Source organism: Alligator mississippiensis, chromosome 9 (genome assembly GCF_030867095.1).
Source record: "Alligator mississippiensis isolate rAllMis1 chromosome 9, rAllMis1, whole genome shotgun sequence".
NCBI lineage: Eukaryota > Metazoa > Chordata > Crocodylia > Alligatoridae > Alligator > Alligator mississippiensis.
The window spans coordinates 62,368,383-62,440,471 of NC_081832.1; the positions used below are offsets into that span (position 1 = coordinate 62,368,383).

Here is a 72,089-nt window from a genome sequence, read left to right on the forward strand (position 1 = left end):
GTCCAATGCTTTCTTAGAAGTGTTAGATGCAGTTATCTAGCTGGAAAATATGAAAAGGGGAAGTTCTATTCAGGAGTGATTTCAGGGATCATCTGCACCTCACATTTTGTGCTGGTTTCCAGGACAGATATATGCATAGAGAAATGGTGGAATCTCCTTTCTTCCTTTTCAGCTCTCCTCCTTGCGGTGCAGGATGCCTAAGCAGAGCAGCTGTGTTGCAGGTTCTTTACCTTTCTGTGCCAGCAAAATGAGGCAAGTATGGAGATGGAAGCCTTTGAGAGTAAGGATGGTTCTGGGTCATCTATCTGGACTGGAGATCACTTTTCAGTTCTTGTATGATAGTAGGCAAGCATGTAGGAGATGTCTTTGGACCCTGACTCTTCCAAAGTCTGTGTCCTGCCTCTAAAATGGGGATAACATGTCTCACTCCCATTTTGTTCCATGTATTCATTTAGTCTAGAAGTATTTCAGCCTGTTTCATACTGCATGTCTGCAGTGGGGTTATGATGGAGTATACAAACCCTGTGCTGTGGGCTCAGTCAGCCCTCCCCCTTCCTGTAGGCTCAGTCAGTGTCCCTGCCTCTACACCTGCAGTAGGTATCATCAGGCTTGGAAGGAGAGGTTAAACAGGAAAATCCATCTCAGTTTGGGACTGGTCATGAAGGAGAGGAGCCTTCCAGCTCTTGCTGTGTAGGAGGGCTAGGAACTGCTTGTGAGATGGCTGTCTGTCAAAGCCTTCCTGCGGGAAGGTAGGGCTGATGAGGGACGGCCACAGAGATTTTCTTCCAGTTCTTGCTTGCTGTTCATAGTCAGACTGCTGAAGGGGTGAGAGCCAAATGCAGACCTTTCACGTTGTACATCTGGCTGGTGGCCTGGCAGCGGCTGGCTGTAAGCCTGGCAGTGATTCTGGCACAGGAGGCCTAGTCTGGGCTGGGGATCTCTAGATGCTGTTAACTAGAATTAAGAAATATCTGCACTTGCCCTAATCAAAGCAAAAAAAGGCTTTGATATTCTGTGTTGCAACTGGGGAAGCTTCTTCCATCTTCCCACCTCCCGTGGAAATTCTGCCTTTGTCACACCACCCCCAGGACCCCCCATGCAAGGTACCAAGTGCATCCATAGGGTTGTGAAAGACTGGATTTCTATATATGTGTCCCTGAGAGGCAAACACTGCAAGGAGTTTGGGAATCCCTTTCAATGGAGTGTCCACAAATTGAGGTGCTTTTCTGTTCCTTCGCCAAAGTATCCAGAGCTCTTGGCCTGGATGGAGCATGAGAAAAGGTCTTCTTTCAAGGTTGTTCTTGTGCTATTTCTTTTCTGGTACTTGGCATTTCCAATTCCTGGTTTCAGTCACAACCTAGGAGAGCAGCAGTAAGAGCCACTGTACCCTCACAGTCTCTCTAGTAGAGACACTGGCTGTGTTTCCATCATACACCACCTTTGGGGTTTCTTTCAAGAGCTTCATGGAATATCTTCATGGGCTATGGTAGCCCCTTCTGCTCAGTGACTAGTCCCACGTCCCCTAGCAGATGGGAGGTTGTGTCTGTCCTCTCCCAATCATAACTTCTCCCTTTGGCAGCCATTTTGCTGCTGGGGGTCCCACACCCTGGCTCACGCTGGCTGAAGCTGGCATAAATCAGGAGCTGGCATCTGTGTGCTCCTAGCAGATTTCACTTCGGCTGATTATTCTCGGGGATGCGGGTGGTGTGTTAGCAAAATGGCATTGCAAAAGAGAGCGAGTGAGCAAGCGAGCAAGAATGTGCTGCAGGTGCATGGAAAGTGGTAAAGGAATTGCTTTGGGAATGCTACAAAGGCACAGGCATCCCTCCATGCAGTACATCCACATTTACACACGTTCGGAAAGCAGGGACACAATGATGCATCCCCCCTCTCTCCAATCCATTTGTCTCAATAGGTTTATTTTTCTGGGATGTGTGCATTAGCTGCTTCATCGTGATAACTGCATCTGCCATTTCAGGCTCATCATAATCAGAGGCTCCCCCCGCCCCCTCTCCTTGAGTTGCCAGGCAGCAGGCTGATGGCTTCAACGCCCATTGGGAACCCATTACTCAAGTCATCTTGTGAACAGGATTATTCACATTCTGCTGCTGATATTTACAGTCACAGCTGCTAAAACAGTGTTTGCAAATTTGTGTTGATTTGATTAGCTAGTTTAGTCATCATTGCTGCTAAGAGCAGGATCTGGCCATAAAATTGCATTCTGCTGCATGCAACTCTATGTAATGGCGTGTCAAAGGGATATTATGTTAATATCTCACATGAGAACACCGAGTACAGGAATAGTGCAAGGGCTAGGAAGAGACCATATGGTGCACTGAAAGTCCCCCTTACAGCAATTTTATACCATGTGCAGCCTTTCTGAACACCGGCGCTGTGTAACCCTATCACCTCCATGTTGATCGTGCAATGTCAAGTTAAAATTTTACCAATAAACCTGTCCCCACATCATCCAAGACACTGAATGCATGCACATTTCTAACTGGGTGATCTGTTCCCGAGACCAGAACTCTGTCAGAAATGGCTGTCGGAGGACATTCTGCCCACCCCTCAGTTTCTTCAGATTTCCTTCCATCCTTCCTCCTAGGATTTGGGTGTTTTAACAAATAAAAACCTTAGTAATAGTTATAGTCCCTCTGATTGTAAATACCTTTTAACGTTTCTCCTTCCTATCACCTTCAGGAAAACACGGGGGTGACCTCCATCTAAGTCTGAGGACCTGATGCCTAATGATTCCATTCTTGAGCTCCGGGCAGGGACCGAATAGGACATGAGCAGTATGGTATTCTGTTTTTCCAAATGCAGAGTCTGTTTATCCATCCTTCTTTTTAGATTTCTGGTATCCAATGCCATGAAATACAGGTCAGAGCTTCCCACATCCCCTAGCATTTTGCTTGAAGGTGTGTCCTGGCAGTGATCATATATGCTTTCATGATCTGGAAGCTTGATTTTTGGAAGCCCCTTTTTCACTGCATAGTGGCAAGGCAGATCTGCTGCTTGCAGCTCTGGTAGCCTACAGCAGCACAATGGCTCATAGCCTTGAGCTATCAAAGTTGTCTCCAGCTAGCTTTGTGCACTTTGCTTTGGCTATCTAGCAAATGGCAGATTCAGTTTAAATTAACTTTATTGGTTCAAAACAGTCTTAGTGTGACTAGCTCCAATCATATTTATGGTCATTTGTAGATGACACACTAAAGTGAGTTAAATGCCCTTTTGTACTGCTTTAATGGCATTGCTGTTTGCACGAGTTTGCAAATTTGGTGGCATATTGTGCGTTAATTCTAGCTACTGTAGCAAATTCAGCAGCATAATGTGCCTGAAATGACTTTGGGGCGCAGCAAACTCAAACACCTCCAAGGAGTTTTAGTTTGCTACCTTACAGCCGTGGAGGGAATCACCGGGCTCTAGGCGGCTCAGGAGCTGTGCAGACAGCCCCAGCAGGCAGCCCGGCAGCAGCCCAGGAAGGCAGGCTGCACTGAAGGGGGAAAAAAAAAAGTGTCGAGCCTGATCTTTTTTTTTTTTTCCTTCCCTGGAGCCTGCCTGCCTGTCTGAGTTGCATGGGGGCCCGGTGCTTCCCTCTGCGGCTGTGGTGCCCCTGGGACCACCCAAGCCAGGTGCCTGCGACCGGGTGCTGCCTGGGGAGGGGCCGCCACTGCCACGGAGGGAAGCACCAACCCCCACTAACCTCCCGCAGCTCAGGGACCGCTTGACCCACTGGTAGCTCACTCTCCCCTCCCCATCGCTGGAGAGCCAGGTAAGGACATGGGTGTACACGACACGAGGGTTTACTTCACCCTATATTGAGTGGTGTTTTTAAAAAAAACACTGCTTCAATTTAAACCCCCTGTGTCATCTACAAATGCCCTTTGACCTCTTTTTCGAGCTTCTACACCGGACCAGTTCTTGTGGTTACTCACCCACTTATGATTTGAGGATTTGTCATTGCTCCTGATGTCAGTAGCTGTCTGGGTTCTGTTGTAGCAGTCCTGGTTTTAACACTTGCTCCACCCTGAAATCCCACTTCAAAAAGTTGTTTAAAAACATATTCCAACTTGAAGATGCCTGTATTAATAACACTTTTTTGTTGTTGTTTCCCCAAGTCCTTTGTAATTCAGCTGAGGTCAGGGTATTTTTTGGTTAGCAAGAAACTGTTATTTCACACCCAAGTGTTTTTGTCAGGATGGGGGTGTTTTCATGCAATTACAATAATTACTTCAGCAGTAAGCAAGGCCTTCATTCAATCCAGAGGCCTGCTGCTTGGCGTATGCCTCACTGCAGGAGCAGTGCTGTGGCAGAGCTCACAGAGTCATCTTCTAGTTTAGTTTTCTCCTTTAAATGGTGTCCAGTCTCTGGCTGACCAGCAAGAATTTTGTTACTATTTTTGAAATATTTTTATAGCCAGCTTCCTCTTTTTTGCTTATGTGCCTCTTCTGGATTCTCCAATTCCTCTCAAACCAGGACAGGGAATGCACTCGCACACTTGTGTGTTTCCTCAGATTGTTGTTGGGCTTTTTCTTTTGGTTGGTTTTCAATCTTGACGAGTAACTCCTCTCTTTTCTCTCCCCTACCAATTCTTTCGTTCCTCTCTTGCACTTCTTCCTAGGCGGAACTGCATGTGACTTGGCTGGAGGCCACCTGTATCTAGGGTGGCCATCATAGAGGACAGTCTGGTTGTCCTCTGTCCTCTATGGATATGAAACCTGACGCCTTTTCTCTTGAAGAGAAAAATAGAGGACATAAAGGAGTCAGGTTTTGTATCCACAGAGGACAGAGTAGCAGAAAACCAGGATGTCCTCTATGATGGCCACCCTACCTGTATCTCTCCCCAACTGCAGAGTGGATATAGGAATCAGTCCATCCCTTGTCTTTTTACTTTTTTCACTTGAAATAACTGAGAGGTCATTCTCTCCCTCAGCTCCCTTCAGAGCTGAATATGCAGCCTTCATTTGTCTTCACAGGAAAGTCAACCTGAAGTCTTTTCTACCTCGACTTCTCCTCAATGTAACTGGGCTAGTGCCCAGGCAGAGTAAACTCACACCTTGCACTGCTGCTACTTACCTGTTTTTAGGCCCCGGGAAATGAGACTGGCCCCAACTGTTATTTCTTGTCAATGCAAGGGATTTGTGTGGGTGCAGCAACATCAGACTGAGTAGGGTGTATGCGCAGATCTGCCTCATCCAGAATGGGATCCAAAGAGGAACCAGTACCACTATGTGTAGGTTCTGCAGGTAGGTGGATTCTGCTCCTGGTGTGCTCATGAACTTCTGCGTGGTTGTAGTGTAAAGAAGGATAAATGTGGTGTTTCTAGGTGCTGACATCTTGTTATGGCACTTCCACAGCCAGATGTTGTTGGGGGGTGGGGGGGTGTTGTAGTGTAGTGCTGAAGTACCTTAAAGAGGCTGTCAGAATACACAGCACAGAACTATAGTAGGTGGCATCTTGCCTGGCATACTGGGTTCTTCAAACCAGGGTCTTCAAGTAATAAGAACCTGAACTGCTGCAGCATGCATTGAAGAAGCCAAACTCGTCACCTCCAGACTGTGCTCAGGGAAGGGATGTATTGTAGTACCCTCTCCAGTGGGTTACCAAACCACAGTTATGTAAAGCAGAGAGGCCTAAAGCCAATTGAAAGTGAAGCACATACATTTCTATGGTGAGGCCATGTCCTGCTTTTGAGATTTCTGCCCAGCAGATGCTTGCAGGAGGCATATTAGATGAACAGCAAGCATGAAAGGAGACTACCAGGTAGATTTCACACACGTTTCCTGAGAAACATCCAGATAGCAAGTCTGCTGCATTCTAGGCCTGCTGTGCGCATGATCTTTCTCTATAGCTGCGTTAATAATACTTTGTCTGAATCTTTCAGAGAGGATCTCAAAACACTTGGCAAGGGCTAGTAAGGTACAAAAGTGGAAACTGAGGCCCAGGGGAGGTAAGCGATTTGCCCAAGGTGACAAAGCATAAAAGTGGCAGAGAGTGGCATTTAATGCATAATGCCCTTATACATTAAACAGAGCTGTCACTTCTCAGCAGCACTGGGAGTTTTTGCTAGAGTGAGTCCAAATTGTTTGAAGGGAAATCCTCAGCTTGTGCAAACTAACATAGTTCCATTACCCTCTGTGTGGGGCCTCCAAGATGAGGTAGGTTTGCACACAGCTTTGGGGTACAAGCCACATTCTCTCCTATTGCTGCTGTGTGATGAGACTGGAAAAATTCAGATCAGCAATTATTCCCATGTGCCCTCATCATTCAGGCTCATAGATGCCAGTTGTGTTCATGTATAACTGGAATCTTACATGCTGTGGGATTGGCTTGGCTTTTGGCCCTTTACCTCTTCCCCACCCCTCCTTCCAAGTATCTGGTGTGGGGTTGGTTGCATCTGGAGGGGAGGAATCAGAAAGTGAGAGCTTAAATGTGGGATCAAAGCAAACCTCCCAAGCAAATCCTGTGGCTGACTAAACTGAGACTTGTTGTAAGTATTAAGTCCCTGCCTATGATATTGTAAGAGTAAATTGGAGGGTGAGGGAAAGGCTGTGAAATGGGTTCAACTATCCAAACACCTTTTCAAAGGAGAAATGGTGGAGTAATTGCAAAGGGGAAAATGACCCCTGCTTAGCTCTCCCTGCCTGCTATGTGTCAGATCAGAGGCTGTCACAGTGTGCCAGGCCCCACTAATCTGTTAGGAGGAAGCAGGGAGCAGTGGGGAATGAGAAAGGAGGGACACGTGCTGTGGTAGGAACCAGCATGTGCTTAAAGTGAGGAAGTTGGCAGATAAAAGGGAAGCTGGCATTTGTAGTGGAAATTAGTTCATTAGCAGCTTGCATGTAGGTTTTAGGGAGACTATTATGGACGGAAAGAAGTTGGTATAATGAGCCTATATTTATTTAAATGCTTAATTATTTATTTTTAAAATGCCCCACAGTTTGGGAGGAGTTCAGAGTTCATGAAAACCAGGATTTCACTGAAGCATCAGAAAAGTATTTACCTTGATATCCAGCACAAACTAGGCTCAGAGCGCATAGGTATCTATTGGCCTTCCCCTATGCAGCATCCAGCTTTGCTTTCCTATGCCTAAGGTCCTGCTGATACCCCTAGGCTGTGACCTGCAGTGTCCCCTGTTAGTTTAGGCTTGACCCCATCACAGCTCTGCTCATGCACTCAAGTCCTCTGGGCAGTATTGTGACTGAAGTAGATGGCTTAGTTTTTCACACGATTAGGCAACTGATGACTGAGTATGGGCAAAAAAGATGTGAACTTTGGCAAACCAGAATGCAGTGGTCTGAAAGACCACTGTTGACTAAAAAGGGTAGGACCTCTACAAACAGTGGCTCCTCTACAGTTCAGCATGTTGCTTCAGTATTGACTCTCAGGTCTAGTATTGAATAACCCTTCACTGCCGCACCCTGATATTCCTGTGTGGTTTCCTATCCTCATAGTTTGAGAGACCAGATAAGACCCCTGCAGCTCACACTGGGCTGACTGCATGGAGACCTGCTTGATGCTCTCTGCAGTTTCTCAAACTGCTTTTGCAGATGTCATTGGTTTTTGGCATTGGGAGCCAACTCCGTTCTCTGGGCCTGCATTTCCCAGCCCTGAACCACAGACTGAGGGTGGAGGGCCGATCTCTGAGAAATATGCCCAGATTTGTACCAGGTTTTGACAAGGCTTATCTGCTTTGCACAGATTGTTTGTCCATATGAAACAATTCCCCATCTCGCCCACATTAACATTTCCTGATGAGCCAGTGTGTTAATTTCGTACTCCACGGTTCTCTGCTCACGGGCATCTGCTGGCAAAACGGCTGCCTTCCCTTCTGTTAAACAACCGCATTTTATGGGACCCTCAGCTCTCATTCTGGGCTGTTTGGTTAGTGAATCTTCCTCTTCCTCCTAGTCAGGGTGGCATGTTCTTCCCCCTCCTCCAATTTGATCAAAAACAGAGTCTTTTTGTACTGTTTCTTTAATGAAATAAAACATACTAACCTAATCAAGACATAAAAAGATTTCTTAAAGCAGCTTCTTGGCCCTTCATCAAGTAGCATCCCTATTCTGACTGATAAACTCAAGGAGAAGCTGCCCTTTTAAGTCTCCACAGAAGACTAAATACCAAACCAAGGCATGATACTGCAAGGCCATGATAAGAGGGGACTAAATCATGAATGCTGATTGCATAGGAGGACTGAAGAGAAAGGAAGCCAGGCAGGGTAGCAGCAGTGATGCCCATTGTGCAGCTTGTGTACACACATCCTCTCCATCAAGATGGAAGCAAATATCTAAGAACAGGCACAGCTTATGATGATCTGCATTCGAATAGCTGGGATGTGTGGAGCATGGAGAGGGAAACAGCAAAGGAAGAGAGTGTTTTTCTTTTAAAGTCAGTCATAGCACTTTGTCTGGCATTACCTACCACAGACAAAGCTTGTGAAGGTTTCTGATTGTTACAGGGCACTTTTCTATTTGTCACCTCTAAGCATAAGAAGAGGATCTGTCCGGTTAGGCCCCAAAGATAGTTTTTATTTCAGTAAGTATAATGCTCCCTCCCAAGATGCTTTAGTCTTTCATTCTAAATTTGAAAGGCAAATGTTATTTAAAGTATTGTCTCTACGCAATCTAAATATTGCAGTATTTAGAACCAGCAAGTGACATTGACTTAGTGCTGCCAACCCAAAAGCATATGAATTGGGCTCTACTGCAATCTTGCTGTTGTCTTAAAAATCATGAGATTAAAAACTCAAAACCGCTTGACCACTCAGGGCCTGAGCTCTCAAGTTACTTTTCAAGCTTTTCTGTGCAACAGTAAGATCTAGAAACATACTCTTTTTATATTTATTTAATTATTTATTCAGTTTGTTTTTTCTCTTATTTTAAAATAAGAGGTGAGATTCTCAATTGCTTGATTCCCATAACTGAGGCATTAAGAACCCTCCCCCCCCCAAATATCATGAGATTTCCAATAAAATCACAGGAGTTGGCAACAATGATGAGTAGGAACAGCACTGTGATGCCATGGTGATGGTTGCTATTGAAAAAATGAAGCTAGATAAATCCAAATGAGAGTCTGCCTTTATTGGCTGGGCTGAGTGACTGTGCAAAGTGTACAGCTTAAGAGTTGAAAGGTAAATTAGATTTTTTTAGTGTTAAGAATATACATTGTTTTTGGTTACATTTATCCAGAGGGATTTGTCTGGGTCTTTCCACACATCCCCAAAAAGTCAAGGGTCCACGGCTGGTACCTATAATTTGTCTGTGCTCTCAGGGGGCTATTTTGGGTAGAGGAAGAAGAAACTATCCACTAATCGCCTCTTGGGGATTCCTGTGACTAGGAGGTCTAAAGAGTCAAGGATTTCCCTAAGCCGCATGGTCCACTGGACTAGCATGGATAAGGTACACATGTCAGTAATGTGGCTGGCATCACACCCATCGCGTTTGACTCACCAGTCTGAATGACCTGGGTACCCATTTACAGCTAGATTGACTGAGAGCAACCTTCAAACTCCTGCCTCTGCTGTACTAAGTCACACGAACTGCTCTGTTACCATCCCCTACCACAATTAGGGAGTAGTGGGAGAGGTACTCTCAGCTCTTAGATCTCTCTCCCCAACAAGATGTAGGCCCAGGGTTATAATGTAGAAGGATCAGCTGTGAAGGATGAGGCTGATGTTTCATGCTCAGATGATCCTTAGCTGGTCTCAGGGGGACTGTAGTGGGCAGCAGCTACTCAGTCTAGTCCTGGCTAGCGGCAGAGGTGTGCCAGGGGCTGTAAGACAACTGTATGGGGCAGTGGGAAGCAGCATCCCCTACCTCCGCTCTCCCACCCCTACCCCATGGTGAAACGGCAGATTCAGACATTTCCATTGGAAATTGCATATTCTGTGTCAGAAAGCTCAGACTCCTGTTCCTAATCCCCAACCTCTAGCTCTGAGGGTCATATTTTAGTGCCACAAGAGACCACAGGATGGGAACCTCTGATCTGATCAATCACTCTGTCTAGCTACTGTATTTTGACTGTGCTTATTACATCAGTAATGAAGCATCAAGCTTATGCAGACCCATTTTTATGATCTTTAACGTCCCTTAATTATATGGTAGGCAGCAGTTCAGTGACTTGGTAACTTGTTCCTATTTGGATCAATTGGTCAAATCAGCTTTTTCCATGCATGGTCGTGCAGCTGACGCCTGTTCTGTCTGGGCAATGACAGTTGTTCTGCGATACTTTTGTATAAAAGCTGCTATCACATTACACAGCGTGTAGGATGTATCAGTGCATCTTACTGGAGTGGTGTTGCTTCTTATTAGCATTCAGTGGTGTGAATCTGAACTGTTGAAGCTATTGCATGTTGGGAGTTGCTGGGGTTTATTTTACACATTGCAATGACTTCACTGGAATTGTTGGGAGGCGAAAGCTTAAGGAAAGCGCCAGTTCTCTCTCTGCAGACGTGTTGGTGCTGTGCCGTAAGTGACTTTCCCTGCACTCTTCAACAGATCAGGCTAGCTCAGATGTATGGACCCAAAGATAGGGTAGGTCACCGCTTTAACATATCCTAATGAAGATAATTTGCTTGGCCCTGACAACAAGTCATCAAGTGAGACAGTCCCTCCACCTCCACCCCCCATCCCGGAGAATCCCTGTAGGATGTGGCTAATAAATCAGCTCCGAAAACAACTGCTGCACTCCATCCTTAAGCCACTGGATGGTGTGTGATCCTGCAAGTGGGAGGTGCCAAGAGTCAGCTCTGCTGGCTGGCACTGTCAGCACTCAGCTGACATTAAAACAAACACCCTTTCTACAAAGGGCAGGCTGAGCACTTGGTATTTGCAATGAAAACTTCTGGCCAGATCACATGAATCACCCAGGGCTACTGTGCTGTGCCCCACCTGTTCAGAACAGGCCTGCTGGGAGGAGAGCCTTTTGCCCCACTTATTCCTCAGAGGAGCTCTGCTGATGCGGTGCTGCTCCTGTCTTGATAATTCTTGATTTTCTTCCCAAAAAACCCTCTTCCCCTAAATTTCCAGTATGTTAGCATGTAAAATGCACATAGACACTGTCTGACATGCTTCAGAGTTGAACCGAACACAAAATGGTGCTCGTCTCCCTTGTGTTTGCGGGACCATTCTCCTAGCCTTGCTGTGAGGACCCCATCTTGCTAAGGGGAAACTGAGGCAGAGCACCATACACAGCGGTTAAAATCATAAGGGGAAATCACGTAGCTGAGCTGAGATGAAAAGCCCAGGTCAGCAGACTTGCAGAGCTCCTCTGTACAGCGTCTGAGCACGCACAGGCACACTGTGCAGGTCTCAGGGCATTTTAAAGAAATCTTCTAGATGAGGAAACTGGAGCCCAGGGAGGTGAAGCTAATGTCTAAGGTCACTCAGTGTCTCATGCACACTGGTGAGGGACGTGGCTCTGAGGGGCCAGCACAATGCAAATGATAGCGCAGCTCTGACGAGTCTCCCAGGGTGACATCCTCGCACCTTCTCTGGCTTCTTTCCACCACATAAAAATATCTGAGAGCTTTAAATGGTTTCCTCCCTGCCCCAGTTTCACCCAGGAGAACATTTCTCTGCAGGGCTAACTTGGACTGGGCCCCAGGGCTGTCAAAATTACACTTAAGGTCTATCTGAATTTTGGAGCAAGACCGGATGTGAAGGGACCGGAGGCAGTTTAAAGGCACGATATTGCCTTTTAAGCCTAGTTGGCCAGTTCTGGGTTGCACCTGCTAGGCTCCTTGCCCACTCTTGGCTCGGTGTAAGGCCTAGGGTGGCGTGTTGAGGAACCAGCCTCCTCCCTGGTTCTTTTTGGCTAGGACCTGGCTGTGATGCCTTCAGACCATCATGTGCTCTTGTCTTGTGTATTTTCTCTTGCTTAAAGCTGTTCTTGCCATGCACAGGAATTTTAGTTTTGATTTAAGACAAACAGCAAAACAAGAAGGAGCAAAAGAGAAAAGGCCCAGTGGGCGTTATACAAAGTTGGTAGGGTTTGATTACAGCTTGATTATTACCCAGAGCCTAAGAACAAATGTTTGTGAAAGATCCTGGCGTAGGCATTTGAGGAAGTCCTGCTGCTGGGGGGGGGAGCTATTCATCTTTGAAACTGCTTTGTTTTTTTTTCTCCTGTCAAATTTAGAAATGGGCCTCAATCAAAAGCCCTGATCCAACCCCACCTTCAAGCTTTAAAAGATCAAGAGCTTACAGGTTTCAGGCCAGGCTCCCCTCTAGCTCCAGTGATAGAATAAGCATTCAGCGCACCTCCCTATTGGCATTGCTGCTTGTTCACAGTCGGGGCATGCATTGACTCCATTTCATATGTTTATGTTTATCTACATTTGCATTTACATTTTCAAATGCCCAAGGGAGCCACATAGGACTCCAGCATAATGGAAGTTTTGGTCTCCTCACAGCATCTCAGTTCCTGGATAGTAGAAATCCCCATATTCCCCCCTGATCTCATGTTATTTCAACTCCATTAATGGCTTCCCAAGCCTGAAATAATCCATGAAAAGCACGTGTACAAATACTAAGATATTTGGGTTTCAGTCATCTGGGCTTTTGCACTAGTCCTGTGCACAGCCTTGCTTCTTCCCTGGGTTCTTACTGCTAAAACAAAGCCCATGGTGTTAGTCTCATAGTGAAAAGCCAAGGCATCCTCTCCCTGATCTATAAGCCATTACACACTAAAAGAGACCAGAATCCAAGACATAAAATCACGAGCTAGAAACATAAGGCATGTGTGTGTGCCGCTAGCTGAAGTATCTGAGGCTCTGAATGCCATATCCCGTAGGTAATGGAATACTCCTCAGCATAATTAGTGATTACAGCTTTGTGAGTCTATAACAGATGATGTGGCTATGCATGATTTATGCAGCATGGCGATGGCTTTGTATGAGGCTGGCATGTGAAGTTGGTTGCTCTTTATGTGCTTTGGTAGCACAAGGCAGGAGTTTAAAGGCAGGAGTTATTCATATCCTGGCTGTGCTGCTAATTCCACTGCTACAGGTATATGCAGAGCCACTTGTTCATTAATATGCCTTTCAGAGAAAGCACAAAGCCTGTCCTTAGAAGGACAGACACTGAGACAAGAGAACCAGGGTGGCCTGTATGGTCCGCGCTGCTCATCCAGGAGATGAACGACATGCCCATGTAATGATCACCATAAGCACTTCCTGCACAGTTTACTGATGGGAGGAAACTGGGCCTGGCATTTCCCACAATGCCTCATCTCTTCTTTCCAGGAGGAAGGGATGTTTGGTGTGTGTTGAGTGGCTCTTCTCACTGAATTGATTTAAGGGAACCATGGGAAATGTAGAAAGCAGTTGATCCTCATCTATACCAAGGCTACTTTGCAATGCTGTAGTCATGTAAAGGAGCCCGTAAGTGGATGGGCCAAGTAGGGGAATATATGAGGATCACACTTAAAAAGTTCTCCTGTGCTGTGAGTGAAGCTACATAAGTGCAGGATAAAATTGCTTCTTTAAGCCTGCTGGGCTTCGGCCTCTTCTTCTAGTGTTCCTAAGTATGTTGCATGTCTAACATCTGCCTTGCACAGGGAGTATCAGCAATTGCAAGTATCTGCAGAGAAAATCTTATCCAGGCAAATTTCTGCGCTCCCTTCCACAAAGAAAATTCCTTTATTGGGGATCACAGTTTGGCCTGGTGATCCTGCCCAAGCCACTGAAACAGGGCTATAATGGTCAGACCTATTCTACTCCATCTGGATAATGCTCAGTTTCCCAGGGAAGTGATGGAAGCCACAGTACTGGAGAGATTCGAAACTGGGCAACCCTAGTGTACATGCAGCAGAGAGAAAACATGGGTGATCAGCCATGCCCTTTGCCTCTCTAACATCTGTGAGTCTATGGACCGTCTCTTTCTTTAGGTGATGGCCCACTTCATGAGTTTTATTAGATAGTAAGTCTGGGAATAGGTTGTCAAAAGCAATTAGATGACTGGCAGAAGCTGACTTGGAAGAGCTGCAGACATGTAATGAAGACAATGGAAGTCCAAAGGAGTTTCTCTCAGTTCATCCCAGAAGGCAAGGTTTGACTTATCCCATATATGAACCATATACTTTTTTTAACTTGTGAGTGAAGAAGGTGCTTATAAAAATGAGGGGGCAATAGCCCTGGATTAAGCTAGGTATTGTCTAGGAGTCCTACCTTTCCCAACAAGGCTATATCAACGCTCCCTGCTTCTCAGTGTTTGGAGCAGTCCCCTTGTAATTGCAGCACTTGATGATGTTTTTTAATCATGTCCCAAAGCACACACCAGCACTGGGTGATGGGAGTGGCCTGAAAATCTAAACTGATAGATAATGCAGAACAGATGGCACCCCTCGGTCCAGGGCCTGACCAGTGTCTTGTTGGAGGGTCCTGCTGATGGACTGTCATATAGACAAAGAGTGAAGATGATGAGGCTCAATGCAACTCATTTTGACTTATGTTGGAGAAGGGTGGTGCATGGGAGCCTTGGCTGGCACTGATGTGGCAGATGAGGCTCTACAGTTTCCTTGAGTGCCTTTCACTGAGGGCGTCTGTCTGTAAGGGGGCAGGGAACAGCAAAACTAAAGTATCAGGCATAAGAGGAGAATACGCTTCATTGTGTGCTGCCAGCGTGTGCCCTTCCAGAGGAACATCGTGGATCAGATCGCATCTCTGCGACTCCTTCTTCCTGCTCCACCCCCTGCCACTCACCGGACTCGGCAGGTTCTTCTCCCTGTACAGGCTCTGTAACGACCTCGTCTCACTCTTTTCTCTGCCTCAGCCAGGACCCAGAGCGCCACGCTGTCTTCTCTGGGTGGCAGTGGGGTCACTGTAACAAGAATGAAGTTGGCCATCTCACCATACAGCCCATTAGCCCTTCCAGTAAGCAGACTGGAGCTGAGGCAGGGCAGTGAGTGAGCTCCTTTTGAGTGCCTGGGTGCAAAAAGCAGGTAGTCTGGTTACTTGAAGACAGCTGGGTAGAGTCAGCGGCCTTTACTGGTACTGAGCCCAATACTGCAAGGTGCTTTGTACTAACAACTCCTGTTGATTTCACTGGGCATGGAGAGGGCTCAGCACCTGTGGGGACTGGACTCACTGTCTGAACAATATCTTCCATACCAATCCATAACAAAGATGCTACTGCTTAACACTTGGGAAGGGGCAGGTGATGGCTATTAAGTGGGTGGGACAGCAACTTGTGGGCATTGGGAAGAAGCTGGAAAACCTTTGTTTTCTTTGATTGTGCTCTTCCCTGGCTCTAAGACTTCCCTATTTTTCCCAGTGAGGGAATGTATTTTCCATCTCTTCCCTCTGGTTTTCTGTAGTTTATGTGATGATTTACTGGATACATTACCACACACCATTTCCCTCGCATTGCAGCTTGGAGACCTTTCAATGGCCTTCTCCTTCACACTCCTCATGCACGAATTTTACACTCAAGCAACCAGGGCTAGTCAGGATTGTGCTGGAGGTGCTAGCAAGCTGGAGGGTGGAGGTCTCCTGGTGGTGCTGTGCCTGTGGTTTCTGCATGCCGACTTAATTCCTTCAGTTATTGTTTTTGTCTGTGAACGCCACTTAAAAATAAACCCAGATCTGCTCAAGATTTGGCATTTCACTCCCACAAGCTGGGAGCTGACGCATGCCTAGAGGAGCCTTGGAATTTAGGAATCTGGGATGTGGGAGGAAGGACTTTAGTAGGCAAGTAAACCTGATTTTAATTTTTAGAGCTTCCAAATGCCTTCTGAGCCACAGTACACCTGGAAGGCTGCTTTGTGAAGCATCAGTAACAGAACTAGTGTTTGAAGGACAATGAAAAATGATATGGAGATGGGATGCATGCGGCTAACTGCTGCAGAGTGGATGGTTGGTTTAGCGTGACCTTTGGCACCAGGTTTCCTAGTTTTACTGATGATGCCATCTGAACCAAGCAAGAATTCAGCACCAGCTCCCAAGCATATTATGGTAAAGGTAGAACTAGAGCTGAACTCTCCGGATCGGATCCACAACCAGGCCCTAGTCAGGGAGCAAGGGGACAAAGTTTGTACCTCCTCTCTTCTGGGTCTGTAGGGTTGAGTCCTGGTCCTGGTCCAGATTTGGAGTATTTTTAGGGCGAGTCACCTTTCCTACTGCAGCATATGTCTGAGTACCTGAGCAGGCTGCTGTTTAACTAGCACAGATTCGAAGAGCAGTAAAAACAGGGTGGCACGCACTTCAGCAGGGGCTACCCGCTCAGAGAAGTACTTGGAGTGCCGTGGGAGTCAGGCGTTGGAGCCAGGGGAGTTGCTGAGATGTGATCTGATCCACAGTGTTCTTCTGGCAGGACACACGCTGGCAGCACACAATAGGGCGCATTCTCCTCTTGACGCTGTGTGCTGTAATGACTGATACTTTAGTGTTGCAGTTCCCTGCCTCCTCATGGACTAAAGCTTTCTGGTACAGACGTCCAAATTCTGCTAGATTAAAGCAAACTTGTGCTACAGTCACTCCTCTTAGGTGCTGTACAATCATAGCTGCACCTGTGTTTGTAATGGCCACTGTGGCCCCTGATCTTTGATGCCGCACCTTCTTCTGCTCCCCCTGAAGAGCACACACCAACTGCTGAAACTTCCTTAGCCTGACGACGGGTTTTTGAACCCGAAAGCTTGCTTAATAACTATTCTCCAACTATTTGGGTTGGTCTAATAAAAGATATCAAACTCACCCAAGGAACCTTGTCTGCCTATGTCCTTAGACCAACACGGCTACAACCTAAACCCCCTGTCAGTGGCATTCCCTGGATGGGGGTCATGTCTGTTCTGGGAGCTCTCTGCATCAGCTCACTTATGCCAATGTGGCTACAGCTCAGCACTGAGCAAAGGACTGGGATAAAATCCTGGCTCTGTTGAAGGTAATGGTAAAACTCCCAATGATTACATTGGGCCAGGACAGAAGAATGGTAGGAGTGACTTCACAGAGGCTGTTACTTCAGACAAAATGGTTTCCATCTTGGGTCATCATCTGGGATACAGTTTGGGACTTCCAGCATGGGCATCTACTACTTGGGCTAAGGGCCCGGCTCTGTTAGTGCTCATCTTCTGTGGGGACCAGCCACCCCAAAGAGACATGTGGCCAGGCAGTTGCCTAGATGGTTATCTTGCGTTATGTCCCTTCATTTTCACACTGTCTTTCTCAAAGAGGTATGGTTTTACTCTACTCTTCTTACTTTTTGCAAGCAACTCCACATACGCACACTACTTCTGGCAAATGGCCAATGCATACAGTACCTTGCCTGAAAACCCTGAGTGTTTTCAGCTTTATTTGAACTGTCAGGGGCCTGCTTTGTATGGTGTATCTCTGCTGCACACACTGCATTGAAGCTCCCTGTTGGAAATAAGTCACTCTCTCTATGGAACAAAAGCAAAATCTATCTCAGATGAGATCATCTCCTTGGGACAGAGCAAACAGTTAATCTCCTCACTGCTTAACCATTGTGTCAACAAAATGAGCTGACCCGTTACATGAAATGAATGTCACTTTGGCAATGTGACCTTTCACCTTTTATTACCCAAATGAATGCAAAGTTGTTAGAGCTGAAGCCTCCATCTCCTGTAGCATGTACAGTTGGGGGGATATTAAAGGCATTCAGAGGGGGTTCTGTGTTACATGCTTCGTTGTCCCCCAAGGAGTCCATCGCATATAGAGTTGGAGGCGCACCAGAGTGACCGAGAGGGTGTCTCAGCTTGCTAGTGATTTGAAATGTGTGTTGCCATGGCTATCATAAATGCCCATGAACACAACCCTTCTTGTCAGACCGGCATTTCTGTCTGACTTTTTTGTTCAGTTCAGTATGGAAGGGAAGAGAGAGAGACGTAGAAGCTTGGCACAGGAGCTACTCTTAAACAATAAAGAGTGAGTGTGCTCAGAAGGTGAGAGAGAATTGCAAGTAAGGCAATTACTGCCAAATTAAGCATTTTGAGGAATTACAGCTCTATCTCGGTGATTAAGCATCCTACCTAGGAAGAAGTGTAGTAGGCAAAAAAAAAAAGTCAAGATGCAGAGCGTGCATACACATGTGCACACATGGAAGACAGAAAATGTGTCGGGGAAAGGTACCAGATTATAAACCCTGTAAAACAACCATCTATTGAGCTGCAAAAAGGGTGCAATACCAGTAGCAGCACAGACACTACCTCCACTTTTCTCTGCTAATGGGATTCAGCCCTGCACTCAGTAATGAAAGAGGAGCCCGTTCTCTGGACCTGTTCCATAGCAGGCCTCTGCTATTATTACCAGCAAAGAGAACAGAAGTGCCAGAAGTTGCGGTGGTCTTGTGATGCAGACAGTCCAACAGAAACTGGACTGAAGTCAAACTTACTTTATATACAACACCAAACACCCGTTCGTTAGCTGTAATCTTTGAGAGATGTACCACAAATATGGTATTATCAGAAAGACTGAGGTTTGGTTAAAATGGAGTTAGAATCCACTTACCTGAGTGACGGTAATGAATTCCTAGTGCATATTCTCTGGGAAACCCATTGACATAATAAAAACAACTGAGCACTTGCAGGGAGGAGCTCTTTTAGGGGCAATACTTTTTTGTTGTGCTTAGTTATGTCATAAGGTCATCACTGTAGCATGCACAGACAAGGTTCTTTGGGTGAATCTGGTATCTTTTATTAGACCAACCTGTAGACTGCACAATGATCACTTCTTGCCTTTCCCTAGTGCCAGACATATGACAGCCTCAAGATGGTTTACTGGCATGAATTAGGCCTCATGATACCTCCTTCACAAATGAGGAAACTGAGGCAAATAACTGAGGTGGTTTGTCCAAGGACATGCAGAAAGATTTGTAGCAAAGCCAAGAATAGCCCTGATCTCTCCTGGCGCCTACACAGCAGCTTTGACCACAGCTAAATGTGTCAGCTGGCATTGTCACGGAATGCAGTGCTATAATTCTTCACCCTTTTATGTTTGTACAGTATTTATGCATGGTACACATACTGGTTGTAAAATCAGCATTAGCAATTTGCAAAAGGTATAAATTCAACTATTACTGCATGTGTCCAAGCAAATGACTACACATTGTTTCTTTTCCCCTCGATTAGTCATTTTTTTTTCATATTCCTTTATGCTCCTGTAAGTGTTCAGCAGTATATTTGGATAATAGATACGTGCCTGCCCTGATACTGCCTATCAGATTTAAGAGGTTTGTTTAGTGGTTTGGATGGGAGACTCACAAAGTAGTTGCCAATGGCAGGTTAGAGGACACTGTCACCCTTTTTGCCAAAATAAATGGGAATGGGGCCCTGTGTGTCATACTTAATAGTGTATTAACATTGATCATGTTAATGGAAAGTACTACCTGGCATGGGCAGTAGTGATCATGACACATCTTATTCTTTATTTGTATTATAGCTGTTAAAAGCCTTAGTCTTAGACTGGGCCTCCATTGTGCTAAGTGCTGGAAACCACAGAGCATAAAAATGGTCTCTGCCCCAAAGAACTTGCAATGGAAGTTTAAGCCAGAGATAATAAAGTATTTAGACATGCAGATAGGAGACATGAGGGAAGACAGAGCTGTTTCTCAGGATCAGGCAGGAGCAAGATCAGGTGGGAGGAAGGGAAGCTTATATTGCCCTGTAACAGTTTGGCCTGAATCCTTGAATACACATCTGAAAGTCTCCAAAGTTTGGCAGAGTTCAGATCCAAGGTTTGGAGGAAGTCAGTCCATGCCCCTCCCCCAGAGCTCAGACACCTGCTCATGGCTGGAAGCTGGGCATGCTTGGAAAATAAAAGCGAAGGAAACCACAGCAATGACTGCCAAGAGACAAGGTTGCTAAACCAGCTGCAGACTAAACAGCATACAGCACTTGCTAGAGAGAAAGGGGCATGTCAACAGCACAGTCACCGGATCCTCTGTGTTAGTGAAGGGAAACTGAAGCCCAATTTCCACTGGTCTCAGACTGATGATTGGAAAAATGTTTCTCTGTTTACAGGAATCTGAAACCTTGTAATTCTGCTCAGCTTCTTCCTTTTCCCTCCCCCACCCCTGGAGCCAGCCAATCACTAGCAGACACATTTGGAAAGGAAGATTTATTCTGATTCAGAACCTCCATAATTTAATAAGAAAAAAAACAATTCAGGAACAATAGCAGCTGCAGCAGCAATATATATATATATATATATATATATATATATATATATAAAGAGAACATAACCTTGCCTACAGATGAACAGGCCTGGAAAAGTTTGGACACGGTGCTCTGCCAGGGGAAGTTCCAGTCTTCTCTGTGGGTCAAAAACAGAAGAGCACCCACCTAATAGTACTGCTGTTGGCTAAGGATCTGGAGGCTGGAGCAGGGCTCTTACAAACTGTCATAGGAACAGAAGGATTCTCATCCTAGATCAGATCTCTGGTCCTGATAATTCAGTAGTCTGTCTCATATATAGTGACTAGGACCAGGTGCTCTAGACTATAGTACAGAGAGCCCTATCTTTGGCACTTATCAGATAATCTGACCCCATGAAGTCCCTTTCTAATTCCCAGAAGCAGAGATTGGTTTAAACCCTGATGTTTGAGTCTTCTACCCTGTCATTGTGGACAGTAGGACAGACAGGAAAGAGGATATTTAAAGACAGTTGCTTTTTTTACTTGCAAGGTACAAGACTGAGTGTGTGAGGAGGGGGTGGGGATGTACATAATAGTAAGAGTGTATTTGGGTAAATCCCAGAAAGTTCAGATGGAATCAGGAAATTATTTGCACCAAGTGGGAGCTGGATCCAAAAAACTGTCTGGCCCTACCGAAAAAAAAATCTCAGGCTTCAGTCTTCCCCTATGAGTGCATTTTCTCAGTTTACTACAGCGGACTCTTTTTTTCCTTCTGGGTCTGTGAGTTTCATCCCAAGCAAGACAATCCAGTCCGTGTCTTCATGGAGTCGTGAAATATGTGCTGCACTTGCTACCCACCCTCTGTCTCATCATTTGGTCTATGCCTCCTACAAATATGGTGTCCAGATCCTGCCCCCTTGAATCCTCTCTGAACCATCCTGATATCTTGGGTCTTCAAGTCTGGGCTTGACTACAGGCTTCTTCATGGGATTGGCCGTAGGAACAGCTGCCTAAGAGACTATGTTGGCAGCTGCACTTCTAGCAGGGTTCAGGAAACAGCTAGGGTAAGGATATTCAGATAGGGTTCTCTGAGATTCACTGGACCCCACAAAAATAGAAGCTTCAGATTCACCTTTATTTGGGTGAAGGAACAAAAACATGAAATGTTGGTGACATTTTGCAAAATGGACACTGAACTGTACTGGACCTTGGACTCCAAACCACCAGAGTTCAGCATTTCAAGTGAATAGTTTCATATATTTCTCCTCTGTATTTGGTGTCCTTTGCCCGTTGCTTATTATTGCATACTCACTTTCCATTTTATATCCTATCATTATGTAATGTATCAAAGCAATTATCTTGGCCATTTGTCACTTGGCCATTTATTTTTGTTCTTTTATTTCCTCTGCTCTTCTCTTTCATTTGCTAAACAGAGATTGAAGGACAGAAGTTCACTAATGTTAGGCATGGAGCTATGCAGTTAGTCTTACTGATGCTTTAACAATAGTTTCAATTCCATGGCTAGGTACAAACAGTCAAAAAGCCCGGGGCTGAATCAATTCAGTCTTTGCAGGTTAGTCTAAACTGGACAGATTAAATTGAAATAGAAGTGAACAGACATTTACCTCTGATTCAGGAAAAGGAGCCACATGCCTGCAGTGGCTCAGGCCAGAAGCCCAGAGCACAGCTCTCTGGCTGTGTGTTCACTGCCTCTTCCTGTTGCCTCCAAGGTGTCTGGGATTTGCAGTCCAGACTCACAGTAGTGGGACTCTGCAGGGTTGTTTATCACTTCTCCTTCCTGCTTCCAGATGCTTCTGGGTTTTGTAGTTCACAGTAAGTTTGCAGCCAGCAGTAAGTTTGAGCAGGGAAAGAGGTGTTTAAACACCCTCCCTGGCCAGGGTTTGCCTGTGGTGGGGGGCCAGTCCTCTCTCTGCAGACTGGGTTGCATCCCCAGCTGGGCTTTCCCCCCAAACAGCCAAACATCACGGCTCCAGATAGTGAACAGAGGGGTAGGGCCAGCCCTGCTCTCCAGAGAGGACAGCCCAGGACTGAAAAGCATGCTGGGATGCTGGGTTACTATGATTTAACTTGAGTCGGGAAGGGGTCTGGGAGAGAAGTTTCATAAACCAGTTTGACCCATATCAGTTAAGTCTGATACTACATTCAACCAGGCTTATCTTAAACCAGTTTCAGCCATTTTGAAACTGGTTTATGTGCGCAGAGCTTCTGTTCTGTTACAGGTTTAAACCAGTTTCTGATTACTTAAACTGGTTTATGTGTAACTTCTGTCCCTAGCCCATTTCTCTTCCTTTATGAAACAGCCTCTAGCATGTCTAAAGCAACAGGAGATTAGCTCACTGAATGTACTTAACATGGTTACTGCTAACATGAGAAGTGCAACATCCACATGGATCCTAGTTTTCTCTGTTTAAAAATTGCAAATTCTCTGATAAAAATCACAAATTTTGTGATTAAAATCCCCCAAATCCATGTTTTTCTGTGATTAAAATGAAATGCCTCTGTATACATAGGTATCAATTGAACACAATTTTTAGTGATATATTTACAATTTTAAAGCAAGCTGGAAGCCTACCAGCTCCTCCATCAGTATAATAAAATTAATTCTAAATGCTTATACATTTTGGCATTTGATCTGGGTTTTTCATCATGGAAAATCAGAACTCTCCCTGCTCCCTTCATTCACCAGGACATGGGTCCCGCTCCATTTCTTCCCCACCCCCACTTTGTGGCGCTGAGCAGCCCTGATATGATGGTGCCCTCCCTGGTAGGGAGGGCAGTCAGATGGAAGTGCCAAAAAGAAAACTCCAAACAATGCAGTTTGATCTTCTTTCTATCTGGGTATTTTTCTTTCCTCCACTGGAATTCTACTGCACACTATGTCCTGGGCTTTCACTAGAAGGCTAATGCTGAATTAACTGGCTATGTGAAATCCTTATTACCAGTGTCATAAAATGAGAGAGTAGCTGGGAGGTTGGCAATTTTAGGGCATTTCTGAAGGTGAGGCTGAGCCAGATGAAAACTGGAAGGACAAAAAGCCCAGACAGATCAATAGAGGCATTTACCTTTCTCCCATTTCTTTTCTCTGTCTCACCATCAGGCCTGTTAAGCCTTTAGTATTATTTTGGGGATCGTGTGGGTTTAAATACCGCAGATGCATTATTTACCAGCAGAAAAACCTGGCAGGTTTGAAAATACCACGAGACCCAGAGTGAAGCGGGAGCCTCTTGAATTATGCATGAGCTCGGATAGAAGGCAATCGTTACTGCCATTGTAACAAGTTTATTACTTTAAATGATTATTTTGTGGCTCTCTTTCTTTTTAAGTTCAGTAATGACCTACATGCTTTCGCACATACCAGGTCTGCCAGAGCCCCATCTCTATTCAGGCTGTTTATTTCAGGCATAATTAGTTCACTCTTTCTAATATTAATGCATATAATATTGCCATATGATGCCATAAGTGTGTGCGCGCACGCGCGCGTGTGTGTGTATGTGATTTTCCTACATGAACCAATTAAATTGAGGCTTACACAGTGGAGGGAAATGACTCGGTTTCAACACCAAATATGGAACCGTGTAAGTCATTGGTTCTCTCAGAGCAGGGCTGTGCTATTTCCCTTTGTTACCCTGTAAATGGATGGTCTCTATCCCTTGTAGAATAACATTCTGGTGGGACCAGTGAATTTGCAGTGCAGTTGAATGCTATTCACTGTAAAGGGCACAAATACTTGCAAAGAAAGTCCTGCAGTACACAGACTACAATTCTTAAGGTGCCATGACACTTGCTGGACTCCATGTGTGGCCCGAACGAAGACTACTTTTATGTGCCAAGAAGACCAGAATTAAACATGGAGCTGTTCACTGAGAGGACATAAGTTTGGGGCTCACTGTACTTTCAGGATACAAAGATAATTGAAATCCGAAGGATATTACCATTGTCTTCAGTGTGGCTTTGGCTCAGGCCTTTTTTTACAAAAATGCAAGGCTTAGGAAGAGGCTGGGGTGGGTGGGACAGGCATGAGAGTGGAAGGGTTGAGGAGTCATGGACTAAATCATCATCACTCTAGCTACTAAAGACCAGATTCTTCAGTCCATCTTTGTGTTTGAGTAAAACTCTGTCGTAGTTGTTTGAATGGTGCCACCCGCCAGATACCCACATGACTCATAGATTCATAGATTGTAAGGCCGGAAGGGACCTTGGAAGATCATCAGGTCCGGCCTCCACCCATGACGAAGGGTGGTATAGTCCTGCTATTAGGTAGGAGTAGTGTGGCAGTTTTGCTCCAGTCAGTCAAGATTAGCTTCCCATAGACTTCATGTCTCATCCATCACTTTCTACCTGAAATCCTTTGCATGTGGACTTTGCAGGACCAAGTGATAATAGGAAAAAGCTACGTGAACGTGATATTTCCAGTCATAACTGCGACAAACCAGCATAGGGGACTCACTTAAACTGAGCCTGCGTTTGAGGTCTAGTAGATCTCCTGAACTCGGGAGGGTAGAAATAAAGAGCAAGGAATTCTATTTACCCCTCTGGCCTTTCCCAAGAACTGGAATAGCTACTTTGTCCCTTGCTAGCTACTCCCCCCAGTCATCGTCTAGAACTAGACTTGCGTTGTTCCAGCTGTTGTATACAGCTAGTTCTTGGAAATCTCTTTTCTCTTTCAGTCCTTGACAGGGCTGTGAGCTGCCATTTTGAGAACTGTGTGGACTGAATCTGTACTGCTATTAGTGGAGAATGGTTGGGACAGACTCTGGGGCATGAGGTTCAGACTTCAAGGCTCACGCAGTGCTGGAGTTCACTTTTGCAACCATGCAATCACATGAGCTTCTTTATTGAGGTTCTTTAGTGTCAGGAGAGGTTTTTTAGTGTCAGGTTTCCATCCAATGAAGTAACGCTGCTGCTTAGGAAGCTTATGCTGTGCATCTCTGACTTAGGTGATTTAGGTTTAGAAAGTTGCAAGTCTACCCTGCCTTCTGCCAGGTTTCTGTTGCTTATTTATGGGTTCAAGATTAGAGGGTACTGTCTTGGTGTGCATCTCTCTCTCACGTGTGCACATACACACTAATAATTTTTGTTTCTCTACTAAGTGGGATTACAAGGCAGTGTAGGTTGAAAGGATGTGAACAGAAACAATGTGTTCTTTAGCACTGGTGCGGCTTGTTGCCAGTCTAAAGGGAGGCAGGTGCTGTTGTGTGGGCTTTGGCTGCATCAAGGTTTCTCAGAATTTTTTTTGGCATTACAGTCTCAGATCATTTGTATGCCCACAATGTTACTGTATTTAAACATGCAGAAACTAGGCCCAGCAGAAGGCCTCTATCCTCAGTGGAATTCTTTGAACAACTTCCTTATTATTCTCCATTCTGAACATGTTAAAACTGAACTGTGTCCTAGAAAGTCAATGAACTCCTCCATAGCCACAGAAAACTTTCCCACCACACCCACCTACATGCCTGCACCCTGGCCCTGACAGATCTATGCTACTGGGCAAAGGAGTGTTTAGTCATAATGACAAAGCCAGTTTTAGGCCTCTGAGAGAGTGCCAGCAAAGATTAGCATAGCTTTCCTCTCCTGTATCTCACAACATCGGAATATCCAGAGTGCAACGCACTCGGTTACTATGTTCTGTTAAGAGCTTTTATGTAACCTAGACTTTCCAAGGCTGCAGACCTCCCCACTTTGATGGGGAGACTTTTTAAAGGCACAAATGAGAATATGAGAATTAGGTTTTTGAGCCCCATTGCCTTTTTTTCTGGTTGGGATTTGGCAACCAGTCATAGATGAGCCTGAGGCACCCTTCAAAATCCCAACCTTTGGTCTAGACTTTCAATGCATTAATTTAGGCTTGCACTTGGGCACCAGATTTCAAGAAGGATTGCTGCAGTTGGGCAGGAAAATCGTTTAACTGCACAGGAAACAGTCAGGTCTTGTAACTTTTGCATGCTCTTACTCAATTTGCATACACAGTCAGAAAAACTGCATGTGCATGTTAGAAATGTTGTCATGTTCCTAAAATCTAAGAACAATGGGGCCTTTTATGGCATCTGACTGGCCCTTTGTAAGCTGATGTACATTGTGTTTTAGGTGTGGGATGCCCCAGAAGTAAGCATTTGCAATACACAGATGAAAAGATGAATTTAATGAAATCTTCTGCAGTAGTCTCAAATACTTACAACATGGCAGGTTTGTGGGACTGATTATGTAATTCAGTAAACCGAGAGGGGTTCTTCCCTTTACACAACAGCAGTAGCAAATTCTCAACCATTGCTGGATGTAGGTGTTACACGACCTTTTTGCGGCATTCTGCAAAAATGTCCACGCGTCCTCTAAATGCTTCTATTTTCCGGGCAAGCCAAGGTCCATTTTAAGCAGCTTCCCATATCTGTTTGAGTCAGTGACCTAACCTTAGTATGGTTTCCAAAATAATTTTTGCAAAGAGCTATGGTGCCATTTGTGGCAATTTTTCATGTTATAGCTTAATTATATTTTAGTGAAATCACTCTAGATATGTCAAAGGGCTTAAGCTTCACTGAGGCCTAACTTCATAGCCAGCTTATAATATGGAAGGAATTCATTTTTAAAAATGATGTGACCTTGAATAAAGTATCTGCAAATGTTCTTAGCTGGCGTAACTGCTGCTTGCTCGTGTTTGGGATAGCTCATGCAAGGTCAAATGGAATTTATCAGATTTTCCCAAATGATTCACCTCTAAGTTTAAGAATAACCAGAAGTCATTTCAGGGTAACTGTGATTTCTTTTTCTTTTTTAAGAAATGTGCCTGAAACCAGGTTTAGAATCGAAGTATCTTCTCTCACATACCTAGTGTATCGCAGGGGCAGCCTTGATAAATCTGTGTAAACAGCATGATGGGAGAGACAGGGAAAGAAAAAAAAAACCCCAAGCAAACTAGAAGCAAAGTCTGGCAGATTCAGAGGACTTATTCTGGGTTTCTGCCACTGCAGCTTATGATAAGAATTTGCCCACCAGTATTTTAAAAATCCAATAATGATTAAGAAACCCAACATGCTAGAGAGAAAGAAATAAAAAAAAAAAAGGTATGTCTTTAGTGATGCAAAGAAATGTTGCTGTTTTCTTCAGGCTAAATGTATCAGAACAGAGCATCATAAATCAAATATTCATTGCTCCCTCTGCTCATTAGCTGTGTGAAACTGTGACTAAGCTTGAAGGTTAGTTGGTATAGTTCAGTATGATTGTTCTTGCTGCCTTGTTCTGCATCAAGAGTGTCGGCAGGCAGCCATGACTCATATACACAGCCTGCCCCCGCTAGTTGCCAGTTTTCCATGGTTTTTTTTTCCCATAAGGGGAGAAGATTATGGGGTCTTGGACATCTTCTGACTTCATTATTTTTTGCCTGAACAAAGTCAAAATGTATTCAAGTGGGTCTTCTCTTCAGTGAAAGAACTGAATACAACAGGCATTGATGGAAAATATTACAGATACATTTTTATCTTAACAATGAAATATGCAATCTGTCTCAGCAAAATACAGCTGCTGAGCAAATTGATTTGCATTAGATGCTTATTGGGGACCCACAGTTCATTCTTTTGTTCTTTTCAACAGCAAATGTGTTTCTCTGACTGAGAAACAAGAATACATTGTGGCTGTAGTGCTTTTCATCAAATGATCTCAAAGCACTTTGCCGATGTTAGTGATCTGCTTAGAAGAGACAAAACATTACAAAAAATCCTGTGGAGTTGGTAGGGGTCTTTCAGCAGACAGCACCTATATAGCTTGATGCTGGGTACATTGAAAATTTAAGGCAGAGGGTGGGGGTGAAGGGGAAAGGAAGAGAGAGAGAGAGAAATGCAGTGTTATACTAATGCAGGTAATAAATCTAAGACAATATTTTTATTCCAAAAGCTTTAAAATGAGTTAAGTAGAGATATTTCAGTTGTACAAAATTTAATAGACTAGCATATTATGGTTAAAATGATCAAAAATACAGACATTCAAAATGAAGGTGCACCTCAGGAAGTTTGTATCTCCTATATGAAGAGATAAGTTATCTCCTGGCTCTCACTGTAGCCTTCATTCTGGCCCTTTAGTCAGCCCCTCCCATCCACCAGCTGGGAATTTTCTTGCTGTTCTCTGGGTTATGCGAGGCTGGTCCTGTGTTGCGAGCTTGCCCTGCCAACAATGGGGCATGTCCGTGTAGAGGATGATCAGGAGGGGCTGTGCTTTGAATTTTCTTTATTTTGGCTCTTCTGGGTTCTGGAGCAGCCTATAGCTAGTTATCAAAAACTATCACAGTTTAAAGAAGCCCCAGGGCTGCTGTAATTTGAGGTCTGGACTCATCAAGTCTGCAGCCAAGGTCAGCAAAGACAATTTGTGAAGTGTCCATTTTTGCCCCATGGTACAATTCCTTAACCAAGAATTCACTGTGCTCTGCCTTCCCCCTCTGCCTTTGGCTCCAGAGAATTCAGGATGCATGCAGAGAGAGTGAGAGAGTGAGAGTGAGTGAGTGAGTGAGTGAGTGTGTGTGTGTGTGTGTGTGTGTGTGTGTGTGTGTGTGTGCAGGGAACTCTGGGAATTGTAGTTTTTCTAAAGTGACACTAGATTTTGCTGGTGCAGGGGAAGGAATTCATCCCACTTTTTATTGCCAATGCCCAGGTTGAGTGGGCAAAAACCTGATTTTGGCAGCAAAAGCATGGGCTGAAATCTCCCCCCAGCAGCAGCAGAAAACTCCACTGCTACACCAGAATACTACTATTCCCAGAGTTCCCTGCACTCCATGACATACTGCTCTTCTCTTCCCTTCCCCATCAGTTCTGGTACCCCCTCCTTAGACAGTGCCTGGAGCCTGTGCCCTGCTTACCCATCCCTCCTTACGGTATTGCCTTGGCACTAGATGACAGAGTAGTTAAGGTGTGTCTTGCAATGGCTCTAAGGCAAGGGGCAGAAATTACACATGAAGATATAAGTTATTGGAAACCAGTTCAAATCTGTAACGCAACAGAAGTTCAGTGCACATAAACCACTTTCAAAATGGCCAAAACCGGTTTAAGATAAACCTGGATGGATGTAGTAGCAGAATTAACTGATTTAAATTACATTTGTTTATTGAACTTCTGTCCCAGATCTCTTCCAGATTCAAGTTAACTCACAGTCCCCCAGCATCCCAGGATGCTTTACAACTCCCTGCAATCCCCTCCCCACCCTTGCAGAGGTGGGCAGGCTAGCCTTGGCCCAACCTGTCTGATCTTGCTGATCAGGGAAGCATGCTCTAGTGCCCCTCAGCTTCTGGCCTAGGCCACTGCAGGCAAGTGGCTGCATTTCTGGAATCAAAAGTGAATGTCTGTTCACTTGCTTATCAGTTCAATCTATTCAGTTTAGACTAATCTGCAGAGATTGAATTGATTCAGCCTCAGGCTTTTTGACTGTCTATACTTAACTCAGAGGTGTGGGTCCAGAGTGAGGCTCTGACTCTTGCCACAGGTTGCCCTCAGTCAACCCAGCTATAAATGGGCACCTAGTTATTCAGCCAGAGGAGTTTGAGGCAGCTGGACATGATCCCAGCCATATGGCTCCCTTGTGAACTGTTGGTTATAGAAACTGGTGCGCTTCATCATGGTAGCCTGATGGGCTCTTTGAACTTTGACTATTTTTTTATATCTTCCCCTCACCTTGTCCTGGGCTGCAGGAACTGAGCTGAGCTGCTTTAGTCCCCAAATCAGAGCTCCTAATTTGGCCCTTGTATCTCTATCCATAGTGTTTAGGCTCCTGCTTCAGCTGCCCTGTGCCTCTCATCTGCCATTCAAAACAATTTGCATCATTTACAATTTACATAATTTCAACATGAAACCAGACATCTGCTCAGGCTCCAGAATGTAACATGGAACAGAACATAACCTGAGCAGAGTTCTGCATTGTAGCAAAACCAGTTATGGGACTGCAAGTGTGAAACCCTACCCGCACACTGCAATTTGCAGAAAGGAGGATTTAGCACTGGACTCAAAATTATCCACGCATCTCCCAAACTGGTCTAGCCCTCTGTGGCTGGATGCAGTTTTAATGCCATCCAAGGCAGCAGAACTCATGATGGAAATTGCATAAGACTGGTGGGTCACCTTGGAGCTGAAGTCCCCTGAGAACAGCCTCAGAAGTTTTGGTGCAATCAAATTGAAACCTAATCTCAGGTTTGGACTTAGACCTGAATTCCTTTCTAGTGCAACTCCATTACAGATCTGAGCACCACCTTCTGAGCCCAGCTGTACATGAAATTTAGAAGATGATGAGATTTCCGTAGAGTTTCCCCTGGCTCTGTGTTTAATCCTGTGGGATGGCAATGAGAGAAGAGGGAGTGGTGAGATACGGCCGCAGTGCAACTCCCCAAAAAAGAAATAAACTTCAGCTCTCCTAAGAGATTTACATAATGTCAGAAAAAAAATATTTAAACACAAATGGGCTTATCAATATGGTTGGAAATGTTGCAGTGGTGGTGGCAGCCTGGTGTAATGTCAAGAGAATGGAGCTAATCAAACACTCACTCCATTGTGTGAGCCTGGCTGCTCATGAGACAGGTTTGTTTCTTTGGCAGGTATGCCTTTCCTTCACCTTGGGGGGCAGGGGGAGGGCGGGGAGGGGGGAATCTAGACTCCTTTTAAATCACTGCAAAGGAAATGTCCACATGTACTATGTACTCACTGAACGACTTCACAAGAAGCCACGTAATGTATGTATTTATTGAATGCTGTCATCAGGTGCTATAAATTTAGGTGCTACAGAGACTGGTATTTAAATTGAATTCCTCTCCCTGCTACCTTTTCATGTCAAATAGCTGGGTAGGCTAGGCACTGACTGGGGAAAACCAACCAAAGCCTTGTTAACTGTGCATGCACTCAGCAACTTGCAAGGCTCCATTATCCTGTGTCAGATGTTAAGGATGTGTTGCAGGAGGCCTAAGGATAGGTTTCTCTGAGGACTTGACGCACAAAAAAACTACTGCAGACACTTCCAGTGGAAGTGCATGGGGTACTGTGTGTAAGAAAACAGGATGAAGCCTTCAGAGAGGGAGAGCTCGAGAGAAGCTGAGTGAGCTTTGAAGGCAAAAGAAGCTAATTCCCACTCAGCCTTTTGCGATTCCCACGAGCATGTGAAAATAGAAAGAAAATAATATAAGGGAGAAACATCAAGTTTCCCTCAGTGTGCTTGTAGACGTTTGGTTTAGATTAGATGTCCCTGCACTACCTTTTGCTGGTGAGGAAAAATATCCTTAGAAAAAGCAGGGACTATCTGTTATCATGATGGTGCCATTGCTACTCTGGGGGTTATAGCTTAAAGTCGGGACACCTGGTTTCTTTTCTTAGCTGTGTCACGGAGTGAAGACCCTGGGAACAGCATTTTAACCTCTTGGAGTGAAGTCATGGCTACACTAAAGTTTTGCCATTGTCCAATATGGCCACGATTTCCCTCTTGGTGCCTCACTTTTCTCATTTGTGAAATAAAGATAATACTACTATTTCACTTCACAGGGGGCATGTCTATATGTTCATTAATATGCTGTAATTATGGCACATTAAGTTTAGTACCTGTAATAACAGGTACTAACTTAATGCACTGTAATTGGTGCTGCGTATTAGTGAAGATGAACACTCTTTGTGTGACAATGCACATTGGATTAAATCTACTATGCATTAGCACATTAGCATCGGTTTTGCCAGTCATGTTAATGTGCAGTAGAATTAGTCCAATGTGCATTAAGCGTCTTGTGTAGATGTACCCAGGGGGCGCATCTACATGAGATGTTTACTGTTGAGTAGACTAATTAGCTCTGCAGTAAACATTGTGTGTCTACAAATGCGCCCCTATTCGGTTGGAATAAACAAATTAATTCTGCAGCAGGTTAATACTTGTAAATACAACTACTATCCTGCTGCAGAATTTTTTACTGCACAGCACTGCATGTATAGACAATGACCCAGCTGTCTGGGCCACAAGGGTGCTTCAGTGCAGGGGCTGCTCAATGGCTAGCTCCACACTGGAACACCTTTGTGCCCCAGCTAGCCCCTCTGCAGCATGTTGAGCTGTTGGGGAGCAGCCCTGGGCTGGCAGGCTGACCCCTGGTGCCCCCCGCCAGGTGGGGCTGCTCCAACCTGGCTCAATGTTCTGGGATCCCAGAAGTTTATTGCTCCAGAGTTTATTGCTCTGCATTAATTGCACATGTAGACGTGCCCAAGGGGTCAGGCTATTTGATTCAGTTATCATTTGAATAGTGCTTTGAGACATGGAGATAAAGTCCTAGGAAAGACAGAAAATATTATCTAACCAGCAATTAACTCATTGCCATTTTATTTTCAAAGCAGTGCAAAACAGTTTTGCTGACCGTTCCTATTTTAGTCCCTTTAAGAGAGTGTTCTAGTGTGCTCAATTAAAAGCAAGCTGGAATGGATCCTACTATAACAAACATCTCATGTAGGAGACCCCCGACCATGCTATTCTAGTCATGATACTGTACATTTAATTGATCTGTTTGTAAATATTTGGAAATTTGCTTCTAACCACTAAAATAGTGGGTTTCTTTTACACCTGACAGTCTCCAACAAACGTTTCTTTCACATCTGATGGGTCCTTATCAAAGCACAGTTAAATGACATACCATTTTTGAATAAACGGGACAAACAAAGGAAAAGGTTGGATTATTTTTTTCAAATGCAACTGTTAAATAAATCAGGCTAATAGAAAATAAGAACACTTATGGCTAAAGTCACACACCATCTCATTCCAACTTCTGCCAGCATGGACCCTGAAACATGTATCTTGTAATAAAAAAGTCTTACCTGACTAATCACTTTGAATATGATCTGGTTCAGCACAACCCAACATCTGTTTGGTGGCTCTGTGTGAAACAAGTTCAGTCTCAGTTTAGTATCTGATGTGTTCATAAAAAAAAAAGAGTCCTTAGATCAGAAACTTTTCTTGACAGACTCAGCTAACAATCAAAGTAATGAACAGGTTAGGGAGAGACAGCTATTGGTGGTCTCTACATCAGAGTACAGTAGCGATCAGAGTAGAGGCCCATTGGTGTTGCAGCATTGGGAGAGTGCACTGATTCATGTTACATTGTGCAGTCATTTTTTTTTCTTTTCAGTCTTGGCTAGGTTCAAATTACTGACACGTGCCAGGGTATTTCCTTCGTATAATGAGTCACTGCCATAATAATGAGAAGTTTTCCCATTGTTGAGGAGGTCTTCACCATTTTCAGTTTTTTTCTCCTTGTGGACACTTTTGTTTCTGATGGCTTAATGACTTTTCAGTTTGCCACCTGCAGTTCAGGACACTCTGGGCACCTCTACATGAGACATTTACTGTGGAATATGCTCCACAGTAAATGTCGTGGTATCAACACATGCAGGGCTATTAGGCTGGAGCGAACTAATACACTCTGCAGCAGAGTAGTACTTGTAAATACAAGCACTATCCTGCTGTGGAGTTTTTTACTGCACAGCAATGTGTGTGTAGGCACTGACCTGGCTGGCTGGGGCATGAAGGTGCTTCAATGCGGGAGCTGCCTGCCAGTTAGCCCTACACTGAAGCACCCTTATACCCTCCGTGGCTTTTTGAACCAAGTTGGAGCAGCCTTGGACTGGCAGGCTGACCCCCAAGGCTCCCTGTCAGCTGGGACTGCTCCAACCTGGCTCAATGTACTGTGCTCCCAGGTGCATGTGTAAACGCAGTGCCCGTGAGCAATAAACTCTGGCGCTGTAAGCACTGGTGTTTATTGCATCACATTAAGATGCAGGGGTAGATTCACCCTTGGTCTGGTAAGGCAACTGAAGGCAGCTTGAGAGAGGTGTTAAAATACCATTGAATTTACCCTTTATTACAGCTTTGACAATCTGGGGAATTTTTCCTTTCTGGTGTACACCTAATGCTTAGATCTCAGCTCAGCTGTTGTAGAGAGTATTTTCAATCAATTCTATAGGACAATGTAATTGGGAAATGTATCCATGAGGTACACAGTGTAATACATGAGAGCTAATCTAATCTAGCAGTTATCATCACTTTTGAGGGCAGATGAGATTAGATCAAAAAGAAAGGTCATAATAACAGAGCTCAATCATCATTGCTGTTTACACACAGTGCTCACTGTTTAATTGCTAGATACTGGAAATACAGGAATAGGAGCTATCATGAAGTTGATGGGATTGTAAGTATTTAGGCCCATTGCAATTGGATTTCTTATGGAAATACAGGAGTGTTTACAGTTGAATCCACACTTGGCTCTGGACCTGTATGTTTTGCATTGAGGGTCATGTACCACCTTTGATCTACAATGAAACTTTCATTAACATTAGTGAGAGCTATGGGGATTTTGCTAATTCCAGTACTTAGACTCAATTTGTGACCTCATATAAAACCTGGAAACAATAATAAGAAGCAAAGAGCATAATTGTATTATTTGAAAGTATTTTCATTATTTTTTTCAATAATTTGAATAGCATTTTTGCTCCAGAAAGTTATTTTGTCCAATCTCATAGACCTCTGTTCAATAATCAGAGGAATACATCTTCTAGATTTATATGCTGAAGTCCACACAGGTAATTGCTGGCTTGCAAACTGAGCTCCCTTGATTCAAGTTAGATAAAGGGTCATCGGGGTGTATTTACAAAAATATTAACAATGAGCCACAAACAAATCATTGGACAGAAATGTTGCCCGTTGTCTTACCTTGTTAGGAAACCATTTGTAGAGAAGATGATTTTAGCATAAGAACCAAATCCCTGGGTATTTTAAAATAATGATCAGTCATTAGAAGCAGGAATGAGGGATATGATGTTATTCCTAGCTCTGACCTGACTATTTGGCTGTCAAAAATACTCCAGAGCTTTGCTTGGTTTCAGTTTCTTGTCTATGATTCATGGTTGCCTGCTACAGCTGGGTTAATCAATACACTGCAGTTTATTTTTAGAGCCAGTAACAGGTTGACCTCAAGGAAGGAACAAGTTCCTCTTGGTCCCACACTAGCTCTGAGGATGTGTTTGTAGAACTAGGGGTTACACTTCTTCAGCACTATGGCCCCAACCCCACGACACTGCCATCCTTGTTTTGCTATTAATAAAGCCCCACATTTTTCAGAAGCGCCAGTAATTGTGAGTGCATGTCACAATAGTTGGGACATGCACTCACAGTTAGGGCAACCCAGTAGATACATGCTCCAATGAAAGGAAGCACCTGTGTAATCCCAGCTACTTTTGAGATAGTTGTGATCCCATTAATTTTGGGTGCCCAGTTTTGTACAGCTGGGACCTGATTATCAGAGGTGCTGTACTAAAATGGCAGGGTCCATCTCTCCCACCCATTCTGTAGCTGGGGCAATTTACCACAGGCCACAACAGATGGAGGAAGGTTGGGACAACCCAGTAGTGATCTGAATTCAAACATTGGTGTCCTGCCCACTGTCCATCAGTCTTTCCCCATCCTAGGTTCTTCCTTATTTTATGTTTATTTTACCAAACCATTTCCTTCTCCCCCAACACCCACCCACCCACCTCTTTTTCTTTATTTAACTGCAGGACATGTAAGATACTGTATTCTTTCCAAAGTAACCTATTTGCAGTTTCTTCCCTCGACTGCATCAGCTGACATGACACAGCCCCAGAGCGTCATGGCATAAAAGAAGGAAGATTATCACACGCTCTCTCTCCCCCTTTGCAGTGTCTCCTGAGCATCTACAGCTACGAGGTTGGCATGTACCACTTTTCAGTTGCTTTTGTCTTTAACCTTTACTGCTTGCATAGCTGGGACTTGAACAGATCACTGCATCCTTGTGCTAATTACTGTTTAATAATTAGTGCCCATCAAAATCCTGCCTTTCAACTGCCACTCATTTTGTTCTGGGCTTGCCAAGTAACTTCACCTTTCCCTAGCCACAGCCGCTGCATTTGAGGGTCAATGAGTGAGCATTTCTTAATTTTGCATCCAGTTTATTTGCCAGCTTGTATTTTAACTCCTTCGTTGGCTTCAGTTTGATTCCTTTTGCTAAGAGATGCAAATAGATTTCAAGGGCATTGTGAAGCAGAGAAGCACAATACTGGTAAATGGAGTCCTGCAGTTTCTGCTGTTATCTGGATGATCGTAGTTCAAAGCAGTCCGAAGAGGACGGCATTCAGATTGGCCAGTGCCCTGGCAATAGAGGCTCATTCTAGCTTAACATGTTGTGGTAGGTAGCATAGAGTATCAAAAGCCCAGGAGCTGGAGGGCAGCCTGCTCCCTCTTCCCTGTATTTTAGATGCACTGATAAACTGTTTTTGGCACCTACCTTGCAAGGAGAATGATTATTCCCTCACCTCATATTAGATCATGTTTAGCCTGTGCATAAAAATGAGAAGTGCCAGGATTCAACATTTCATCTGTTCACCCCTGCAATGATGGGGAGTGCCTGTGTAGTTCCCCATATTCCACAGAAACATACTTCATTCAGAGTTGTCCTTGTCACCCAACCTAGGTGTCCCTAAATGATGATGTGTGACTTTCTCTGGAGTCTGCCCTGCACTGCTGGACTGTGAAACACACCATGCTTCTGCTGAGACTTAAATGCAGTGGTTCCTGGCTAGAAGGTCTTGCCCCTCCACTCAGGGTCAGACTGATCACTTTTTTCTATAGTAGAGGGCATGGCCTTCTTCCTTAGACCTCTCAAATGTATTTTAACAACCTTTGCAGCAGCAGGATGTTGGCCATGGTGGTCCCCGTGTATTACCTCTGTGGCAGATTAGGGTGTTATGACTTTTGGTTATGTCAGGGTTGACTGTGTGGACGCTAGCCAGTGGATTTGTATGGGATGGTATAGATAAGGATGATCCTGCCTCAGGCAGGAGGTTGGACTCGATGACCTCTGGAGGTCTCTTCCAGCCCCACTTCTCTATGATTCTAGGACATGATAGCTGGTCTTATCTTGCAGTATACACAAGCAGCAGGAACAGGCTGAGTGAAAGTTAAATCATTGGCCTGGCTAGATTTTTCCATATATGTGTCAGCTAGCACAGTTGAGGCTGGTGTTTTAACACTATGCTGCACAATGTATGCCGTAGCTACTTATTAATCAATGCAGATGCCACAGGTCAGGATCTGCTGTTGCTGTGGGGTTTGAGGATATTCCCCCATTAGAGCAGTGCCTGGCAGGGGAGTTTGAACGGTGCCTGCCCACACAGGCCTTACTCTAAACAGCACAGTCAGCACCTCACTTTTATTGACACTAAAACTCCATACATTCCTCTGTGGGCAAATTAACAAATGTTTTCCTCTCTCCTTTTCATCCTCCTTCCAATCATTTGTCCCTTCTCTGGAATAACTGCATAGGAACTGGTCACCTGAGGACTTCTTCACAGCTGCACAGAATTCACAAGAACCCTCGCCCACAGCCAAGTCCTTCCCTGGCCAATGACAAACACATAGGAGGAACTGTAAATAACACTGGTGCTATCAGTTAAGTATATCTCTAGAAGCAATAAAAAACACATTCCACCTGAGGAGCAATGCTTTGAAGCTGTTATGACAGCAACCTGAACCAGTCAGACTTGAGCCTGGATTTCCCTGTTGGCCTGAGAGGTAGCCCTTCCAGTTCAGGACCGAGGCAGCCCTGTATATTAGCAGTGTATGGGGGAGGCTCATACTAAATTGTTGCCTGTGCTGTACCTGTTCTGTGAATAAAAAGTACTTGGAGATTCACATCTGTCTGTAGAGCCTTTCACCTGCACTTAAAATTATGCAGCTGTTGTACCAAGTGAGAGCTTGCGGCAGGCTTTACCAAGTGGACTCTAAAAGAGCCTGAAAAGAAAGGCCTGGAAGTGTCTGAGAACCAGTGCTGTTTGAGTACTGCTTAATAACAATGTAAAACCAGCAGGTGTTCAATACGGGCCTCAGAATACCTTGCTCCCCTCTTTTCCACCTCCCGGTTTCAACTGTGGGATTTTGTATTTAGTGCTAAACCTATCTATAGGCCTTGTTTCCCACTGTTCTGGTTTTGCAGTTGGCTAAGAGTTCAGCCTGAAATGACTCGCGAGCTTCAGATAAAAATCTAACATCCACCACCTATTTTCTTATTGTTAGTATCCTCCTCGGGATCTGAGCCCCTTGATCTTGGCCCATAATAATACAGTATGCAACATTTTGGGATTTAGGTCACATGGGAACATGCTTAACTTGACACATGGGACATGGAGGGTTTCTCCCGAGCCTTGAATTACCACTGTAAGCATACCCTGACCTCTTGCTTTGCGTCCACCAACACTTGAAAACCAGGCCATGTAACTACCATAGAGTGGCTCGGAGCCTGTGTCCACAGCCCTTTGAGGCTCTTTGTCTCTGATGTGCTTATTGGCACATGTTCATGGCTGCACTTCTGTAGCTACATTGCCTCCTTCTTGGTGCTGGTGGAGTGAGGGCAAGTGAGGCGGGTGTGCTTCGCAGTGGCATTCCTGGGACCTAACTCCATGGCCACCTTCACCAGTTTCAAGAATGGGGGTGCTGCATGGCAAAACCCCTGGTAGGGCTGCCAGTCAGAGCAAAAGATTGGGTGGAGAAAGGGCCAGCACCATGTAAACAGCAGAGCTCTGATCATACAAAATAATGGTGATAAAGCTGTACCTCAAGATACTCTCTGCCCAGTAGTGATACTGTACTGCCTTAAAGCAGGAGGATAGATGGGATGCATGCTGCAGCTGCTGAAGGAAGCAGGAAATTATATAGGAGGCCTGTGCCCTGCTATAAATATTGGCAATTGTGAAATCAAGTGCCCTTTATGCCACACAGACATGATGACTCAGCACATACCTCCTTTCCTCAACTCACTAGGACATCCTTTCTCCTCTGGCATTAGATAACATTAGAGAGAGAGAGGAAGTGAATCCCTGGCAATCCCAGCCTGTTCTCCGAGAAAGGCATGGATCCCCCCTCACCTGGGCAACAAACGTGTACTTGTCTAATCCTAATCTTTTCTGCAAGGTTTGTTCTCACATTAGCATCAACAAACAGGCACTGACCTTGCCTGTTGTTGCTTTAAATGCCCTGTTACACTGCAAGCATGGGAATGAGCTAGTCACATGGAAAGTACTTAGTCTCACATGGACTGTTCATGTGCAAAGAGGAAAAAAAAAACCTACTCTCACAAATACAATAATCTCTGCAGGAATCTCGCTCTCCCCCTCTCTAGTGATGAAACAGAGGCCAGGTTTTTGCTTTAAGGCAGAATCCTATCACAGTTTCAAGTCATTTAAAAAACACAGGCCAATCAATACTTCATGCTTCTTTACAGCTGCAGTATTAACATTGTCACATTGGTATAACTGGCACTGAAAAATCCTTCCTTTCACAGGCAACACTCAGATCAGGGCACAGGTTACAAGAATTTAGGTAACTAAAGAAAGCTCCGGCAGGAAGCCAGGTCCAGAAAATGGGTAGCACTGTTGTTCCCCCCCCCAAACCCCACCTTGTCTCTGCAGGGCCAGACTATTGATAGGTTGTTGATACCCCTGGGATTCACAAAAATGCAAGGAAAGGATAGGAGTCTTGGACTCTCCTCCTCTGCTGTGTGCACTCAGCACAGGCACAAGAGAAAGCAGATCTGATATGTGTGGTTTGTGGCCTCTCCTCCATGTTTCTGCCGGTGGAACAACCAAATAGATGGCAATCGATTCCCACTACAGCAGGGAATCCTGGGCACTTTGGGAGCTTGGTGAGCACAGGCTGGCTGCCTTTACAGCATGTGCTTAATCAGATGTCCCTCATTTACAAAAACCTGTGCTCTTTTATGCATCAAAACTACTGCATTAGCTCGTTGGGCAATTTCTCCAGTGTATGGGGGAAGTCGGGGTATGAGAAAAGCCGATACAGCCTTTCTGCAACAATTCCTCCCCTCCAGAAGAAAACAGAGAATAAGCATCATTGCAGAGGCATCACAAGGCACAGGGCAGCAGTGACACATGGAGGCGTGGAGAGGCAGCAATGACTTCTGGCTGTCACTATGCCACCAGTGTGAGTGGGTGGCTGTGGCAGTTTCAGCTGTCCATCCCCCAAGCTAGTGCCCAGGACAGCTTCTCTTGTTGTTCTGCCTTAGTTATGCTACTGGAGTCATGCCTGGGGTATGTCAGTGAGGTGGGAGAGGATGTGGCTCTGCCCTGTACTTGAGCTGTTTCTAGCTCCCCAAAGGTTCCCTACAGCCGCTGCGGCTGAGAGACGAGTTCTAGGTGCTCTAAATTGTGCGGTGAGCTAAACTAGCCTTCAGCAGACCCAGTGGAAAGGAGGTTCAAAGTCACTTCAGCCCTCCACCTCAATCTCTGTACAATGCTCAGGGAAGCTGCAAGGCTGAACTGGCCTCCCACCAGTTTCTGGATTTGAAGATTTAACCCTATGCATCACAGAGCAGGCAGCACATGTGGGTGTTTCTGCGGGGTCTCATGCTGCTGCAGAACTGGTGACAGACTAGTTGGGCTATAGGCTGGGGCGCAGAGCACCACCCCACAGGCACACACAACTGTCAGCTCTGGGCACCTGTGCTGTCTTCTCTCTCAGAGATAAGGCACGAACATCAGTCATTTCTGTGGAACGTGTTTTGCTGCTGCCTCTGCCTCATTGCTGTTGCCTGTAGGATTCCTGTTAATAATTTCTTTCTCTCTCACTCTCTTTCACCTTTCCCTTGCCCTGACATTTTCCTATGCTTGTTGCTTTTTGCTGCCTCTGTGTCTGAATTTGGTGTGCAGGGAGGGGTGGGGGGGTGGGGGGGGAATAAGGTATAGTTTTTGCCAGGTTTCCCTGGACACCTCCTTGGGACACCACTGCCTCCAACTCCCTGAAGGAATGGCTTTCCTGGAAGCGTGTCCTTCCCAAGCCTGTTTGTCACAGATATGTAATGGTGCTGCCCTACCTGATGCTGGCATTTGATGAACCATGCTATGCTGCTGTTTAGCACGTAAAGCAATTCAAAGCTTGGGTGCACAAAAAGCTTTGAGCCCTCCCCCCCTCCCCCAATCCTGCTAATGCCAATTGCCCATTACTCTTAATTTTTCCTGTAGTGACATAATAAGAGGTTTATATATTAGGGCTTTATCCTGATCATTAGGGCAATTTCACAGTGGGTCTGTGAAAGCCACAGGATGGACAAGAGAGTTATGCTATTATTAGGTAAAACTGTTCTCCTTTAGGTTAAATGATGTTTTGGAGCTGTAGGTCAAGATTTCATCCCACAGTCCATGATCTGCAGCACAGAGCTAAGTAATGCAGTGATCTGAATACATTTCAGCAGTATGAGAGAGAAAAACTTGGCCCAGATTTTTAATGGCCCAGTAGCAGTAGTTCTAATTATAGCTCTCCTCTTTAAACTATGATACCCAGAATCCTTAAAAATACATTGGATGTATATGTAGAAGTGGAAGATGAGGTGGGTTGTTGGCAACAAGATGCAAAGGCTGCATGTAGGCCAAAATCTGTGTTTATACAACACACAGGAGAGAATACTGAGAATACACAAGGTTCCCGATGTACAAAGTAGCCAACCAAGGCAGAATATTCCCTGTTGGCCTGTGCAGGTGACTGGTATGTTGGCTGTTCTGCCTAGGACATCTGGGACCTGGAGATAGCCCTGTATGTACCGATCTTGAACAAAAACTTCTATCATTTGTATGCAAATGATATAACAATCACAGATACGTTGTGCAAATTGAACTCACCAGATATCACTTCCTGATTCCTAGCTGAGCTGATATAAAATATGGTTGCTTTGACATATTACAACCCATAGACAGAGTGTGCAGCATAAGAATGGTGTGCTATCTACACATAAGACACACACATCTTCCTTCACCAGGGGAATACAATGCACAGATACCTGCTGCAATGAAAGGAAGCACCTGTGTGATCCCAGCTACTTTTTACTTGAAATCAGGTTGATATCACATTTGTCATTTAACCTGATTTCTGACCCCCTTGGCCTGATATTTGCTATGCCAGAATTCCCAGATGATTTTTGGCTGAGGGGAGAGCACATGGTTTTCTTTACGATTACTATTGAAAGTAATAGGAGGCCATATATGGTTTGCACTGATCATAGGCTGCAAAGGGATAGTGTAGTGCCATCCACGTGAACAATACAGCAACGGCTTGTTTGCTGTTAGCCAATCATGACATTTAGCGTCTCCTTGGTGATTTCCTGGGTTCTGCAGAGTTAGTCTGAGCTAACAAGATGCTGTAGTAGAGCTGGTCAAATTATGTTTTGTAAATAAGTTATCTGATTTAATTTAGTCCTTATTTCTGCTGGCAAAGCACACTGGACCCCAGCCCCTCTTCCCACAGAGGAGAGAATTCAGGAGAGTTTGCTGAAGGATGTATGCAAACACATTTCAGCCTGAAAATTGGTTGCCATTTGTCTGCTTCCGACTTTTTGTGGTGCATGGTATTTTGCCAGTCACATGGCATTTGGGCTGCTCCCTGACTGGGCATTTCAGTATTTTCAACAGGAAAATGCTGCGTAGTCGCAACACATTTTTAAAAGCAGGTTTTTAGCAGATTAAGGATTGGTGCTGAAGTGTCTGAAATGCAGAGATTCTGGTAACTGTTTTCATTCTGATTTATACTGCAACGAGCCCAGACAGGGATCAACACCTCCCAGTACTTGGCACTGTGTAAACAGGTAGCACTAAAGATAATCTCTTCTCCAGAGGGCTCATCATGTAGGATTTTGATTATATGCAACAGATGAATCAGCAGGCAAAAGTAGTGGTGTGGGAGGACAAAGGGAAAGGGAAAGACAGGTGCTGTGGTGTACATTAGTATTCACAATCATAGTGGTCTCAGGAGCCCCAGCCAACGATCAGCCTGAACTTTTACGAACAAATTGGTGATTGTCTGACTTTATCAGCAATGAATAATTCAACCTTCCATGATAGAGGCATCAGCTTGCCTGTCTATATTCAAAGCATTGGTGAATCATTCTATTATTTGACAAGTTCCACACATCTCCGTTATAGAAGTAGGAGAGACTTCCCTGAAGCCAGCAGCCCTTCTGTAGCCAGCAGTTCATCTTGGGAACTATCCAGATGCAAATAGCTTTCCTGGGAGCTTCCTCCCTACCCTCCTAACATACCCATCCCTTTTATTCACAAAGCAAGTCACTGTGTGGGCTTCTCAGGATGAACAGTGTTCAGTTCTGGCAAGATGTGGATCACAGGCTGAGAATCGCTGCCACCACGACAGAGCCCTTGTTGCTGTATTTTTCTGGTACTTTTACTACTGTGCATTAGCTAAAGGACCTTTTCCCCCAATTCCTTTCCCACTACCTCTAATGGCAAGGGACTCCCCAAATGGCAAGCTCGTTAATTTCCCAATTAATAGTCACACACCTCTTGTGCCCTGTGTTTGGAAAGGGGATTCATGGAAAGAGCAATTAGCTTGCCCCTGCTGCCATTGGAATCCATGGCAAAGTTCCCACCGAAGTGAACTAAGGAAGGATTGGGCCTTAATAACTGTTGTGCACATTGCTAGCTATTCAGTGGGGTTTCTACCTTTAACGGAGTGTTCTCGGGCTGTGGTCTGGTCTGATCGTGTTTATATTAAATCAGCATCCCTCCAAACCCCCCACCCCTCCTCCAAGGAATTTACTCACTCATTAGGCTTTTTGCTTGGAACCATTCAACCTTGCTGCTTTGATTTTGTAATAGGCCAAACTCCAAGTCCGAGTAGGATAAACAAGATTGCATGGCTAATGATTTGTGAGCTTGGCCTGGACACAATTTACTGCAGAAATTCCAGCCTGCGAGACTTTGTAACCTGCTAATAAAGCACTTTTGGCAGAAGCTGTGCAAATAGAAAGGACTTCATAGTCCTGGAATCTTGGGTTTATAATACTATCTTCAGTCGCAGCAAAGCAGGTTTTCAGTACAGCTGAAACACCCAGGAAGAACAGTTGTAATTGGGCCAGGTTGCCTCTCTCTTTCATTTTAAATTAGTTAATTATTTAGTTATATTTCATAAGGTAGCCACAGGTACCTTATAAATACAGTATGATCATGTCGCTAGCAAGCATTTTATAGCAGTGTTAGTGAGTAATATTGTACTAATCTATGGAGAACCTACAAGTCACATTCACCTCTACCCAGATACAAGTTCAGAGAATGAAGCTTACAGCTCTCTTATTCCATGTTGTGGTGCTAACCTAGACCTTAGTACGGGCCTACAGCTGCCCACAGTTGCATGTCTGAGTCAGTGGCCCCTGTCAGCCACTGCAGAGATGCAGAAGTCAGCTGCAGGTTCACATTGGCGAAAGCTGGCTGTCCCTTCTCCCCGCAATGTTCCTTGCAACCTGAATTACTGTAGAACCAGGCAAGAAGCTGGTGAAACCAGTTCTAGGCCTGGACTACAGGCTAGGTGCGCCTCTGGGTGGGAGTGACTTACTCACACCCAGCTGAGCTGGTGAAGCAGGGCCAAAGGGCAATAATGAATCACACGGTATGTAAATCATTTATAATAGATATAACATGCCTTCAGAAGGCTGGGGGTGGCTCTGTCACTCACTGACTTGCCTGTCTATGTGTCTAAGTTCCCCGTCTGTTGAATGTAGATATTGCTATGTGAATCTGCTTGCAAAGAGCTTTGCGTTTGTAATAATAATAATGCTACAGAGATTTCTCACCAACTTCTCAGGGCTTCTCAATGGCATTCCCCTTCCTTCCAACCTTTACTTCCAGCTTAACTCACATGGAAGCCAGGACAACTGGGAAGCAGGCAGCTGACTACAGAAAAAAACAAACCTCTTTGCTTTGTTTATTTGTGCCCCCAAATTACTGAAAATCTGAAGGCTGGGGTAGAATTATGAAATTTATTTTTAGACTCAGCAATTAAGCTTATGGATTTGAAGTGGTTGAAAAAAGTCCCTGCTGTCATTCATACAGTCAGTTCACTCCCAGGTTTTAGTTGTGATGATGAGGAAATGTCTGGTTATTTATGTCTTTGTCAGAATCAGAAACCTCTTCCAAACAGTGCATTAGCTGACACAGGCAGACTGCTGGCTGGACAAACGCTGTTCTGTGTATCGCATTCTAGTAAATACCTGCATTTGATTCCAAAGGGCTCCATTGATTAAAACTGGCTCTCACCACAGGCCAAGAGAACAATCGCTACAATAGGACAGTGAGCCATTAAACATTACTACACAAAAGTACTGTTGGTTCTTTCATTTTGTTGTTGTTCTTATTGTTTTTGAGATCTGGAAAATTACAGATCAATCATTCCTTAAGCTGCAAATGAAAGTTTAACTAAGCACTGAGTCCAGCTCTGTTCCTAAATTCATTAGGACTCACTATTAAAAAAGAAATCAGTTGGGACTGCCTAGTGCTTGAATTGTTTTCTTCTATGGGAATGATTTCTGGTTTGTTTCAGGTGCACTGAAACTGGTAGATGAGATAAGGTGCAGAACCTAAGAGTCCTTGATAGGGCAGTTGCTACAGAAATCCTTTTCCAGTGTCTCCCCAACCTGTGGCATGGCTGGCAGTTTGGGCCACTGGGTTTATCTGCAGTCAGACCATATCCCATGGTTTTGGTATAAACACAAGTCCATAATAGTTGAGACCATATGTTGGTTTGTAAAATTCAGAGCAAAAATAGAGTAGAGATGTCTGAGCAGAACAGCAGTTGGGCATCTGAGAAAGAGAGCTGCTGAGAATGCTCATATTACCTTCATGGTGATGTATGTTACTCTGGGAATCAGATGCATGGCACTAGAACAGGCTGATGATCTGGGCCCTCATCCTGCAATTGTTGGGCAACATGACAACTGGGAACAGATGGAGCACCATGCATGTAATGGGGCTCAGTGCAGTGCAGAGCTCTGCCCATTCCATGTCAGGTGCAGAATCAGGGCCCTGGATTGCAATTCCAGCAGCTGCTTGGAAGTCATGGCAGTAAAAGAGACTGCATGGCCTTGTTGTTGTATTTTGATCATAGTAACTAAGAACTTCAGAGAGCTCAAAGGGGGAATTTCCTTTCCCATGACACTCCTAATAATGTGTAAGGCATGTATATGATGTCCCATACATTCAGGATGACCATATTATGGAATCATTATGGGGAAACCAAGAGGGACCTTGGGGTAGAAAACCACTGGTGGAAGAACTGGCTTTTCCTAGTAGCGTTGGAGTGATGACGAGGATGTTTTCAAGATTTTATTGGACCAACTGCATGTCTGGGAGATCTTTTAGACAAGCTGGCTTCTCCCCCAAATATCCTTGCCTTTCTTTGATTTTCATAGTCAGTCTTGGGCTACAGGATGTATTTTCTGTAGTTCAGCAGCTGCGTGTTACAGTTGGGGACAGAACAAATCCCAAGCCTTGGAAATTAATCCTTCCAATTAACAGCAAAGGAATTATTTTTATTGGAATCATGAGATCTGAATCTATCCTTATGGCTAGGGACAGACATTCAAAAACCCTGAGCCTGAATTGATACAGTCTTTACAGGTTAGTCTAACCTGGCTAGATTAAACCAGTTTGTAACTGCACAGACATCCCAGAAATGCAGGCACCTGCTTGCAGTGGCTCAGGCTAGAAGCTGGGGGCGGGGGCACTAGAGCAGTCCTCTGTTGCCTTCCACAGAGCTGAGCTGAGGGGGCGTGGCCAGCCTCCCTCCCCCACCCCCGCTTGATAACAGAGCATTTATCAACTCTGTTATCAGCATTTATCACCCCAAACAAACTGCCTCTCTCATTAGTTCAAGCTCTTCTTAAACAAAGAAGGAATGGGTGGACATTACCAGCTAAGCTGTTAATTAGCTCCAAAAAGCCTTAAGCCGATACTGCTGTCTGCCACAGCACGGACTGTAGCTAGCACATGGTCTGCTAGCTAATGCTCTGTGTCTTTGTAAGGCAGAGGAGACAGGGGTCCCTGTTTAGGGAGTGGTGAGGGGAGTTACAGAGCAGGAAGCCAGGCAGACACTGCTGTGCCTGCAAGTCTCTGCTGGAGCTGCAGCCAGGGAGCAGAGGGGAGGGGCCAGCCCTGCTGTGGGGCAGAGAACATACTGGGATGCTGGGGGAGTCTAGTTTAACTTAAACCAGGAAGCAGTCTGGGACAGACATTGCATAAACTGGTTTGACCCAAATCAGTTAAGTCTGATACTACATTCAACCAGGTTTATCTCAAACTGGTTTAAGCCATTTTCAAACTGGTTTATGTGCAATGAACATGTGTTCTGTTACAGGTTTAAACCAGTTTCTGATCACTTAAACTGGTTTAAGTGTAATGTCTGTCCCTAGCCTATTTTTTCATCTCTGGATTAGGTCCAAAAACAGAAGGGGGCCTATTTTCTTGTTCAGCTGTGGCTAAAATCTTGAAACATAATCATTCCTGTACAAGTTTGACCCAGGCTATAGGAGGCCTCATAAGATCATCTTCTCACACAAGATATCCAGCACCTGGTAAGACAACGTCATTGAACAGCTCTTAAGGTTTTGACATCATTGAAAGAAAATCTGAATCCTAACTCAGCTTGAGTTTCTGACCTGAGCTTCAAAGTCTAGCCTAAAATGAATCTGGTCCTGAACTCTCTCTCTTTGGATGACATGTATACAGGGAGCAATGCAGAGAAACAAAACGACCTCATTAAATGTTAACTTCCGACGAAGAGCATTGTGCACCTGTGATCTCCTATGTATTATTCTGCTTGCAAAGATGAACTCAAAGTCCATTGGGTGGAATTTAAACCTCTGTTGCTTAGCTAACCATAGGAACAAGGCGTTACTATGGAAAATTCCTGATTAAAGCCTGCAAAGAATTTCCTATGCAGGGGCTGTTTATTAATAGGTACCTCAGGCTTGCTTCTGACATTGACAGTTCTGCCCTTTAAACGCATCATTTTGCAAGCAACGTGATAAAATGCTGCACTCTTTTTGCACTAGGGGAGACACTGTCCCATTGCTCCCCGCCAAGCCTCTCTCATCTGTAACAGCTACGGTTTGCTTTGCTGAGCACAGAAACAAAAACTGCAACCATGAAATTGTTTTAACAAGACCATAAAACAACAACAACAACAACAACAACAATTTGCCTAAGTGACGCTTGGAAAAAATAAACTCCCTTCTCTAAACTAATTAAACTGTACTATGTGTCCTTGTGTAGTTCCTGGCGTTTTTCTGGTTCACTCAGTTTCAATAGATACATAAGGACTGGAGCCAGGGCTCCTGAATGACTTGCTCAGAACAAAAGCAGGTCTCCTGAGTATTCTTGAGCAGCCAGCAAATTGAGGGGAAGTTATTTTGGGTTAATCAATGTACTTCAGTTGCAATCACATTTAGCTTCTAACAGAGCAGGCTGCAAACAAGGCATTACTGTTCTGGGCCCAACTATGGACAGGACTGGAAAGCGGCGCTGGCCAGACTATGCTCTTTTTGTAATGTGTCCTGAATTTAGTTTGGATGTTTTAAGTGTCATCTTCATTTGCATTTTTCCCTTGGTTATTTATTTATTTATTATTGGCATTGGGAGGCTGGGAAATTATTGGCAGTGGCTTGAATTCTCCCCTGCAGTGACTTTCTCACCGTGTTCTAGGCAGGACGGCCATATGGAACTGGAGTAATTGTGATCAGTGGTCAGTTTTCTGCTGCATAAACAAAGTAAATCTTTGGTTTATGTAGGAGATGTCTTTAAATGCTTTTGTTGCAACTGTTGAGGGGAGGCATCAGCCTGAGCAGCACTTCCTAGAAGGCAGGCTTAATGTTAAGGCAGGAGGAGCTCCGCATGTTGGCTAAGAGTAGCTCTCCTTACTGAGGCACCTAAGTGGAAGCTGGGCTGTCTCCAGCTGAAGATCAGAGCGGAGAAAAAAAAAACTGATGCCAAGCTCCTTTTGCAAATCTGCCCCATTGCATACAAGGTGTAAAGGGAGCCTGCCGTTTCTGTCTTCTGGTCCCATTGCAAGAGGCCTGCTGATATGGTAGAGCCCAATCTGTTTGCTGCTAAATTGTTGCTTCTGCCATGGTTTCTTAGCTACTTCAGCCATCCATTGCCACCTAGTTATCTGCTATTCTGCCAATATAGATCCCAAACATGAGATACTCTAGTTCAGGCAGGTTGGCTGTGCAGGAAGGACTCTTCCAATGGACACACCTCCATCTCAATGGAAACCTTCCCCCTCCATCCTGCAAACCATGGTTACCATAGTAAAGATTTGGCTTGTGCCATTCTTCCAGTCAACTTCCTGGTGCTGATAGGAAAGGGGCCACTGGTTTTCACCTGTCTTTTAAAAATGTGATCCCACAAGGTCTCGGACATAGTCTGTCCTCAGTGAACTGCGCAGGCTCAGGGGGGACCTGGTGGCTTCCTATAAGTATATAAGGGATGTACATCGGGATCTGGGGGAACGCCTGTTCACCAGAGCATCCCAAGGGACAACAAGGTCAAATGTCACAAACTCCTTCAAGACCGTTTCAGGCTGGACATAAGGAAGAACTTCTTTACTGTCTGAGCCCTCAAGGCCTGGAACAGACTGCCACCAGAGGTGGTGCAAGCACCTACTCTGGACTCTTTTAAGAGACATTTAGATGTTTATCTTGCTGGGATCCTGTGACCCCTGCTGACTTCCTGCCCCTGGAGCAGGGGGCTGGACTCGATGATCTTTCAGGGTCCTTCCAGCCCTATTGTCTATGAAATCTATGAACTCATGTGGGTGTCTGTAGAGCACATGGTGAATAATCTGTAAATTTGCCTTACTCCTTGCATTTAAAAATTGAATCTGATCAGGCCAGATTACAGGGCCTGTCCTAGATAAACTAGACTCAGGCACCCTGAGTTCCAGGTTTTGAGGATCAACAAAATTCTGTTCTTGAGTACTGGATTGAATGAGAGCACTTGTTTTAATTAGACCTTTTGGAGTCTGAGCCTCTGTGCAGTGCCTTTATGTGAAGGCCAAGTTGCAGTGCTGAGCTCTTTCGCCTACCTATGTCTTCAGCACCTGCTGCCAAACTTGTGCTTCCCAAGTGGGGCCAGAGCAGTGTCTCTGTCTCTTAACCTATCCTCTACCTGCGATAATCTTTTCTTGTCAGCACAGGAATTTCCCCTGGGGGCACAAGCCAGGGCTCTTTAATTTGACAACACAGGTATGTGGGGAGAGCTATAAAAAATATGAGTTACTGGAAAATGAAAGTGATGTTCTGTATTGATAGCAAACTAATTAGGGGAATAGTAAAGCCGTGTGTGTGTGTGCGTGCATGTGCGCCACAACTCCAGTTCCATGCACCAGTGGACTTTGGAGCTAGATCCAAACTTCACAGTTTTGAACTGTCATTTAGGGGCAAGTGTAAAGTGTACACCATGCTAACTGGGGTGGGAAGGGGGAGTCCTTTATTAAGCATGTCTGTAGTATAAGTAATACAACTGAATGTGGTTAAAATTAAGAATATACTTAAATATTTTACTGGATTAAAGCCAGATAATTCTGCCCCTTGCAAGATTGAGCCCTAGAACAGTGATTCTCAACAAGGGTGCCATAGCACCCTGGGGTGCCACAGTGATCCTTTCAAGGGTACTGTGGAGTGCCATACCATGCAATGTTTGCACTGTTAGGGGTGGATATATAATTCATAGGATAAACTCAAGGAATCTATAGCATTTAAACATTTTGGCCTGCTGTGGTCTTTCTGATTTTTTTGTAACAGAAGGGCTAATAAAAGATATCACTCTACCATGAGTTCTGATTCCTTTTGTAACAGAAGATGCACTCTGTTATTTTTCTGCAGTAAAAAAACATGTGAAAACTAAGAGGTGGCATTTTCTGAGGGGTGCTTTGAGTCTAACAAGGAGTGCCTCAAGTCTGTTTAGGGGTGCCTTGAGCCTTAAAAGGTTGAGAACCAGTCTGGCTTGAGACTCACAATTAGCTGAGGGTGAATGAAAACACACATGCACATACACGTGTGTACACACATGCACACACATGCCATCCCTCCCCCTATAAATATTGCTTTTGTTGTCTCTAGTAGGCTGTGGAAGGATAGGATCTTCTGTGGGTGAGACCTTCTGTTTCAGAGATTTACAATCCATCTGCTCTGGGATTCGATGTGTGCTTTCTCTAGCTCAGTTCCTTCTGTTAAGTTGTGTGTTTAAGCATTTTTTAAAATGTCTTTATCTGCCTTTGCTTGTGCTGTATTTGTAGAATTCTTGGGTAGAAGCCATGTCTTGGTATCCCATGACTTTGTCAAACATGGCTTTCTCTGCTTGTTGTGGTCTGCACCCCTGTGCTCTCTACTGGTTGCTTCAGTTCCTCTAACTTGGGGCTTGCAAGGGAATTAATTTTACCTTTTTCTCTTACTTTTCTTCTCTCCCCTTAGCTTCTCCTTACACAGTTTCCTCTTGGCATCGTATGTCCAGATTTACTGTTTTCTAGAGATGGGCTTCAATCAAAGTTCTAGGCCTGAAAGACTTTGAAAGACTTGATTCATTAAAGTAATGTCAGCCTCTGAACATTCAAAGCCCTTCATGGGGCTGTTAGCTATGCTACTTCTTAAAGCCAATGGGGAACTGACACAGCCCAAATTCTCTATACAGTGATTTGAAAAGGTAAGAGATTAAAATCTAACTTAAATTGACACAGAATAAAATACATTCCTTCTGAGAGCTATGGCACTTTGTTTAACCCCCTCCTTGTCACCTCTTATGAAAAGATGTTGATAGAGAAAAGCACCAGAAGGCAAAGAACTCCTATGTTCTGTCCCAGCATTGCCACTGATTCACTTTGGTAAATCACCCTTTACCAGCCTATGCCACAATTTCCTTATTACTAAAAGTGGGTAGTAGTACCAGCCTCACTGGGTTATTATGGGACTTCAATAAACTATGCTATAATGGCTTTTCATAGCCTTAATAAAAAGTGCTGCATGACTTGGAAATGCTCTTATTGTACCCAACTTTTTCATTGGTTTTCTCTAAATCACTGATGCAAGAATGACCCTGAATTTTCTAGATTTTGACAATTTCAGTTAGGATTCCCTTTCCTTCATGTTATCTTAACATGCTTGTTTATGAGTCTTAATACAACGGGTATTTTATTTTATTCCGGTAAGTAGCTCTAATTAGATTAAGCTGTTTGTATAACCGACGGGTCAGATTTCTCAACTAAATTTGACATTTACAGTCTTATTCTGTCTTCTTTATTGGATTAAATCTGGATCAAGAGGAATCATTTACTGGGGCAACATTATGACAGGCACACAACAAAACTCCTGTGTGCTGTTCTTTGCTTCTCTCATGTGGGAGGCTGAGGCTTCTTTCATGTGTGACACTGAGAGATTTTACAGAGTGATTTGCAAACTTCCTGGCCATTGGTCAACAATAGCTTTTCTTGACTGAAAGTTGTAACCAGCAAAATCTGTTTTTTTGTAGTTGCTTATTCTGAACACCTTACAAATGCTTGTGAACTTTGCCTTATGGTTCTTGCCACAATCTTCCACTTGGTTGGCAGGCTGAGTATGTTCAGATACTGTACTTTCCTCAGAGACTTCTGGTGGTCTCTCCAGTTAGAGGTGATGTATGTTTATTAATGCTAACTCAAAGCATGCAAAAATCATGAGTCCTTTTGCAATCATGAGATCTAGAAAAAACAAAAGATGTGATTTTCAGTTAATTGGAAGATTCCTGGACCTGAGACTTCAAAAAACAAAACAACATAACAATTCCTCCCCCACACCAAATACCACAAGATATATGGCTGAAACACAGGAGCTGTCAAAATGTATTGCACAAAATGTATTGCCCATGATGTCTCCTTGCAGCTGTATGCCACAAAGGAAACTTAGCTACCCAACTCTCAGTGGAGTCCTGCCCCTACATCCCTGTGTGCCTTTGAAAATCTCTTCATAAAGGGGTCATATTGCTTACTGCAGCTCACTGCAGTCCTATTTCAGGTGTCTTGTTTTGCCCTGCCACCCCAGACAGGACTAGAGTGACCACCTTTTCAAAATGCGAAGGTGAGACACATGACCGCTCTCCCCTGGGTGGCATAGGTGAAGCATTGCTGAGTGGAGCCTGTGGGGGGCGGGAGAGGATGCAGGCTGCCCACTGCGGGTCTCAAGGCTCCCCACTCTGCTGCCCTCCCCCTGGTGGTCTCCACAGGCCAGGGGGCAGGACCCGGTGTTGGAGGGTGGAGGGGGTTGGTGCTGCAGCCACTGCTGGGAGCCCTGCATCAGCAGTGCCACAAAAGTGAGGCACCCCTGCCCACCCAGCAGCAGTGAGGGCAGTGGTGGCAGCATGGAGGTGTGCCCCCCACTGCTGCCAGGTGGCCAGGGGGTGCCTTACCCTGGTGGCATGGCTGGCATGGGGCTCCCAGCGGTGGCAGCACCACTAAGCCTCCCTCCCCTGCTCCGCCCCCCCACCCCCAGATTTGTGCATAGGCATTCCTGCCCCCATCCCTGGCACCAGCCTACCTGGGCAGCACCCCTAGCTCCCACCCCAGCCACCAATCCTGCCCCACTTCCTCCCACAATGAGGGGGCCTCAGTCTGTTCCCCCACCCTCCCTTCCCTGTCCCCGTATGCCCCATCCCCTCCGCAGACTTACCTGTAGGCAGCTGAGGGACCTGCTCTCTGCTGCCTGGCTGTATTTCTGGCACACACACACACACACACACACACACACACACACACACACACACACACACACACACACACACACATATGTGCACATGGCACTCTGTAACAGGGGGACTTCCTGCCCACCTGTTTCTGGGCTAACCACCCACCCACCTCTTTCATCTGCCATGCCTTGATGATACATAATTAATTATGTGTTAATTAGGCAGGAAGCTGCCCATTTTTGCACCCTGATGCCAGGGGGTGTTATCTGTGGCTCTGAACCTTCCCTACACCGCAGCCCATGCCTCACAGATGGCATTTAAGCTCTTAACATCTCTAGCCCCACACTGGGCCCCATAACCCTCTAGTCTGGACCCCAGCTAGATCCCTCCTAATCAGGTGGCCTACTCCACCCTCATTCTGGGCTGCCTAGTTCCCTGCACTCTTCCCCCTCTCGGGTGTGACCCCCCCCGCCCAGACCTTTGGGCACACAGGCCCCGGCCTCACCTCCAGGCCAGTCGGAACCGCGGGCCCTCGACTCCGGGCATCACTCGCAGTGGGCTTCTGGCCTTTTTGACCCTTCTGGTCCTGGCCCCAGCATTGAGCAGTCAAGGGTAACTTAAGTCAGGCTTCTGAGCAACTAGCCCACACTCTTTTACATGGGTCCACCTTTTCAGGCCCTACTATGGGGTTATTCACCCGGTTGTTGGGGCTGGGGTTATTAAGGGACCCCGACCTGCCTTTCACCAGGGTGATAACTGCCCTGGCATTTCCTGGGGGCTCCCGCAACACCAGGAGCCCCACCAGGCCACCCATCCTGGGCATGGTGCAGTTTTAGGTCATGCCCAGGACCAGGAGCCTCCAAACCATCCACATAAGCTCCTGTCCTTACCTCCAAGCTGTTCCAGAGCCAGAGCTCTGACAGCTGATGTCTCTCTCATGGCTGCCAGAAGCAAACTGCTGCTTCACCCTATATGTATCCTGGGTCTCAAAAAGGCTTCCCTACTCGAGCACCTGGCTGCTGCCTGCTCCAGCCCTTCAAGTGGCAGGCACCAACAATGCCCTACCACATACCCCCTGCATCCCATTCCCTGCAGCCCGAAACAGCCCCTTTCAGGCTGGAACTCTGCCAGCCTGCAAGGGGAAACCTACCATTTCCTGTGTTTTTCTCCTTCAGAGAAGAAAATCCACATTTTTTTTCACAGCAAACGGAAAACCTGGATCTGTGAACATCATACTGGGATTATAGCTGACTGTGTGGAGGGGAATCTGGAACAAATGCTGAATTATGAAAGGCGGGGACACGGAATACACAAGGTGCTGCAGCACTCTGGAGCGTTCTGCTTAGAAAGATCCAGCAGACTCGATCTGAACATAAGAAAATGCACCCCCATACATACCCTCCCCGCCACACACTGCTGCAGGATTGGTTTCTCAAACTGTATTCAACAGTATCCTACTTACTGATGCAACAATGGATGCCATGCATGAGCTATTCGTGTTGTTCTGTGTACACAAGCATGAGGTGGGGTTTATCCTTGTCCATATTTATCATTTATAATTGCCCTCAGCACTTTGTCAGCTTGTCCCATAGCGATGAAAACTCTCATGTCCCTTTGAAGACTTATAATGCAGAGAAAACACATAAGTGGGCCATTGAATTTCTCTGAATTCTTAATTAATAGAACAAAAAAGGCAGGAGGCTTTCCTACTTCATACCATGTTTAGATTAGGCAGCGTATATTCAGCCTCTCAAGCCTGTCCTCAAGAAAGAGAATGTGGCAGTTCTGTCACTAATCTGGTTTACCCAGGTTTTATGGTTTTGGATATACTCAGAGATGCTGCAATGACTCAGACTAAATTGCTGCTTTGTCTGAGAGACACGATTTCTCTGGGTAATGAGTTGATCATAGCTCTGATTAGCTTTTGCTGCAGTAATAATAACCAATGGGTGCTGGCAGCAATGGATGGTTGGAGGCTTTGTTAAACAGAAAACATGGTGAGGACCCTGCATGGCAAAGGGATATTAAGTCAAATGAATTAATGCCCAAGGGGATCAAATAAAGTTGCCTTTTCCTTCCTTTAGTTACACAGTTCCACTGCTCCATAGCAGGCTTCCCCCAGCTACTCTGGGAATCGAGAGAAAGTGAAGGTGACTTCAGGCACATTTGCCCTCCCCTTACTCTGGCAGTGCAAGGTAGGGCTCTGGGGGCCATGGAGTAACATTTGCCTAAATGTGAGGTAGTGAAAGGCTCTCCACACTGTTTAAACCCTACATATGGGTTATGGTGAGGCATCTGCTTGCACAAAAGACCGCCTCAAAGGTGACGGTCCAAGGTGCAGGTACCCTTTTTCTGTGCTGAAACAGAACTAGTCACCCTTTGTATAATTAGCTGTGTATGGCTGTGGCTGGCTATTTCAGCCCTCAGGGAATGGTAGGTGTGGCAGAGGCTGTGCAACACACACCCCGCTGGCACTGGGCCGGGGACTGGTGAAGTGTATGTTGCTACTGTGCTTCAGCTAAGAAAAGCCCAAATGAATTTCACCCCAGTCCCGTGTTCATTTTCCATGTGATCATTCACAAAGGTACGTGAGAGAACTCTTGTCTCCAGCAAACATGATATGAGAATCCAGCTGGATGAATAATACCAGTGACATGTTGTGCTACTATTAATTCAAACTGAAATTCCAGTTTGATCGGGCCATCTTCAAAGCCCTTCTGTGGTCATTCCTGTGCAGTTAAGTATTGTTAGCACAGGTGTTGGTGGAAAGCGAGCGCTAGGCTCACAAACTCGAGGGCCCCCAGAAAAGTCAGCTTTAAATGGGCTTTCCACAAGCATGTGCATTAGAAAAGTCACCAAGAATTTTTCTCATCCAGTCATCAGAGCAGAAGTGGTACCACATGATCGATGAGACCAATCACAACTGGAATGAGGATCAAATAGCAAGACAGATTAAAAGAAAAAAACAAAACTGTCAAATGATTTTGAATACCAAATATATAAATGACAAAAATGCCATCTGCTCATCTTTTGCCGACAAAGAGCAAGACTGTTGTTTGCCTACGTGTCCATGCCAGCCACCCACATCACATTTCCCCACCTCTGTAGGGCTGTGTGTAAACTGATACATTCATTCTCTCACCATCCCACAAAGGAACCAGTGCACGAATGCCCATTTCCACCCATTGCCCAGGGCACAGTTTATTAGGGCACAAAACCTCACAGGTACCATAGAAACAAAACAACTCCCTCCACCCAAGTTGTAGATTTTCCCCTAGCTTCTCTTGGCACGGTGGAAAGAGGATGAGTCCTTCCCCTAAAGCTGTTGCTGGGTCATGTATCAAAGGTACCTTTTCTTAGCTGTTTTGCTGCGTTCAGGCCTATATTCCTTTCTTGTGTAGATAGCCAGGGAATGAGTGGGCTGATGGGAAATGGGCAAAGCCTTGACTTCATGCCTAATGCAGGTTCAGAGGGAGAAGTAATCTGATAATCTGACCCTATCTCTGGGGTCACATTTTGACTCTCAGCTAGGGTGACCATCATAGAAGACGTTCCTGTTTTTGCTACTCTGTCCTCTGTCTTCTTTTGATATGAAACCTGATGCCTTTATGTCTTCAAGAGAAAAATAGAGGACATAAAGGCATCTCGTTTCATATCAATAGAGGACAGAGGATAACCAACTGTCCTCTGTGATGGCCACCCTACTCTCAGCTCTAGAGGCAGCACTAGCGCCTATTTCTGAGGGCATTGTATTCTTACCATCAGCCACTGAAGAAGTATATTTACCTTATAAATATTTTGTCACAAATTATTTGCTCAGCTGTGCAAAGAAACCTTGTTCCTCCAGTAACTCCTCACCCCACCTAACATCTATGACAAGAACCTAATGTCACCTCCCTGTGTTCCCCCAAAAGCTCTGGTGACAGTGCCAACTACCCCTTTTTCTAAGCCATAAGCAAACATTTGGTCAAGGAAGCCAGTGCCTTCTTGCTTTGCTTACAGCGAATGCCCATGGCAGTAGCCAACTGCCAGCTTTCTAACTCTATGTCAATATAATACTTTCCATGTCAACCTCACCAGCTTCTGGCAGGTCATCACTTAGCATGAGTCACACAGTATGCACTGCCAGTTGGTGTTATCATTAATGTTTTAAACCATGTTTAGTCTCTTCGTTTTCTGAGGCTTGTACATCACAGTGTTGAAACAAATAGAGGGATCAATTTCCTGCCTCATTTTCTTGTCCTGTGTTGATTTCCAGCATCTCTTTCTTTGCATCTCTCCCTATCTCAGTACCATTGAACACAAATGACTTGCTTCCACATTTCTTGCCCTTTTTGGTCTACCTCCAGTCTATTTGTCATCCTTCACATGCTATTAAGCTATCAAATCCCACCTCTGCTTTGCCTTAGATGTCAGCTTTTATCATCCTCTTCTGCACAAGAACTTTCAGACTTTTTCAAGGTCACTCCCTGTAGGCATCTCCACTTCATCGTCCTCCTTCAAATCATTTAATACTCACCTCTGCTTCCATGCTTTATATCAACAATGGTTAGGCAGCTGGTGTGCTGTCAGGATAACCAGAATTGCTTCATCATGTTTCCTCCTATTGTGTCAGGTGAATTGTTTCAGTTGATGCGTGAGGGTGGGGAGGGGAGAGGGCAAAAATGCAGACAGGGCAATGTTTAAAATGCTTTGCCAATTGATTTCCGCTTTACTGAATTGACTGAAAAAGTCTAAGCATTTTCAAAATGAAACATTTTGATTTTTAGAATTGAAATCATGTTCTCACTTTAAAAAGTTTTAAAATTTTGTTTGAAAAAAATGTTAAAACAATGCTCAGGTCTAAAAGAAAATGAGCCGAAATCATTTTTTTCTTGTCTATGAAAAATCTAAAGGTAACTTTCATTTAGGGTCAACCAAATGATTGTTTTAAATTTGTTGTAATTGCCAGCAAATTGTAACCTCTTTGAGAAAGAGAATGTCTTGTTTCTTACGTGATGAAATAACACCTAACAAGGTCTTTGCTCATTGCTGAAGTCTTGAGGCACTGGCACAGTACATGTGAACAGGTAGATCCACTTGCAAAAATTAACAGAAGTCCTTTCTCATTCATGTCACACAATAAAAGATCTCAGAAACCAGCTTTTTTAGTTGCCATCTTGTTCTGATCCAGTTGAACCATGTTATGGTTAGCTGAAAGTTCACTTGCTTCTACAGATAAAAACTAATGCTGATCATACAGAAGGTGGAATGCCAAGCTCTCAGATGGTATTGGTTTCCCATGTTTCTTTAGACTGGATTCTAGTAGGTTGGCTGGTTTCTTGCAGTTTTTTAGACAGTGGCATCAACAGGTGGATTCAGACAGGTGGTTTTAAAGAAAGCAGATTGGTCCCACTGAGAAGAAATTCAGACATGTGCTGTACTGGGAAGGGCAAAATCTAAGCCAAGTACCTGAGCATTGCCCCGACGTGACTAATGGAATTGGGGACAGCTTGGAGAGAATGATCGACATGGGGGCAGGAATGAGGAAAGCCAACGCAGTAAAGTATTATCTAGTAAGGGGATGTGCCACCTCTTCTGCTGGGCTGAAGCCCTCAGAGAGACAGCGGGGGAATGAGGGTGCTTTTGGGTTGAGCAACTAATGGATTTTTAAAAAAACTTTTGCAAAAAACCAACAATGTTTCAACAACATGGTGTTTTTCTAATTTTTCCATCTTTCACCTTTAAGAATTCAGATTAAATTATTGCACCAGATATCACAGCTGAAAATGCGTGTAGTGGTGTCAGCATTGTTTTTACATATCCACATCTCAGGCTCCTGGCTCACTTGATAATTTCTGCTGTAGTAAGACCAGGTATGAACAATGGGTTCTCCAGTACTATATTTGCAGGTTAGAATGTGACAATGTGGGAGGTCTCCAACCAGCCAGTGCTGGTCTCCCACCTCCCCTGGGCATGCTGCCTGCCTCTCTTTCCTGCCACACCTTGCTGTTTAGTAATTAGTTGGTAATTAGGCAGGAGGTTGCCCTTTGAGAGCCCTGATGTCTAAGGGCCAAAAGTACACGTTCCTACCATCCATTAACGTGTCGCATGCCTCGCAGATGTTTCTAACAGCTGTGCTCTGTTCTGGCCTGAGGCCGGGCCCAACTCAGCACAGTGTTAGGCCTCTCATATTCTGCCCTATTACGGGCCACACTCATACCACCTCCCTCTCACTGAGGCCTCTCTCACTCCACTGACTCTCACCCAGTCTCTTTCATACTGCCTTCCCTGGGCCTCACGCATACCATCCCTCCTGTCCCTGGGGCCACACTCATCCTGCCCTATCTTAGGGGAGTCTTCGGGCTTGATTCCCATCACTCCCTGGCCAGCAAGCACGCAGCCTTTTGGGCATCTCCTGCTACCCTTATTTGAGTGAGCGCTGGGCGGTTTACAGAACACTGGGCTGACTCAACCTATGGTCTCTCGCTGGGCCATTCACCCAGCTGCTCTCAATCAAGGGGCTCCTAACTTGCCCCATTGTTTACCTGTGACTCCTCCTCTGCCTCCCCCCAAATTGGCCTTAGGCCCACCTGCAACCTCAGGTGCCCAAAGGCTTACCTAGACCTAACTCAGTCCCCATGCTAGCAGGACCTATCCTCAAGCCCCCTGCTCACAGGGACCCAACTCACACCTCTTACTTGCAGTGCCTTATCTCATGCCCCTGTGTTCAGAGGGGCTCTCAACTACTGCTCTCTACTCGCCCCTCTCTCCAGGGCCTTATAACTGCCACCCTCGTGCAGCCCTTTAGGTGCCCCTCTGCACCCCACTCTGCACCTCCACCTCCACTGAGGCACGTACTCCGCCCCCTACTCTGGGGCCTGGGGTTGAACACCCCTGCAGGCTCAGGTGCCACTTATTGGCATGCCTGGCCCACAACTCTCCCTCTCTGGGGTCTTGCACCCCACACAGGCTCAGGTGGCTGCAGCTGTGCCTGGCCCCACTACCCACACTCTGGGGTCTTATACCCCACAGGGCTCAGGTGCCACACCAGGACATGCCTGACCCTCTATGGTTACTGGTGTTAAATAACCCACCCAAAGGCAGGAGCTGGGGTTAAGGCACCCCTCCTTGCCTTTCACTGGGGAGGTAACTGGCCTGGCATTTCCTGGGGGCTCCAATGCACCTAGGAGCACCACCAAGCCACCCTTCCCCAGCAGGGTGCAGTTTCAAGTCATACCTAGGACCAAGAGCCTAAAAGCCATCCCCATAAGCTCCTGCCCTTACCCCCTAGTTGTTGCGGGAGCAGGAGCTCCACCAGGAAATGTTTCTTCCTCTGCTGTCCTGGATCTATAGTGGCTGCTCATCAGAGATGGGGTATCCCCTGCTGCCAGCTCTTAAAGTGGCAGATACCAGATGTGCTCTGCCACCCACCTTCCCTCTTAGAATGGTTCCTGGAGGAGGCTTTTCCCTGCTGCTCCACAGACAAGCTCCCACAGAGCTTGCCTGCACTCTGCTGATGCTCTGCCATACAGAGATGTGTGTATAGGCATGGGAGAGGAACAACAGTGCAAGTCTCCATCCATAGAAATGACCCTCTTCTCCTAAGGACTCATAGTGTTCCTTTTATTGTACCATTTGAGCACCTCACTCCTTTTATGTGGTCACACTGTGAGTTAGGGCAGGACAGTACTATGACCTCCATATTACAGATGGGGAAATTAGGTGCAAAAACACCAAGGCACAAATTCTGATAGGTCTTTATGTGTCTAAATATCCCTGAGGATTAGGCCGAGAGTGACTCAGGGAGTCCATAGCAGGTCTTATAACAATACACTGAGCACATCTACATGTGTGCTTTAATGCTCATTAGCCTATTTTAATGCACATTAAAGTGTCACCAAAAAAAATGTGCTTTCACTAACGCACATTAAAATAGGCTAATGTGTTTTTTTCTAGTACCTCAGGCACTTTTACACACGCTCCAGGGGTGGAGAGGGGCACTTTAAATAGAGTGGCTCTGAGAGCTGCTATAATTAAAGTGCTGCAGTGTTTTGTGTATTAGCATCCCCATGCTTCAAAATGGTGGTAGGGGGCACTTGAACTAAAGCTCGTTGAATGAGCTTTAGTTCAAGCACCCTGCTGCCATTTTGAAGCATGGGGATGCTAATACACGAAACTCAGAGGCTGACTGGAGTGTGGTAATTATCACGCTCCAGAGGACTCAGTTAATCAAGTCTGCTCCGACGCATTGTAACTAGAGCGCATCAGAGCAGCCCCGCAGCACGTATACAGGCACCCTCACGTTGGAGGTACTAAATTTAATATGCATTAGCAAAAGTGCATTAAGAACTTGTAGACGTGTCCAAAGTCTCTAAACCATGCATGCTATGGGCCAGAATGTCATTGCTGTTGTTGTTATCATCCTACCTGGGTTTTAACTAGCCCTTTTCATCCATAGAGCTTATTCTGTGGCAGTCAGGAATAGAATATAGGTGTGAGTCCCGTCCCAGTGCTATATGCACTACATAGCACTGCCTCCCTGCCTGGTGTTAACTGTGCTGAGGTATCTAGGGAAAGGCAAGGGCAGGACTATTAAAACACTGGACACCACAGGTAAGGGCTGAAGAAGATCATCTGCCTAGTTAGCAGAGCTGTGCACAGACAGCAGCCTGTTCAGCACATGGCTGCGTCAGCTGTAGGCTGCGTAAAAAGCCCCGTGCTTTCAGGAACACTAAATTAACGACAAAATAAATAAATAAAGTGAAGAGCTCTCTCTTGTTATTGCGCTGCAGGCATCGTTTATTAGATGCTGCTGTACTATGGAGTCCTTATCTCTCCCTCCAGATAAAGTAAATCAGGACTCCAAATGCCGAGAGTATTCTCATTTGCCAGAGATTTAGCTGCCCTGTTCGTCTATGTTTTCCTAGACAGTGATTTTATTTTTAATTTTTACTTTAACCCTCAGCATCCTCATCATTCATGACTCCTGCTGTCAGGAAATAAAGGGCCAAAGAGGGATGCTCCAAGGTCTTTTGTTCTCACTGATGAATTGTCCTTTTTGTAGGCAAGGAGAGGATCTCTGTCAAGTGCAGATGCTTCAGCCATGTTAAATAGGTGATGCCTTGTGGAGCACAGAATCTGGGCCAGCTCCTCACCAGACTGGACACTCCCACCTCTTCCCAGGCCCGTTACAGTAATTAGATTTCACTCCCTTTGCACTTCTGCTTTCAGTGTTGTTCTTTGAATGTCTCTTAATGATTTTTCTGCTGCTGAAACACATCAAACATACAAATTGTGCTTGAAGTCATTGGGGAAAAAATGAGTCAACTCTGTTTTCCAGCCCCAGTAACTTCTACCTCCTCTCTATGGTATTTGGGCCAGAACAGAGAGGAAGGTAGGTCCCAGGTGGCTGAAGATGACTTAAATTTTCAGCTTAGTTGGCAGTACATTCACCATTGCTTCCTCTGGCATTGAAATACTATCTACTTGTCCCACTGACTTATTCTGTGAAGGGGGCCAAAAATGACTCCTAATTAAGGTCCGTAGCCTAGAATTTATATGTAAGAAACTCATTCACCTCTTTACTCAGCAGATCTCTTGCTGATGCCAAAGACTTTGCACAAAGAGCAAAGGGAGCATATGGCCCTTCTGTAATAACTCAACTTTTAGATATTGTCATTATTATTTAAGCACCTGACTGTTACACTCAGCCTCCCTCTGTGGGGAATTACTTTGAGGACCTTTCCCATCCTCCTCTCCATCTTTGTCTCTCATTTCCCCATCTTTATGTCCCTTTGCCTTGCTACCCTTTACATTTATCTCAACAGTCACTCCAGTTCCCTTCCCTCAATGAATTTTACTCTCATCTCTTCCATAATTTCTCTGCTAAAATTATCAGCATGGAAATAGTTGGTATTGAGGGAAAAAATGCAGTGTTTCATTTCTGCTTCTGTTAACTCCCACAGTACAAAAACACAGGGATTTTTTGCAAGGAAGACGCAGTGTGAGTTAAATACTGCCCCTCAGCATTGATTCTGAGGAAATTGGTCTTTCTCCCTCGTTTTCCTTAACTGAGAAATGGGGTTTAGCCTTTAGTTTCTACTATTTTAATGGAAGTCCAGCATGGTGTATGAAGAGATTGAACAAATGTATGTAACTATAGCATGATAATAAGTGACCTACATTAGCGATACTCCTAGGTGCTTCAACTTATTACCTGAGGTTCTTCACAGAAAACATTATCAATTTTTATTTTATCCCATGTATTGGGCATACCTCTCCTGGAGTCACAAACAGTCTCTCTCTCTCAACTGATGTACTGTATTTTTTTCTTGTGAATAGGACTATGTCTGGCACAATTCCCTTAGAGGTTTGCATATCGTTGTGGCTTTTTGACTCACAGTGTCTGATCACTTGACTTTTAAGATGCCAGGACTGAGTGTCACTGATCTAAATTGTAGCACAGACATATTAATGCTAACCATAATAAATATTCTTTATTTAGTTGGGAACCAAGGAATATAAAAACTAAACTTGCCATGTTGGTACATGTGCGGAGTTATGAAGGAAAAGAAGGTTACATAATTTTAGTGTGTAGATCCATATAGGTCTAAAGATGAAGACATACATACAAATATAGACTCCATGGCTTTAGTGAAGTTATTCCAATGTTAGTGACATTAAAGAGCAGCAAATATATTGTGTTCATTACTAAATTTTAAAGGCAAAGCAAAGTAGCTGTTCTGTCTCCCTGTTTCAGAAAAGTAGAAATTGGGGATTAACAACATCTCATTCCTTTTGAGGCTGATTTTGAGCCAGCTGCACCCAGCTATAAAAATTTTAAAAAAATCAAAACAAAGCAGCCATCACTTTAGGATAACTTTAGAAAGCAGCTCTGAAGCCTCCTAGCAACAACTGCCTAATTATCTCTGCAGGTTGGTGTTCCTGTTCCCAGCCCCAGTAAAGCATCCTGTCACCAGCCCTAACTCTTACAGCTGTAATTCATAAGCAGGTTTCTAGTTCCCAGCAGGAGCTGACTGTTACCACATATTTTACACACAAAGCAGAGTTTGACTTGAAGAGCTACAGAACCCTGGGCCTGTTTCAGACTTTAGCTATGGTTGGAGATGATTCTGCATGTTAAGCTGTGGTGACATCTGGGCATGTGTGAGGAATTAGGATCGCCGTGGGGGACCTGGGGGACTTGCATGACATCAGGCCAGGAGGGCTCCATGCACCACATGTAGCCCCTGGAACTTAGGGGGGTCTGTGTGCAGTGGGCCATGAGCACCCTGAGGGCCCACTGCTGGCTGTTGCCGTGGCCAGTGGAGACTGTGCCAAGGGGGGGGGGGGGGGAGGGTGGTTGAAGAGCCTAAAGATCCAGTGGCACAAAAATCAATTGCACAATGTGCACAAACCCAAATACATTTTGTATGGTTGGGGGGTTTATTGATGTTTGTGCCACTGGCTCTTCAGGCACAAACCCAAACACATATCCACAACCCCCCCCCATCCTCCACAAACCCCACACATTCACCCACACCCACCCACATACCCAATCACAACCCCCCTCCCCCCAAACCCCACATTCCCCTCACAAATCTCACACCCTGTGTGCCCAGCCACCAGTCCTGGGACAGGACCTGCTGGTGGGAGCTGCAGCCACATGGACAGCTGCTGCACTGCGGCCCTGCCCTGTGCTCATGCCTGTACTGGGACATGTGGCCCTGGCTTGAGCGGGGCAGGTGGGGCTCCTGGTCCTGGGAACCACTTTGGGGGTGTGATGGGTTGCTGGGAGGGGTGGAGGTGGCAGAGCAAGCGGGGGACTGAGGTGGCAGCGGACTCTGTGGGTGTACGTGATGGGCCAGGGGTGGCAGCAGAGGTGTGTGTGTGAGAGAGAGAGATGTGGAGGCCAGCGGGGGCACTCTGTGTAGGAGCTGCTGCCAAAGCAGGGCTTGGAAACCCCCTGCCCCCATAGGGTAGCCAGTGCCAGGGGAGGCCAGACTGGAAGGGAAGGGGCTTGCCCAGCCCAGTCCCTGAGCTCCAGTCAAGGGCTTCCCAGGAAGGGCATGGGGATTGTTGGGGCCTGGGCACAGGCTTAGAGAGCAGAACAGCAAGGGCTGGCACTGCTCAGAGCCACAAAGCAGCAGGTGGGACAGCTGCAGCTGGACTCATGTCCTGGTGCAGAGAGGGAGCTGCTGTGAGGAGGGAGCAAGTGAGGGGCAGGCAGGGGCTGTGGGTCAGGAATGAGGGGCACTGGCAGGGCTGTGTGTTGGGAGTGAGGGGCAAGAGCATGGGCACGGACAGAGCACCAGCATACAGTGCTGCTTAGCACCACAAAGCTGCTACAGGGACAGCTGCAGCTAAACCAGCAACCTGGTGAGCAAAGGGGGCAGGGGGAGCTCTGATTTTCTATGATAAAAAAAACAAAAGCAAAAGTATATAGATATTTAGAATGTATTTTATTATAATGATTAAGGCACTGGTAGGCTTCCAAACTGCTTTATAACTGTAAATATATCAATCAAACATTGCCCTACTGATACCTATATATATAATGGCATTTCATTTTAATCTTGGAAAGATATGGATTTTGGGTATTTTAACCAGAGAATTTGGGATTTTTATCAGAGAATTTGCAATTTTTAAACAGACAAAATCAGGATCCCTGCTGGTGAGGCAAGTGGAGAGACCCAGGCAGAGGAGCCTGGCCAAGGCCGGTGTTGGGGACCTAGCTGGAGGGCGGACAAGGTGGTTGACCTGGCCATTTGGGACCAGGAAGACACACTTTGACAGTTCAAAGCAGGCCACTGCAATGAGCGTATCTTCCGGGCGATAGATGCCCAGATGGCAAAGCTGCCCAGATGACACCAGAAGAATGGCAGCAGTGTCACACGAAAAAAAAAAAAGCAGAGCAGTGCACACGGGGGCAGCATGCGCCGCTTCTCTGGGCATTGCCGCTTCTCTGAGAAGCGGCGCATGCTGCCCCCATGTGCATTGTCCCCCATGTGCCACCTCTGGGTCAGCTGCCTGTGCAGCCAGGGCCCACTGCAGCTGACCCAGAGGTGGCAGGTGACTCTGCTGCAATGCCCGTACCACAGCCCAGGTGGCCATGTTGTCCCCATCCCGGTCTGGAAGGGACAAAGCCATGGGGCCGCAAGTCCAAGAGGGTGGATGCTGTTGCAAGTGGCAGCAGGTCACAGCCAGGCAGTAGCCCGCACTGCCAGACTGCTGCAGTGGGTAGAGGGTGCAGGGGCCACTCTAGGGCAAAGCTGCTGCAGCTCACCAGGGCAGCTTCTTATACTTCTGGGGCCAGCACAGGTGCTGGACCCAGCTTCTAGTTCCCCCTGGCTGAAGATCTGGGAGGAGCTGGGCAGGGTCAGTTTGCCCCAAGTGGCATAATTGGCTCCACACCAAAGTGCATGCTCAGGCATGTGTGCTGAAGCACAAATCTCTGGCACATATTTGTCTGCTGCTACTTGAGCTGCTGCAAGTGCATGTGCCTGCATGTGTGGACTTGACCAGTCAAAGGGGCCACATCCACAGGAGAATGGATGTTTGGTTCCCTGGGGACAGCTAACAGTGGGATACCTTGTGCTGCCACTAGTTGTCCCCAGGGAATGCCTGTGCCATGCGTCCTCTGGCACGGGGCAGGTTACCCCTGGTGGGATAGGGGAGGTGAGGGCTCTAGCAGCCTTCTCTGGGGTTTTGGAGGCCCCTTGGGGCTGCAGCAGCAGAAGCAATCCTGCAACTTGGAGCCTTGCCAGCTGCTGGAGCATGGCTCCCACCTGCCAGGCTCCGGTTTTGAGTGGCGCATGCTGCCCCCACATGCACCGCCCTGCTTTTTTTTTTTTTTCCATGGGTTTTTTTGACCTCTGGATATCCCTTTCTCCCTTGCAGCATGGAGAACAGCTGAATGTGTGGTATGTGGTGCCGCACATGTCTGCACTGCCACATACCGCATGGCCATGCTCGTCTGGCTGCGGCCAGGGGGGCAGGATCCAAGTACATTCTGTCCATATCTGACCCACCTAGGTTGGCTGATGTGCTTCAAACCTGGAAGTTCGTCAGTGGGACAGTTCTGAGATCATTCCCATTAGTTGCCCTTAGTCTCCCTGGAGTCCAAGGACTTGAGATTGGGTGCTGGGGATGAGCCAGAAGCAGAAAGTATATGCGTGAACTTCTGGATCTGGACTATATAAGCAGACTTGAGTGGATGGGGTACACTTAGCCCCATCCTTTCTGGGTATGCTGCTTTCCTTTTCCACGTCCTTGTGACTAGATATTTAGCAGAATTTGCAGATTCACTGAAATTTGACAGGGCCGCAGCATGAATGCTTCTGCTATGGCCTTGAACTTGTAACTTCTGGGCTATCAACCACGCACCTTAGCACCCACATCACCCTAGTCCCTGGGTATACTGCTAATATGGTATGGGCCTCAAAGATCCAGCTGTAAAATGGCCACAGTAGTACTTCTGTAGATCACAACTGTATCATCAGATTAGGGATTCTGAGATAGTCAGATGCTGTAGTAAGGGGGCTATCAGACCACTACAGATAGCAGAGTGTTTTGTAAACCAGATCTTTTTAGCTTATAATTATGTTTCTGTTTAGTTTATAATAATTTTATTATGAAACCTCAGCACAAAGGGATGAAATGGGCTGGCCAATCACAGCTTGGAATGTTGCTCTTATACTTAGTGGCTGGGTCTCGTGTTCTGAAATCTAACTTTTCCTTTAAAAATAGGTATGTAGCCTGGCAGATGCAAAACAGTTTTCACAGTATCAACTGAGTATATTCAATGCTTCCATCCAGGAGGAGCACACACCAATTGCTGAAACTTCCTTAGCCTGACGAAGGGTTTTTGAACCCGAAAGCTTGCTTAATAACTATTCTCCAAGTATTTGGGTTGGTCTAATAAAAGATATCAAATTCACCCAAGGAACCTTGTCTGCCTATGTCCTTAGACCAACATGGCTACAACCTAAACCCCTGTATTCAATGCAATGACATCTGCCTGGGTAAGTTTGGAACCCAGACATCAGGGAGGATCAAACTGCTCCAGTCAATGCATCTAGTGTTAACTCTGAACCTTAATGATGATATTTCCAGTACTGACAATATGAATAGGCATTGGTGCTTCCAAATAAGTTGACATATCCTTCTACCAAATTTTTAAACAGCTCTCTACAGAGAACTTTTACTTTCTGTGTAGCTGATGAATTAGTTATAGTCTGAAGCTGAAAACCTAGCTAGCAGAGGAAGAAGAGTCTGGCCACAAAAGCCAATAGAGCAATGCTCTCTGTAATTTAACCTGGAAACAAGATACAGCATACAAAGGGTCCAGAGGATATGGAATCTTTCATTGCCATTGGAAACAGAGCTGAGCTGCAAAGTTCAGATCCAGATATGGAGCTCTGTAGCACAGCATTATCCAGAATCAGGACCAGTTCATTCCTGAATCATACACTGAAAGGTTATTTTGGGGATCAGTTCTCCTTTTACTTATACTGGTATATATTAGAAGTAATGCACTGGGGTCAACTGAGTTATACTTGGAGAAAACAGGCATAAGTGACACTATAATTGGTTCTTAATGTGCATAGAATTTAGGGGCAGGGTTCAAATTACACTTTGACTCTTGGGGAGGGCGGAGGCGGTGGCAGAGAGAAGCAGCAGGGCAGCCTGGGCGTGGGCTCTGGGTGGCTACAGCAAAAAGCGTCTGGCAGAGATGACAGGGAGGGGCTGCTTTTCTGCCGCGCTAAGCAGCAGTTTCTGCCTGGCTGCTAGGGGGGCTCTTGTCTCTTATGGGGGGGCTCAGCCTCCCCAGGTCCCCACCCTGTAATTCAAACCCCGTTTAGGGGTGAATAACTGAATGTCACAGCTGGTGTTCATGATTTCTTGGAGCACACAGCCTAGTTCTTAGCAGTTCAACACTGCATTCACTCTCTGAAAGAGCTGAATTACTCTTTTTACAGTTGGGGGCTTTATTGATTTTTGTGCCACTGGCTCTTCAGGCACAAGTTGCAATTGAGGCCTCACTGTGCTGGATGCTGTACAAACATGGAGTGAGTGACAATCCCTGTCTTCAGAGCTCACAGTCTAAATACAACAGTAGTAGATGAGAAAGCCATTAGCTGGGGGAGGATTAGCTTTAAGGAAAAGCCAAGGAAGGGAGAAGAGATCTTGAGAGGGCTGGGACAGGAGTCGTTGTAGGTAAGGGGTGGGAAGCAGAGGCAAAGGAAGGAGTTTTCAGTGAGACTGAAGTGGAGGGACCAAGAAAGCCTGATATTTGATGGCTGGAGGTCTCATCATTTTAGAGGATTCTTGCAATTGTGCTTCATTGCCATGAGAGTTGTTGTTCTGAGCCCTGCCTCCATCTTGATTGGCTTTGTATCCTAAAGATCATGGGCTGCTCTACAAGCTGAAATGCCCCAGCATCAATTAGAGCAATTCTTGTGATGCCCTTATTCATGGCAGCAACTCAAGTCCCTGCCTATGGGCTACTTTAATCTGGAGCAGCCTAAACTGCCAGCGGTATTGCCTATGGAGACTCTTTCTCCTGCTCCCCAAAACACCCACTCCTGCCCTCTAGCATGGCCCCTGTGTGAGGGCTTGAGAAGGGGGCAATGTAGAAATGCGTATGGTAGCCTCGCGCTGTGCCCACTGCGAGGATGCTCCCTGGATCCTCGTGGTACAGTTTGATGCCTCCCCTCTGTGAAATAAAGCAGTGCATTAGGTCTGAAGTGGGGGATGAAATCTCTCCCACTGAGTCTGTTGCTAGGAGATCACAGCAATGAGCTTATATCATTTGGAATGTGCATGTACATGTGGGGTAAGGCCTGTTCAATCCTCTGATCTGATGGGATGGGATCTGATCCATTCCTGAGGGAAATGGATTTTTATGAGTCCTGAGAAAAGTGATCTCTGGCAGAAGCAATTCAGGGAAAGGACAAAATCACTTTGACTCATCCATTAGCTGGTGGGATTTTTGCCAAGCGCTGTAAGGAACTTTCCAAGCACCTCTAAGTGCATATTCAGGGTTCAGTGCCTTGGCAGCTTGTGGCATTACCACTATTCCTTGAGCCAACCCCTTGTGACAATAATGGGGTGAGACTCCCACCTCCCACTTTATTCCCTCTCAAGAGGTCAGTGCTGAGGGTCTCAGGGAGTGTCAGAAAGATCCATCTCTCTCTTTTCAGCCTCCCTGCTGGGAGTGAGCCTTTGCAGCAATCCCAAACAAGCTCCCTTTCTAAAAGTGTCCCTATTTCAAGCCTGTGATGCTTCCAAGTGTGACAATGTGTGGGAGGGAGGCTCTGTATCAGATGCGGCACTAGCGCAGCTCTCAGTTACATGAGCCTGCAGTATAAAGCAATGGCACAATAATGCCTCATTGGAGAGCAGCCCTTCCTGGAACATTAGACTAAAAAGGCAACACTGCAGCACAGGCTCTGGTCTCTCTAGATTGTGTTCCTGGAAAAGCTGTTCCATTATTGATAAGGGCCCTACTGACATCACCCGAAGACAATGAGGCTCTTGCTTCCCTTTAATAATTTCTTACTCAGCAGATCTCTCTTTTGCTCAGCAGAATCAGCAATGCACACACATCAGCTGAAATACAGTCTGCACCATAGGGAGAGAGGACTCTGTGCAGCTTTTTTGTTCCTAAACCATAAAGCAAGAAATACGCAGGCATTCCACTCAGGGAACATTATTTGCCAAAGGCTAAATGCTGTGTTGACCCTTACTATAGGGCTTCTTCAATGCTGTGACCAGAACAATGGTTGTTGTTATTGCTCATAGCTGCTCTTGGGTTCCATCCAGCTCTTTACCCACACACTGCCCATGTGGGTTTCCCAGTATGGATAAAGGCAGACCAACACAAGTGCACCTGTGTCAGTTCAGCACAGCAAACCCTATTCTGCCTTGTCAAGTTTCCCCTGGCTTTGCTTAGGGTGCAGATCTAACTGACTGTTCTTGTACAGGGGATGCAGTAATTTTACATTCCCATTAGTGGCCATAATGTTTCAAATCACATATGGTTTAGAAGCTAAGCAAAGCTGGCACCTGAATCCCAACCCATTTGCTTGGGTTTTAAACTCCAAACATGTGCTTAAAAAGTCCATTCCAGGTGGGGCCCAGGTTATCGTTTCTTTTGTGAGGTTCTGGCATGGTCGAACCTGAATCCAGAGGTTTATTTGTCCCTCAGCCTGAATCTGGATCTGAAACCTAAAATAAATCAGTATAAGCAGTGTCTTCTTGACCCAACTGTATTGTTCACTGACATTTTTGAGTCCCCTGCTGGTGGCTACCATGCCACTAACTAATGGGATCACTGGCAATGCTGCATCCCTAGGAGCCTAATGACTGAGACTTGCTACAGATGCAAGACATAAGATGTTATGCAGGCAGGGCTGAATGTCACGCTGAGCCATCCTGTCAACCT

At 45.5% G+C, this 72,089-nt stretch overlaps 2 long non-coding RNA genes across 2 annotated transcripts in view; both read right to left on the reverse strand.

Annotated features, from left to right (window-relative positions):
- Positions 1–27,958: 27,958 nt before the first annotated feature.
- LOC109280942 (uncharacterized) lies at positions 27,959–34,987 on the reverse strand. The gene is made up of 3 exons (XR_002087432.2): positions 34,797–34,987; positions 32,906–32,964; positions 27,959–30,401 (listed from the first exon to the last, which is right to left on the reverse strand). It is a non-coding gene; the product is annotated as an uncharacterized LOC109280942 (long non-coding RNA).
- Positions 34,988–52,223: 17,236 nt separating this feature from the next.
- Positions 52,224–72,089, reverse strand: part of LOC109280902 (uncharacterized) — a 29,231-nt gene continuing 9,365 nt past the window's right edge. Inside the window, exon 2 of the long non-coding RNA XR_002087361.2 lies at positions 52,224–52,679. This is a non-coding gene — a long non-coding RNA (uncharacterized LOC109280902). The remainder of the gene's footprint in view (positions 52,680–72,089) is intronic.